The sequence below is a fragment of the Nomascus leucogenys genome, chromosome X (genome assembly GCF_006542625.1).
Source record: "Nomascus leucogenys isolate Asia chromosome X, Asia_NLE_v1, whole genome shotgun sequence".
Classification (NCBI taxonomy): Eukaryota; Metazoa; Chordata; class Mammalia; order Primates; family Hylobatidae; genus Nomascus; species Nomascus leucogenys.
In genome coordinates this window covers 92890063-92962151 of record NC_044406.1, presented here as the reverse complement: position 1 = coordinate 92962151, position 72089 = coordinate 92890063, and the positions used below count along the sequence as shown (strand labels likewise).

General features: G+C 37.1%; 1 protein-coding gene across 2 annotated transcripts; it reads right to left on the bottom strand.

Annotated features, from left to right (window-relative positions):
- Window positions 1–15697: 15697 nt before the first annotated feature.
- On the bottom strand, window positions 15698–50708 carry PWWP3B (PWWP domain containing 3B). 2 transcript variants are annotated; one of them, XM_003262145.4, is made up of 5 exons: window positions 50588–50708; window positions 47871–47998; window positions 41710–41844; window positions 20470–20654; window positions 15698–19417 (listed from the first exon to the last, which is right to left on the bottom strand). In XM_003262145.4, the coding sequence occupies exon 5, from the start codon at window positions 19201–19203 to the stop codon at window positions 17122–17124; it is 2082 nt and encodes a 693-aa protein (XP_003262193.1). In that variant the 5' UTR covers window positions 19204–19417; window positions 20470–20654; window positions 41710–41844; window positions 47871–47998; window positions 50588–50708; the 3' UTR covers window positions 15698–17121. The 2 variants fall into 2 exon arrangements, with proteins under 2 accessions (XP_003262193.1, XP_003262192.1); XM_003262144.4 differs by lacking the exon at window positions 41710–41844.
- Between the last annotated feature and the right edge of the window lie 21381 nt (window positions 50709–72089).

Sequence of the window (72089 nt, the reverse complement as noted above, 5' to 3'; positions counted from 1 at the left end):
ACAGGAGTGATAATTCACTTACTCCCTCTCCCAAGAAGAGTATTAATCTATTAATGAGGGATCAATCCTGATGACCAGAACACTTCCCATTAGGCCCTCCTCCTTCAACATTGGGGATCAAATTCAAGATGAGGTTTGAGGGCACAAACATTCAAATTATGGTATCCATATACCTTCTAGAATCAACACTCCCATTTCTAGAGAAAAAGCCTACTAGAATTTTGATTAACAATAGGTATTTGATAACAATAGGTGTTTGATAACAATTTTGATCTAAGTATCAATAGCTCAATTGGGGGGAGATTGATATCTAATTTTTAGACTTCCAGTCTGAGACTTTTTAGACATTTTTAGAATTCCAATTATAACTCCTCTCACAGAGTTATAATCTGTGAACACATTATAATTCTTTTTTTATTCAGGTCTTTGACTTCTCTCTGCAAGGTTTTGTACTTTTTGGCATAGAAGTCCTGCAAATAATTTGTTAGATTTATGCCTAAGTATTTCATCTTTTGATGCACTTGTTAAATTACTTATTGTTCATTTCAATGTCCAATTTTTGTTGCTGGTATATAAAAAATCATTAATTTTTGTATATTTTCCTTGTTTCCTGAAATCTTGCTAAACTCAATTTATCAGATAGAATAGCTGTTTAATAAGCTCTTTGGCATTGTCTGTATAAGGAGTCATGGCATAGAAAATAAAGATAGTTTTATTTCTTCCTTTCAAATCTTTGTTTTTTAATCTTTTTTGTTTTCCTTATTGCAGTATCTGGGAACACCAGTATTATGTTAAATATATTTGGTGAGAGCAGACATCCTTGTGTAGCTTCCAGACTTAGGAAGAAAGCATTCAGTCTTCTAGCATTTTACATCAGTACCCATTACAAGTCTGAGGAAGTCCCTTTTTATTTCAAGAGGTTGGAAGATTTTATCACAAATGGAAGTTGAATTTTGTGAAATGCTTCTTATGTATTGGTTGAGATACCCTTGTATATGTATGGATATAGTAAATTGCATTGATTGATTTTTGAATGTTTGAGCAAGTTTGGATTCTTGGGTAGTTCTTATCTTTGATAATATATTATCATTTTATACATCCTTTTAATAATTACACTTGATATTTTCTTAAGGATATTTGGATCTACATTAATAAGAGTTATTGGTCTGTAGTTTTCATTTCTTTTAATGTTGTCTTTATGTCTTCAATGAAATTCTGTTCTCATAAAATAAGATGTAAACTAATACTTTCTTTTCTGTTTTACAGAAAAATTTCTATAGAATTAGTAATATTTATACCATAAATATTGCATAGAATTCCCCAGTGAAGATATTGGGATCTGTAGTTTTTATTGTTGGAAAGACATTTACTATGAATATAATTTCTTTAGTAAGTATAGAACTATGAAGGCTATAAATTCCTTTTTGAGTGATCTTTGGTAGTTTCTTTCAACAAACTAGTTCATATCATTAATGTTGTTAAATTTTTTAGCATAAACTTTTAAATAATCTTCCCTTATTGTATTTTTAATGCCTGTAGTATCTGTAGTGATGTTACACCCTTAATTTTAATTTTTATAGTTGGTAATTTGTTTTTTCTTATAGTTTTTTTTTACCTTTTAAAACAACAAACTTGTGATTTCATTCATTTTCTTTATTGATTTTCTGCTTTTCGGTTCTTATTTTACTTCTGCTCTTACTTTTACTATTTCATCCCTCTTTTTTCTGTAGGTATAATTTGCTCTTCTTTTTCTAGTTTCTTAATGTGGAAGCTTAGATCATTGATTTGAAATCTTTATTATTTGTTGTTCTGAAAATGTAATGCTTTCTATTTCCCTCTAAGTATTACTTTAGAAGCATCTCAAAAAACAAGAATTGTTATGTTTCATCTTTTTCCTTTAATACATTTTCTAATTCTCTTATGTCTTCCCCTTTGACATATTGAGTTATTTATGAGTACTGTTTAATTTTGAAATGATGAGGATTGTGAAATATATTTCTATAATATATTTCTAGTTTGGTTCCGTTTTGGTCAGGGTAGGTACTTTGTACAATTTTAATTAGTTCAATTTTGTTGACATTTGTTTAGTGGTCCAAATATGGTCTATCTTGGTAAATGACCCATGTGCACTTGAAAAAATGTTTATTATGCAAGTTGTTGGGTGGAGTGCCCTATAAGTATTAATCAGATCAGTTAGTTAATACTTTTGTCTAGATCTGCTTCAAACTTAAACTCTTTATTCTATTAACTAAGATAATTTTATTAAAATCTCCAACTATAACTGTATATTTTCCATTTCTCATTTAATTTTTATTTTTTGCTAAATATATTTTAAAACTTAGTTGTTAGGCACATACCCATTTAGGATTTTTAGATCTTCTTGATCGATTTACCCTTTACTATTGTTACGTCCGTCTTTATACCTGTTATTGTTTTTTTGTTCTGAAATCTAAGTTTTCAGATATTAATATATCCACTCGAGCATTCTTTTGCTGAGTATTTGCATGGTATGTATTTTTCATTACTTTATTAAATGGCTTTAAGTGGGTATAACTGACATACAATAAACTGTATGTATTAAAATTATATAATATAGTTTTTGACACAGGTATAAACCCATGAAACTATCAGCACACTCAAAATAGTGAATATTTCAATCATTCCCAGAAGTTTCCTCATTCCTCTTTGTATTGTCTTACTGTTTCTAGTCCCTGCAACTCCTGTCTTCTTCCCCAGATACCTATACATTTTGCATTTACTGTGATGTCATATTAATATAATCATATAGTAGCTACTTTATTTTGTGTGGCTTCTTTCACTCATAATAATTATTTCGAGATTCACCTATGTTGTAGCATATGCCAACAATTCATTTGAATTAATCAGATATATTGATAGATGATAGTTAGCTAGCTGGATAGATGTAGCCATATCAAAGTTTGTATTTTATTCATTTACTTCTTAATAGACATTTGGGTTGTTCCCAATTTACAGTATTTGGCTAATTTAAATAAAGTTGCTACGCACGTTTGTGCACAAATCTTTCTATGGATGTATGGTTTCATGTCCTTCAGGTAAATATCTAGGAGAAGAATGACTAGATCATATAATTGATGTGTGTTTAACTTTTTAAGAAGCCACTGAGATGTCTTCCAATGTGTCTGTACGGTTTTACATTCCCACCAGCAGTGTATGAGAGTTCTAGTTTCTCCATATCCTCACCAGAACTCGGCATTGTCAATCCTTTACTTTTACCAATTCTGATAAGTGCACTGTGCTAATTCATGGTGGCTTTATTTTTTTATTTTATGTTTTTTATTTCTTTTTGTTTTTTAGTATACTTTAAGTTCTAGGGTACACGTGCACAACATGCAGGTTTGTTACATATGTATACATGTGCCATGTTGGTTTGCTGCACCCATTAATTCGTCATTTACATTAGGTATTTCTCTTAATACTATCCCTCCCCTATCCTCCCACCCCATGACAGGCCCCAGTGTGTGATGTTCCTCGCCCTGTGTCCAAGTGTTCTCATTGTTCAATTCCCACCTATGAGTGAGAACATACAGTGTTTGGTTTTCTGTCCTTGCGATAGTTTGCTCAGGATGATGGTTTCCAGCTTCATCCATGTCCCTGCAAAGGACATGAACTCATCCTTTCTTATGGCTCCATAGTATTCTATGGTGTATATGTGCCACATTTTCTTAATCCAGTCTATCATTGATGGACATTTGGGTTGGTTCCAAGTCTTTGCTATTGTGAATAGTGCCACAATAAACATACGTGTGCATGTATCTTTATAGTTGCATGATTTATAATCCTTTGGGTATATATCCAGTAATGGGTATATATCCAGTAACTGGGTCAAATGGTATTTCTAGTTCTAGATCCTTGAGGAATCCCCACACTGTCATCCACAATGGTTGAACTATTTTGGTTTTAATTTGCATTTCCTTAGTAATTAATGAAGTTAGGCATCTTTTGATGTGCTAACTCACCGTGTATATCATCCTTAACAAAATGGTTGTTGAAAATTTTCTCATTTTATGTTGTGTTGTTTATCTTATTGAGTTTTTAGATATTATTTTATGCTAGGGTTTTAATCTTCATATTGAGTTCTGAGGTTTTTAAAATATATTCTGGATATATGACCTTTATCTGATATCTGATTTAAAAGTATTTTCTCTCTGTAGCTTGTCTTTACATTCTCTTAACAGTGTCTCTTGAGGAAGATAGCTTTAATTTTTATCATGTCCAGTTGATTTATTTTTTCTGTTATGAATCTTGCTTTTGGTGTTACACCTAAGAAAACTTTGGCCTATCTTTTCTTCTAGGTGTTGTGCAGTCTTAGGTTTTACATTTAATTTGATGATGTATTCTGTCAAATTTTTCATATATGGTATGAGGTGTGTATCGAAGAAGGAAAGAAAAAGGGAGATTATCTGTGCTCTCTCAGAATATTAGGCATTTGCAATTCCTTGAGCCAGAACTAGATGGCGTTCTCTGGAGTTCTCATTTTCTGTGCCACACTGCTCACTTCTGGGTTTCCCAGTGCATTACATTTGAGTTGGAGGATGCCAAAACAAGAAAACATTAAACTTGCTGCCAGTTCAGGATACTTTGAATGTGGGTGTTCTTTCCCAAATTGCCTTCTGCTATTTACATTTCAGAGTCCTTACATAACTGCTCTATGCATTCTATTCAAGTTTTATAGTTGTATTCAGTGGCAGAGATGAATGAAGTGTCTTTATTTTATATTATCTGGAACCAGAACTGTTATTCTAATTTCCAAACATTTCTACCATTACTTTTATCTCACAAACACACACACAACCAACAAACCAATGCCTTCTTTCCAAAGAGAATGAAATATCAGTGTTGCGAATACCCAGAAGCCAATAACCAAGGCTGGCATTGTAAAGATATGTAAAGAAACCCTGGCAAGTAAAGATATGTAAAATACTCTCCATTGTTCAATGAATGGTCCCAGTAATACAATGGAAGAATTCTGTCTCTCACAAATGTGCCACATAAAACTCTCCCTTGCATTAAAAACAAAACCCTCACATTTTATTATACTAAATAGTTCAACCACATATTTATCAGCTGGACTCTCAATCCAGAAGCAAAGTGTTTTATTATTTTATATCAGTCCATGCCAATAACAACACAAACTTTCCAAATTTAGAGAAAGGTTTTTTTAAACTTCTCATTTAATATTTCTTTGTATCCTAAAATCCCAAATAAAACCAAATGTTCCATTTGTATTAAATGATATTTATATTAAATGATGTGTAAGTACATCTGAAGATAATTGCTTTTGAAGTACACTTTGGGATTAGAACTATCTCAGACTAATTGTTTCATCTTGCTCATTAAAGAATAGAACCAACAAAAGCCTTTCAAGGGAAATCCCACATAAAGAGGAATATGCTCTCATGTCCGGCAGAGTGATTTTTATATTTCAAACTTTGTCTGAAATATCACCCAAAGTTTCTAAAATGTAATAATCCACAAAAATTATATTTCTCACATTTCTCTTCATGCTTGTTATTTATATTTATATTAAACCCTTCTAGAAAACTCATGAGATTTAAACTACCTTTTGTTTTCTTTCTGAGAATAATACAACAGAGATTTGTTAAGTACTTCTTTGTGTTCTCTAGGTCAGAATCAACTAAAAAATAAGACTTGAGTGACAGAGAGATAGACATCAAAATGTTAGCTTTATTGCTAATAATCTGTACCCAAAATGCTTGCAAATACTTGCTCCCTGAACTAAACAGATTTACTTATCCAGTCTCTGGCATTGCTAGAAAATCACTGCTTTCACCATCTTTCAGCAGCACAAGACAGGTCCATTTTAAATTATGGCATAGAAAAAACCAGAATGAACCCTCCTTGCAGACAGCCAAAAACAAAAGAAGGGTCTGATCCAGTCATACTTAATTTTTTCTCCCAAAGCTCACCAAGCTCTTCAGTCATCCTTCCTAAGGAAGGAAAGTTGGGAGAGAGATTAGGAATGTTACTCTGAAATCAGTTTCCTTCAACAGTGAAGCAAGCAGTAAGGAACATGGAGGATCTCCAACCCACTCTCATTCCAATGTTCCACCAGGTTTTTGTTATTTTAACACATATCTTAACCATTAATTAAGTTTTTGGTAAACCAAGTGTGTAGCTGCACCCTCCTGTCACCAGATACAATTAGAGGTAACTTGTCTTCCTATCCAGCATATTTAAACTTTCCTACTTGTCTGTTGAGCCTTGTGTTTCTGGCACTACAGTCCTGAATTGACTGTAAACTTCATCTAGCCACTTCTCCACACTCTCAGAAGCAAGATTTCCCACATCTCTAGCAGCAGACTATCCATTTACAAGCATAGTCTTGCTGTCTCTGTAGTTTCAGTCTCTTGCTGTAAGTTTACTCCCTGTTCTACTTCCCATCCTATGTCCAGCTATGCTTCTCAATGTGGTACATTAGAGGTTCTAAGATTATAAAATCACATTTAGATAGACCAATAATAAAATGGCAACACTATGGAGATGCTCCAAATTTGAAAAAAAAGACTCTTTTTCCTTATGAATTTCCAATAAATAAATTCCAAAAATTAATAAAATTATTCTGCTTTTGTGTGAAATTAAATTAAACCCCCAAAAAAACTTAAAGTCTTGCACTGTATCTTTTTTTCTATTTATTTTTGGCCAAAAGTGTCCCTGATGCTTGGATGGTGCTGAGCTTGCTTCAGCAGCTACATTCTGAGATGTGTTCTATTGGAATTGGATAGTGCTTTTAAGGTCTCAGAAATCACAGGGATTTTACTTTTTTTTCACATACGAGAAAGAGCAGGACCCAAGAGATTTGATATCTATGCTACTCATTCTTTCAATTCATTTAACAAATACTTACCAGGTACCTCTTATGTGCCAGGCACTGTTCAAGGCACTATAGATGGAACAGAACAAAAGTAAAAATCTCTATGGTCCTGAAGCTGGTATTCTAGAAAGCTGTTCATGGGTATGAGTAAAAAAGAGAGGCAACTTCCAGAGTTTAAGACAATTATCCTATGCCAAATTATATTCACAGAACATAGTACATAGTCGTTGCCAAAGACCAAAGCAGCAATTGAATGATATATGATGAAAGGGGGGTACACGGGCAAAATATTGGCTTTATTATTGCCAAGTTGTTTTGATGATAAAACCTAATCAATTCAGTGCGAGATTCAATTCTAGAGTTCCAAAAAATGTTGATTCTGACAGTTTTTGCTAGCATCTTTATTGCCCCTGTGGGTTGACAGATCCTTGGAGTTCCCTACTCCACAATTTCAGTGATTCCAATAAATTTTTTTTTTTTTTAGACGGAGTCTCACTCTGTCATCCAGGTTGGAGTGCAGTGGTGCAGTCTCGACTCACTGCAACCTCTGCCTCCCGGGTTCAAGCGATTCTCCTGCCTTAGCCTTCCAAGTAGCTGGAACTACAGGTGTGCGCCACTACCCCCGGCTAATTTTTGTATTTTTAGTAGAGACGGGGTTTCACCATATTGGTCAGGCTGGTCTTGAACTCCTGACCTTGTGATCCGCCTGCCTTGGCCTTCCAAATGCTGGGATTACAGGCGTGAGCCACTGTGCCCAGCCTCCAATAAATAATTTTTAATCTTCTACATCACATATTGAAATCCACATTGTAAATGTGTATAATGTATTATAATTTTTTTTGCAATTATCTTGAATGAATGTCTGTCTCTCTATTAAAACATTAACTTACTAAGTGACAGGTAAGTGGGTAATCTCCCATCCAACAGGAAATGCAATATAATTTTTATTAAGGGAGCTTCTGCAAAGTGAAAGGGAAATTATGAAAGAGGTCTTATTCCCCCCATAAATCCAGGAGGATAGACTTCAACTATCATAGTCATTACTGTGAAAAAAAGAATATGTGTCAATGTCATCACAAATGAGGTGCAGTTGACTTATTCTACAAAGTAAAAATGCGGGTAGGTCTGGGTTAAGACCTTAGCATTTGTTTTCACATTCAGTTTTTTAAATAAATTAGACTTTCTAACATTTATTCTCACAAAAACCTTATTTCGTCAGGAAAAACAATTCATTTCAGATTTTAACTTTTTAATTGTGTATATTTAGCCATATTAAGATAATTGTCATATTTCACCAAATGAAGGCTTTTTCTGTGAGCGATTTTCAAAATTCTAGATTCTGGCCCACATACTCCTTCTAGCAGTTTGGTATGACTTACTAGTCAGCATTTGTATTACTGGAACCAACTGAAACTATTCTACAAATAAGGTGATAAACCTTGCTTGGTTTGGGACAAATGACTATTTGGAGCTAAAAGACTCAAAATAAAGTGCTTGCTTTTTCTACAGTTTATATTAGACTACAAGAACTCTTAAGTCAATGTGGAGTCATAGGTCAGCAGCAGCCAGTTCATGAATACAATGATGCTAGCTGCCTTCCACATGGGAGTAGATGGCTGTATTAAGAGAATCTCCCTCAGTGTCAGTGAGGAAGACAGCCAAAAAGACTGTCTGTTTTAAGAAACAATTCAATTGTTAAATAATGGATACTCCCCAAAATGGAATTCCAGGAAAATGTGGATGAACAATCTTGCTGAAGGCTGCCCAAATGATTTATTGCATGCTGAGATTTTATTCACACACATACAGACTGCATACAGATAGTGCATCAACTTTATCTTTTAATTGCAGGTTGTTTTCTTGCAAAAACTGTTGAAATTAGGGATAATATATAAGAAAGTTTCTCTGCCATTTTTTTTTGAATTTTCAGAAATTTTCTTAAAAAGAGAATCTAAGAGTTTATATTAATAAGGCAAAAAATTAATTAATATTTCTGAAAAAAATACATTGAATTTTAAAAATTATTGTTGCTTAATATCTGACACCAGTGCCTTTTCATGTAAAAAATGTGAATTCCATATTAAAATATCAAGTGTATTTCAATGAAATGTTATAAAATAAAATGATATTTTCTTTAAAAATATTTGAGGACTTGGTCCATTTCATTTAAATTATTAAATTTGTGTGCATAATGGTGTTCATAATATTTTATTATCCTTAACAACCATAGGGTTAGTAGTGATGTCTCCTGTTCTATTTCTGTTATTGATAATTCGTGACTTTTCTTTCTCCCTTTTTCTTGGTTACCCTGGCTAATGTCTTATCAAGTCTATTAATCTTTTCAAAGAAACATCTTTAGATTTTACTAATTTATTCTATTTTTTCCTGTTTTTAGCTTTGTGGATTTCTGCTCTAGTATTTATTTTCTTTCTACTGCTTATTTTAGATTTAATCTGCTCTACTTTCTCTAGATTCCTAAGGTGAAAAGTTAGGTTACTGATTTTAGTAGCAGGAATGGGGTGGAAATGTGTATACTTTGTCTTATCCAGAAATGGAAAACTTATTAAGTTTTAACAGCTTTCATTTATGAATGTTTAAAATGTTTATGATGTTACTATACAGTGGTACCTAGTTATATTTTCTAAAATATATACATCATTATTGTTGTTTGTCATTGCCTAAGTGTCCATAAAACAGAGCCTGATACAAGAGTTTGCATGCAAATAGTTTATCTGGCAAGTGGTTTTAGTGAGTCAGAGTGAGAAAAATTAGTGGCGAAATAAGAAAAGAAGAAAATTCAAACAAGGATGTGTTATTAGATTGGACATCACTACGGGCAGGTCGTGCTCAATCTTCTGGGATAGAAGTTGGTATCCACTTTTGTTAGGATGAATAACTACTATGGGTGCAGTGCATTCAACGTGGATCCAAGTAGCTGGATGGTGTCTTTGAAGGAAGGTACAGAATTGAGGGCAGAGCATCAGATGTTGCTCTTGCAAAGATATACATTGAGCAGTGGCAGTAGCTTGATCACCTTTGACAAGAGAACCAATGCTGTTGAGCTCATGCTTAGGCTTAATCCCTGCCACCAAGACAATTCATGGATTTATGTGCCAGAAATAAGATAACTGAGGAAAGAAGTTGTTTGACATTCATGGCATGAGTCATTAGGTCCACTGGTTGTTGAGTGCCCTCTCTACAGTCAGTTCTCTTGCATGGCCATTAAGAATGAGGCACAGAGATACATATGATTTGTTTCCATTCCCATAATTCCATCTATGTGCCTCTAATCCATATTTTCTTTTTTTCAGTTTCCAGCCCTTCTCATTCCAAGACTCAGACACACCAGCTAAGTTGTTCTCCACAGTCCAGGAAAGAATTTCAGGCCACTAGTCCCTTTGTAAAGTGAAGTAGCAGGTGTACTGCTCACAGCTTTGCCAACTAAGAGTTTCTCCTTCAACACTAGTCTTCAGAGCTACTCCAACTGCGGCTAAAGTGTAGAAGCAGTACATTTACAGCTATCTGTAATGCTGACATCTATGCATTCAGCTTTATATTTTCCTCTTCCATCAGTTGATCATAGATAACCTCCTAACCCATGGTCATAGAAGTGTTTTGAGAGGGGGCATTATTGCAACAATGGTCAATGTCATGGCAGTTTTGTGTAATCTGCTGATTTATTTATGCCTTCTCACCCTGGATCTCATATATGGCATTTCCGTCATGGGGTGGATTGCTGTTTACCCTGTCAGACCTTATCACTTAGTGAATCTAAATGTCCAACTTATGATAGGCGGCTCTTGTCTATTGTCACTTGCTATCTCTTGATTAGGCACTCTATTTCTATTATGCCTTAATAGCATATGAGAGTGTGTTTTTAAATGGCAAGTAGTTTACAGGAGATATGGGTCTTCTTCAGAACCTCAGAATTCTGTGTTATAGCACCCGTATAATGGCTAGATACTTCATCCTTAACCACCATAGATACCTTAAGCATTATCAGTTATGCTGAGTTATATGGCTTGACTAGCAGGGCAATTTGCACTGCAGATCTGCAAACTTGGTGGGGAGCCATAATTTTCCACTGCAGCCGCTAACATCAGACTTTGGGTTGCCAGGCCACATCTTTTATTTATTTATTTATTTTATATTTATTTATTTATTTATCTATTTATTTATTTGAGATGGAGTTTCTCTCTGTCACCCAAGATGGAGTGGAATGGCATGTTCTCAGCTCACTGCAACCTCCGTCTCCTGGGTTCAAGCAATTCTCCTGCCTCAGCCTCCCAAGTAGCTGGGACTACAGGAGCCCACAACCACGCCCGGCTAATTTTTTGTATTTTTAGTAGAGACGAGGTTTCACCACGTTAGCCAGAATGGTCTCAATCTCCTGACCTTGTGATCACCTGCCTCAGCCTCCCAAAGTCACATCTTTTATTTTTGTACAAAAGAAGTAATACATCAGCCAGCTGTCTGTACATCTAGCCCTGGAATACTACTATCTATAAGGCATTGTCACAGCTTCTGACATTTCTGTCAGTCAAGTTAGCCTGACTCCACTCTGACCTTGCTTTCCATTATGGTAATGATACCTACCATGCCCCTGAGGTTTCATGCTGTCACCTGGGCCCTACCATTTTGGAATCTTATCATCTCCATTGCAACATAGTTTACTTCCAACCATGATTTGCAAAGGAGAGCCAACATCAAGCTTCTAAAAAATGTTAGTGTTCCTCCTCATCAACACATTCCTTATCAAAATATCTTCTCTGCCCTCTTAGGGAAAATAGTTCAGAGATAGGTCCTCTTGTCTCACTCAATAAGCCACTTCTAATACTGCCACTTCCTTTGACTTTCTCACCAATTCCTCAGTACTCTGGCAAGAAAGTTTGAGTGGGCTGTCATGGTCAAGGCTTAAAGATGACACTCTAGCAGCATATTAGGCCAGCTCCAAGTCAGTGAACTCTGAATAAGAGGTGTGTGATCCCATGCCAATAAGTTCCCCCCATGATTGCATATTCTGCTCCCTTTCCTTGTTAGTTTTACAACCTCAAAATCCGTTCCAACATATATTATCCTAGCTGATGCTAATGCATATTAGCCAGTTCCTGTATTTCCTTCTAAATATAGGGCATTTTCCACCTGTTTAGAGATTGTATCTTGGTCCTTGTGCTGTGTAACACCTTACTTTCGTCATGGGTTGGAAGCAATTAAAAATGTCAGTGCTGGTTATTGACACAAGCAATTTCTTTTGAGGTAGGTGTCTTAGATGAAGTTATTGGCTTGTCTCCAGGAACAGGGAGGCTGCTCTCCAATAGCATGGGTTTAAGGGGGCTGCTTCTGCTAGGCTGAGGGTTGAGAGGATTTATTCTTACACTTGGCTATTACCAGACTCATGGTTTTATTCTTTCCTTATCAGGATATCTCTATTTCTATCTATCTATCATCTATCTATCTATCTATCTATCATCTATCTATCTATCTATCATCATCTATCATCTATCTATCTATCTATCATCTATCTATCTATCTATCTATCTATCTATCTATCTATCTATCATCTATTGATCTATCTAAATTTGTAAGCATTATGTATGTGGTGTTCTTGCAGCTCTGTAGACCTGGGCCAGATTAGAATCTGGGCCTGATATTCAGCAGTCTGCCTTATGACTAGAAAAGATGAGGGTTTCCTTAACCCAGTGGGTTAGGGTGGATAACAAGTCAGGCTCTCCGATCAGACACACAAACCTACATTAGAGATCCAGCTTAGGGCAATCTTAGAGTTGCCTTAACAGCTACTCAGGCTGGAAGGGATCTGAGTCCACAATGTGTTGGAAGCCAAATTCATCCATTTTCATATCTCAAATACCATTCAATGATTCATTCAAAGAGGAGAATGGATGCATGTTTGAGGCATTCCTCCCTTACTTCACTATGCCTCAAGATAAATGACATCTTAAGAGGGATCAGGTGTACAATATTTACCACAAACCAAACAGACACTTGGGAACTCACAAATATGAAGAAACTTGGGCTCTGGTTTTCAAGTACAGGCAGTCTGTGCACAAAGTTAATCAATATTTCTCACTATGATGATGTAGTGCATCCTACTCATCTTAGAAATTAGATTTTCATCTGGGTCACAGAAGTAACATCTCCTTTCTATGGCACCTGAAATCTACCCTCAGAGCAGAGCTTTAGCCACAGATCACTTGCTCTCCTGACTCACAATGCTATGAATGAATGAATGAGGTAATAATGAAAACATTAGAACCAGGAGACAGAGATAGCTCCACTGAGAGAACTAAAGGTGGGTATTATATTGGAATCAGAGGGACACAATATTATTGATATGGTTTGGCTGTGTCCCCACCCAAATCTCATTTTTAATTCCCATGTTTTGTGGGAGGGATCCAGTGGGAGATAACTGAATCATGGGGGCAAGTCTTTTCCATGTTGTTCTTGTGATAGTGAAGTCTCATGAGATCTGATCATTTTATAAAGAGGAACTCCCCAGCAAAGAGTTCTCTCTTTGCCTGCTGCCATCCATGTAAGATGTGACTTGCTCCTCTTTGCCTTCTGCCATGATTGTGAGGTCCCCCACAGCCATGTGGAACAGGAAGTCCATTAAACCTCTTTCTTTTGTAAATTGCCCAGTCTCTGGTATGTCTTTATCAGCAGTGCGAAAACAGACTAATACAGTAAATTGGCACCAGTAGAGTGGGGTGCTGCTGTAGATACCTGAAAATGTGGAAGCAACTTTGGAACTGGGTAACAGGCAGATGTTGGAACAGTTTGGAGGGCTCATAAGAAGGCAGGAAAATGTGGAAAACTTTGAAACTCCCTAGACTTGTTGAATGGCTTTGACCAAAATGCTGATAATGATATAAACAATGAAATCCAGGCTGTGGTCTCAGATGGAGATGAAAAACTTGCTTGGAACTGGAGAAAGGGGACTCTTGTTATGTTTTAGCAAAGAGACTGGTGGCAATTTGCTCCTGCCCTAGAGATTTGTGGAACCTTGAACTTGAGAGGGATGATTTAGAGTATCTGGTGGAAGAAATTTCTAACCAGCAAAGCATTCAAGATGTGACTTGGGTGCTGTTGAAGGCATTCAGTTTTATAAGGGAAGCAGAGCATAAAAGTTCATAAAATTTGCAGTCAGACAATGTGATAGAAAAAAAAATTCCATTTTCTGAGGAGAAATCCAAGCCAGCTGCAGAAATTTGCATAAGTAATGAGGAGCAGAATGTTAATCCCCAAGGCAATGGGGACAATGTCTCCAGGACATGTCAGAGGTCTTCACAGCAGCCCCTCCCATCACAGGTTCAAAGGCTTAGGAGAAAAAAGTGGTTTCAGGGGCCAGGCCCGCCTGGATGCCCAGGCAGAAGTTTGCTGCAGGGGTGGGGCTCTCATGGAAAACTTCTGCTAGGACAGTGTAGAAGGGAAATGTGGGGTCGGAGCCCCAACACAGAGTCCCTACTGGGGCACCACCTAGTAGAGCTGTGAGAAGAGGGCCACCATCCTGCAGACCCCAGAATGGTAGATCCACGAACAGCTTGCATCGTGCACCTGGAAAAGCCACAGACACTCAATGCCAGCCCCAAAAACAGCCAGGAGGGAGGTTATATCCTGCAAAGCCACAGAAGCAAAGCTGCCCAAGACCATGGGAACAAACCTCTTGCATCAGTGTGACCTGGATATGAGGCATGGAATCAAAGGAGATCATTTTGGAGATTTAAGATTTGACTGCCCTGCTAGATTTCAGGCTTGCATGGGGCTTATAGCCCCTTTGTTTTGGCCAAATTCTCCCATTTGGGATGGCTGTATTTACTCAATGCCTATACCCCCATTGTATCTAGGAAGTAATTAACTTGCTTTTGATTTTACAGGCTCATATGCAGAAGGGACTTGCCTTGTCTCAGATGAGACACTGGACTGTGGACTTTTGGGTTAATGCTGAAATGAGTTAAGACTTTGGAGGACTGTTGGGAAGGCATGATTGGTTTTGAAATGTGAGGACATGAGATTTGGGATGGGCCAGGGGTGGGATGATATGGATTGGCTTTGTCCAAACCCAAATCTCATCTTGAATTCCCATGTGTTATGGGAGGGACCCAGTGGGAAACAATTGAATCATGGGGGTATGTCTTTCCCATGCTGTTCTTGTGATAGTGAATAAGTCTCATGAATTCTGATCGTTTTATAAAGAGGAACTCCCCTGCATGAGTTCTCTCTCTCTTTGCCTGCTGCCATCCGTGTAAGACGTGACTTGCTCCTCCTTGCTTTCTGCCATGATTTTGAGGCCCCACCCAGCCATGTGGAACTATAAGTCCATTAAACATCTTTCTTTTGTAAAATGCCCAGTCTCTGGTATGTCTTTATCAGCAGTGTGAAAATGGACTAATTACAGAGCAAATAAAGTGTGTTTTATCGAGGGTATAAAATCCACATACAGTGTGATGAAGGTTTGTTGTAAATTACTTCTTAGGGCAATGGGGAAGGTATGTGGATTGATAGAGGCTGTATGTCCAAGAAGTCTTGGTCTTTTTCAGTAAGGGTCCAGAGAAGGTTTTGTGGGACATGCAGCTTATAAAATTCGGTAGGCTTTCTATTAAAGTAATACAAAATCAACATGAAAGGGAATACTTATTTAGAATGATAACTTATAGCAAGTGTTAAAATGATGATAACTACAAGAACCAAAAATTCCAAACAAATCATATATATACATTGTGTGTGTGTGTGTGTGTGTATTAAATTTGGAGAAACACCACTTATGTAGCTGCACAATTTCAAGTAGGATGAAGTAAAAATCCAAGGTGAATAATATAAGTTTTATTATAAATCAAAACACCAAACTTTTGCAAACTTTACATAAACGTGTAGCCATGTGACTGTATAACAAGAGCTCAAGAGCAACCATTGTCTAACAGGTAAAAATGCAGACAGTTTCATGTTAAGCCCTTAGAATTTCATTTCATGGCAGGTTTTTAAAATAGATGAACTTTTCTAACATTTATTCTCACAAAAATATATTTCAAGTTAGAATAAACAACTCATTGGCTTCAGACTTCTAATTGTATATATTTAACCATACTCAGATAATTGTCATATTTAGCCAAATGGAGGCTTTTTCTGTGACCTATTTCCAAATTCTCAGATTCTGGTTCATCTACTCCTTCAAGCAGTTTGGAATGACTTGCCAGTTGGCATTTATATCATTGGAACTATTCTACAAATAAGCCATTTTGATAAAGCTTGCTTGGTTTGAGACAACTATGTATTTGGAGATAAAAGACTCAGAACAAAGTGCTTGCCTTTTCTACAGTTTATATCAAACGAGTTGGGTACTTAAGCAGTCAGCCTGGATTCATATGTGTAGAGTGGCCAGGCTGTAAATACAATAAGTCTAGCTGCCTTCCATATGTGGTCAGACAGCTATATTAAGAAGATCCACTCACTGTTGGTTATGAAGATAGCCAGGAGCTTGTCTGATTTAAGGAACTATTCAGCCATTGAAGGATAGACACTCCCAAAAATGGAATTTCAGGGAAGTGTAGAATGAACAATCCTGTTCAAAGCAGCCAAAATTATTTTCTGCATGCCAAGATGTTATTCACACACATAAATACTATATGCAATAATCTTCATTTTTGAATTACAAGTTGTTTTATTTCAAAAGCAAGTATAGTTATATAGCAAAGTGAATCTATCTTTGGTTCTATATAGCAGATAATTTTTTTGCAAAAATAAATAGGCATGGCAAGAAAAGTAATTCAACTATCTTAAGGGAAAACCCAATATTTTATAAAAATTAAGCAAGGAATATAGAAATGATGTATCTTTTAGGCTTTTTTTCCAATCATCTTCGTTAATCTCTAACACCAGTGCAATTTTAACATTAAAATAATTGTGCACAATATATTTAACAATACAGCATAGACTCAAAAGTGTCATAAAACAAAATAGTACTTTCCCTTCGAAATCATTTAGGAATTATGCTTTCTAAAAATGTACGGGAAAGTGGAACTGCTGAAATATGTTGACAAAATTAACTTTGAAGAAGCACAAGAAAAGGAAATAAAGATGTAATTATAACCACAGATCCTAGAGATCTAAAAAAAAAGTGAACACGTTATCCATTCTCCCATTTGCAGAAAATATGTATTAGAGAGAATTGTTCAGAGATTTTTTCAACTAGTATCTGTGAGAGCTCCCTGTCATGGTTTCAACTTTCAGCACATTTAGTGAGCTTCATTTGTTGGTGGTTTTCGTCTCTTTTCATATATTATTTTTGCATCAAATAATTCTCTTTCCCTGTAGCCTAGACATGGTCCTTTTAGATACTTTGCTTCAGCTGCCTCGTAATCTAACCCATCAACAGCAGAAATTGAACAAATAATTGCTTCTGGCAGAAGAACTTCTAGGATAAATTTAATTTTATCATCTTTTATCCAAGTTGGCATTATTTGATCTATCTGATTGTAGACTTCTTGTAAATATTTCACCACTTCATCCAACTGATCTTCATCCTCAAAGTATGTTTCAATACAGGGTGTGAACCTATTTGCACTCAAAAATGATTTCAGCCATCTGGATTCTTTTGTGCCATTTACAATGGCCAGAAGATGTTTCTCTGTCCCCTTTGCATTCACAATGAAGTCCACAAGGTTCTTGTTGGCTCGGTCCCGAGCAGCCTTCATCCGGTCAGGGAGAATTTTTTGGAAGGACATTTTCTTGGTCTGGGAAGTCACAGCCATTGGTTCCCTGGCATCTTCATTATGCAGCTTTGGAAATTTGTTCCTGAAAGTATCCTGTTTTATTTCTTTCCTAACTGGGTAACTAATATCAGCAGCATAATACTCAAGCAAAGAGCCTGTGAAAGAACCACAACCTATTCTAACTCTGTAGTCACAAATTAGTGAGATGCACCAGTCAATACTCTCACTATAATCCTCCCTGGCTTTGTCCACTAGCATTTGTTTCTCTTTACAATCAAATTTCTTTAATCTTCTAAAATTTACTCTAATGCCCTTCTTTTCAGAATTCATGTTTGCCTCAACAAAAAGCACACTTGCTTTCCTCTCTTTTCGTCTGATACTTTTTATCACTGCTGGCCAAAATGGATATTTCTGATATTTAAACCAGACTATCATTCCTGTTTCAAATGGACGTGTCTCATAATGTAAAATGAAGCGTGGAAGTTCTTCGTCTTCCTCATCATCATCTAATAGAGAAAGATTAATGCGACTTGGAAGCAATGACTTGTCAGAGGCTTCACCTTCTTCCTCAAGTTCTCCAAAATCCAGTCTCTGAAAATTTCTTTCACTACTCATAAGATGTGAATAATCCCAGACAGGGTTAGAAGCACTAAATGAAACCTCGCATTCCCTTGAACAACTCCCAGGGCATGCTGCAGCTCCCATCTCTGATTCCACGGAAGGTTGATTCTGGCTGGTATCTAAGCATGGATTTGAGGGACCCTCTCCAGGATCCTCAATATTCTCTGAGAAAGCAGAGCATTCAGAGGGAACAGCCAGGGTCTCTGGGCAGGTATCCTGGCTCTTTTCTTTCAAAGCTTTCGGCATAGTGAGGATATCTGATGACAAAGGTGGAGCGAACTTTTCATCTTTAACACATGCACTTTCCTCTTTGACTGCAGAATGCACAGACATAACTGCTGAGATATCAATCTTATTCTTGTTCTCTTTTTCATCATTATCTTCCGAAAGTGAAGGGAAAGTCTCGCAACAGCTAGAGTTCTGTAATGACTTTGTTTCCACTTCACTTGGAATAGTATCGACCATTGTGTGCGCTTGTGATTTACAATCATACAGGGAATCATCACTCTCTGAAGATGCTAACAAGCATGCTGAGTTTTCACTTTCCTCAAGACACCCTGGTAAGTCGCCTTCATCCTTCCGGTATTTTTTATGAGGGGGTGAATCAGACTGTTTTTGTGGTACATTTTGAGACAGCATAGTGATCTCCTCTTCATCTGAAGTGCTTGCTTGACTCAAATTTGTTCTCTCATTCAGAATACCCAGTGCCACTTTTATTGATCTTCCATAGGCAGTTTCCTCTGTAGGTGGAGCACTGTCCTCTGACTGTAGTCCTAATGAGGCAGCAATGGCTTCAATTTGAGATTTATTTAGGATCTTTGTTTCTGTGCTGTCCAATTTAATTTTTTCATCTAGTGAGAGTATTTGAACTTCTAGAGAAAATGCATTTTTCCTCTTACTGTTTGATGAAGTTTCAGAACTGGACAAAACTTTTGCTGGCCATAACTGATCTTTCCAGCTGCATAGGACATACTCAGACTCCATTATGGTTTATATTTGTGTGCCAAGGGTTATTGTCAAAGGTTGAGGTGGCTGTCTTTGTCACTGCTAATGCAAGTTATACCCAAAACAATACTCTTAACAAAGCCTCTTTCGTCTTATGACTACAAAGGGTTTACAGCTTGTGTGGCCTGTTCTCCACCTCAATTTTCCAAGGATGCTTGAACACGTTGTTTGAATAGGACAATACCGGAAGATACTGAAATAGGGAAAAGGAAAAGAAGAAAAGTATCAGCAAATACAATTATTTCGCCAAAACAGGAGGTGAGCAATTACAAATGGAGAAGAGATAAAAGAACAATGCGCAGTGGGGCATGAGACAGAGGAGGCAGCATAATATAAGATTGTGGAGGAAAGGGGTGGACAAAAACCGGAAAAGTTGTTTTATAATACCTCAGATTCAAGAACTTGCCCTCATTATTGAACATGCTTACTAAGGAGTGAATGTATGTACATGGCAGCAGAGGCGGGAAAGCTTGTGATGGGATGTCAGGAACTCTATTTATGTAATTACATACTTTGGTACTTTTGTGTCCCTAATGTCATACTTACAGCAGTGGGTCTCCAAACTTAACATGTGTCAAAATCATCTGAAGGACTTATATTTCTAGGCCCCATCATGAGAGTTTTATTCAGAAGGTTTGGCTTGTGCTCAAAAGTTTGTATTTCTAAAAAGTTCTCAAGTGCCTCTAATGCTACATGTTTAAAAAGAACTCTTTGAGGAGCAATGTTCTAGTTGAAAACACAGCTTTGTATTTTTTAAGCTGCAAGTGCTCCACTGTTCACCTGGAGCAGGCAGACAAAGACAATAGGGTCTGTATCTCCTGGACCCGGACAAAAATACAATGACTCTTCTAAAAGCATAATTTTAGAAGGCAGAGATTCAGAATTACTGCTATGACAACTTCTTGGATAGGATCATTATAAAGGATTGGAGAGTGAGGCCGTTGGCCTGAACCTCAGGGAGACACCTGAATAGCCTCTTGTGTGATTTCTTCATAATGGTTTAAAAAGTGAGATTCTTCTCCAAACTAGAAGTTACGACTTTTAATTATAAAGTGTCATGGCTGCAGAACAGGGAGCAAAATGAATTGTACTCCAAATCATCAACCTAACATGATTCTAACATGAAATATGGCTTTTAATTTAAAATGCTAGGATGGCTGTAGAGCAGGAGGCAAAATACATTATTCTCCAAGTTCTCAACACGTTTCTACTGTGAAATGTTTTGTGAAATGGGAAGAGTCTTACTTACTGTCATGTGGATCCTGGTGGGTCTGGTCCTGTGGTCCAGCTGTCTTGATTCTCACTCCAACTGCTTGTCCAGCAGGGCCTTTACCCAACTTTGCACATCTGTGGTTGTACTGTCTTTCAGGGCTTGGCTGGCATCACATGCAGATTGCCCAGGTCATGTACATCTCTGATATTAACCTATGCTGTTCAAAAGGAAGGCAGGGAATAAAACCAACAAAATGGGAAAAGTGTCAAGAATTTTCCCTACCTAAACTTTAACAGGCATATCATTCTAAAACATAGGAATGAGGCAAAATTTCATCTGTGATGTAGATGCCATGTTTATTTTCCTTCTTATTTTTATAATTTGAAATGCTCTCTGGGATAAATTTATGCTATTTAGTTTATGTTGAAATCATCTCTGAAGAAAAGTATGGTGCAGTGGAGATAGATAAAAAAGAAGTAACAATTGTCTTGTGCATACTATGAGTCAGAATGTAGATTTTGTTTGAATGCTCACATCAGTTATCATGTGGAATTTTTCTTCTTTACACATACAATTTTTTTTCAATGGAATTGCAATTACATGCTGTCTCATAGTTTACTAATACAAAATAGATTCATTGCTTTGTTTGTCTACTTCATAACAATGGTTGGCTGGAGAAAATTTAGAAAATCTGTCGGCTGGGCGCGGTGGCTCACGCCTGTAATCCCAGCACTTTGGGAGGCCGAGGCGGGCGGATCACGAGGTCAGGAGATCGAGACCATCCCGGCTAACATGGTGAAACCCCGCCTCTACTAAAAATACAAAAAATTAGCCGGTCATGGTGGCAGGTGCCTGTAGTCCCAGCAACTCGGGAGGCTGAGGCAGGAGAATGGCGTGAACCTGGGAGGCGGAGCTTGCAGTGAGCCGAGATTGTGCCACTGCACTCCGGCCTGGGTGACAGAGCAAGACTCCATCTCAAAAAAAAAAAAAAAAAAGAAAATCTGTCAAGTGCCCTCTTATGATGACAACCAGAACTGCTCATGAGTTGAAGGGGACTTCACTCACTATCAGATGTAGTTTCCATCCTTATTCCATAAGGACTACATCCAGCTAGCCAGGAGTCTTCTCAGGGTTCTAGAATTTTCTATGTTAAATTTAAAGGTTTTGTTGTGTGGGATTCTAACCAGATCATAATGTCTTCAACTACAGTGTTTCTGATTATGAAAACATCCAGAAGCTTATTAAAAATTGAGAAGATGCAGAAAGGTATATGCAAAATAAAGTACAACTCTAGACAAATAACCACTATCAATATTTACTATATGTATTTCTAGAATTTTTTTTACATATAAAGATAAATGTATCTCATTTGAAAATTTGAAACCAGCTTCAGATCCCACTCAAGAGCATAGCTTGAACATCATTCACCTAAATATTTTCCACATAATTTGATATAAATTACTTTAAATGAGGTTTTCCCCTAAGCCTGTAGCATTTTATCTCAATATTTCCCTGAAGATGTAACAAACCCCAAATAAATATATATTAATAATTTTAAAAAGTAGAAAATGGTAGAGCCATCCCTGTCTCTACAACTATGCAAGTAATCCTGTTAAAACTTTCATAGATACGTTTTTCCTGATTTGTATGTAGTAATATACATAGGTATACTAACATACATATTTATTCTTAAGTGAGAACATACAGTATGTGCTATTATATAATTTTTTTCACCTTATACTGTTTCTTAGGCATTTACCAAATGCATAGTATTTCATTGTATAGATGTACCATGCCATATAATATTTTGAAAACTGCATATAGAAATAAACCAAATCCTCTGTTTCTCACTCTTAAACTTAGATGATACAGAAAAATGGCTCTTCCTGACCACGCTGGTATCTGTGATCTGAAAGAATAAACTGCAGGGAGGAAACATGCAGGCCTATAGTTGACACGGCAACTACGCTACCCACTTGATCAAGTCCAGGAAAATTTCCACTATTGGCAGAAGACAGGGGATATATGGGAGCATGTCTTTGTGTGTCTATGTGTGTTTATGTATTTGAAACCAAATGGGTATGCTGTTTCAGCTTCATTTTTCTTTCATGATTATAAAAATAATCACTGAGTAATCTACTCTAAAGTTGCTGAAATAGGTTAAAAAATAATATTAAAATGGTGACCTGGTCACACAGAAATGCTGTTAACCTGAGAGATTATTTTCCTCCAGATTTTAAAAATCACACATATACATGCATATATTATGTGAAAGTATCTTCACTCAACTACATATTTGATCCCTTTTCCATGCTCATGTACATGTGACACATACAGTCTTTTTGTGTATCAATCAACTTATAGGTGTTTTTCCCCCCATACTGTCAAATACTACTAAGTTATTTTTCTGTGCAAATTAATAAATGCCTGAACATTCAAACAATAACGGAGTGTCTAACAATAAAAACAGGGGATGCCAACTCAATAAATTAGCAGGAACGGTCATGCTGCACTGAAGCCTTAATTTAGAGGCTGTAATCTGATCACCCCTTCTCCCACTGTGGACTTGTAAAGCATTGGAAGATACAAAAATTCCAGAGGATTAACTCCTTCAAAATGCCAGCAATTCTCAAAACCACACACCTTTCCCACTACTGCAAGACTGCCATCCCTATTTTTCTCATCTCTACTCTAAGATCCTGAGAAGTCACTAGAAAATAAGCAGCTTTGAGACAGCCATTACCTTGAAGCTTCTTGTCAGCTGCAGCCTGGTGAAATGCAGCTCCTCCCCCAGGACTGGCCAGGCACAGCTCCTTTCCTAGAGGCTCAGAGGAGGGTCCGCCCCCTGGCTGTATGAAAAACAGAAAGCCCCTCCCTGAATCAGGGGAGGGGGAATTGCCAAGAGAAACCGCTGAAGTGTTGAACTGCAGGAATGTTCCTTTTTAAAAAACTTTTAAGTGAAATGTCAACAAGTGTGCTTAATTTCTATTCAAACCCTTAGGGTGTGTGATTTCTTGAAGAAAAGAGGTAGCAAATCACTTTATCATATAATCAAAACCCAGTTACTAATATTCCTTACATATTTTTTTCTTGCCATCTCTGGCATCTTAACCCCATAGGTGAATTTTAAACCCAGTTGGTCAAGCTCCATTAAAATAGACTGCTAAGGATATTGATTTGGATTACATGAAAACTGTACATTATTTGAGGGAGACTTTATTTCTTCATAATTCTTTTTTTTTCTTCTCCAGGACATGGTATGTCTCTACTTTTATTCAGTTCTTCTCTAAAACCCTTCAGGAAAGTTTCAGAGATTTCTTCACATAGGTGATTATTTCTTGCTAGATGTTAAAATCATTGGCTTACCAGGAAAGCACTCATTTCATATGCCCTCATCAATAATTGACAATTCTGTTTCTTTTTTTTATTTTTATTTTATGTTTTTTTTGAGACGGAGTCTCACTCTGTCGCCCAGGCTGGAGTGCAGTGGCGCGATCTTGGCTCACTGCAAGCTCCGCCTCCCGGGTTCACGCCATTCTCCTGCCTCAGCCTCCCGAGTAGCTGGGGCTACAGGCACCTGCCAACACGCCCGGCTAATTTTTTGTATTTTTAGTAGAGACGGGGTTTCACCATGTTAGCCAGGATGGTCTTGATCTCCTGACCTCGTGATCCGCCCGCCTTGGCCTCCCAAAGTGCTGCGATTACAGGCCAAGCCACCGCGCCCAGCTGACAATTCTGTTTCTTATGTTTTGTTGTTTTCACTTGGGTGATTCAATGTGAGGGGAATTAATTTTTTAAAATTTATGTCTTTATTTACAGGTCTGAAATATACTTTGCACATTCTGTTCATCAAAATTCTATGTTAAATTTAAGTATAGATTGCTGATTTAACTCAGAAAGTCAATTGTAATTATCACTAGTGATGATTTGGGGAATAAAGTATTTTATTTGGCCTCTGTATCTTACAATATGTAGTATTACTCATATATATATAATTACAATTTTAACATTCACCTTTATATAAGCATTAATATTAAAATAAAAATACCAATAAATCAATGAAAGCCATCTCTAGGCTGGTGTATTACTGGGGACTCTAATAATTACAGTACATAATGCTTTGTGCTATAAACAACCCCTAAATCTCAGAGGTTCAATCCCTCACAAGTTTATTTTGCTGATGTCAAAGTTCAATGTAAGGCATCACGTGGCCAAATAGGGGCAAGTTTCTCTGTTCTAAGCAGTCATTAAGAGACCCAATCTTCTTCCATCCTGTGGCTCTACCATCTACTTGGGTCTTAAAGACCTTCATTACATTCTTTGCATCTAGCTAACAGCCTAAACAAGAGGGAGGATGGAGAGCCATATGGAAGGTTTTAGTGGTCAGGTCTGGCAAACATCACTGCTAGTTAACAGTCCACTAACCAGAATTTAGGCATGGAGCCCCAACTGGCATAGAGGCTGGGTAATGTAATCTCCCTGTGACCTCAGGAGAAAAATGAGACAGAGGTTGACAAACATGTAGCGTTCTCTCTATCACAGGAAATTTTCCCTTACAATCTTTTATAGACTTCTGTTACTGGTTTAATGTTTTGTTTTGTTTTGTTTTACAATTGTATATCATATTTGTAATGAATGAGACAGAAACTTCTAGTTGCTCACCCAAGATCCACTTTTTGCATTCTTCCTCATTAGCAGAACACCAGTTGTATTGAAGGTGGCAGTTTAATCTGCTAAAATATTGTCTTTCCCAGACTCCCTCACTGCAAGCCATGGTCATGTGATGGAATTTCTTGCCAAAGAATGCAAGCAGAAATTGCTGTGAAGATTCTAGAGAAGGCATCTCTAAAGGGGGATAAATAACCAGCTTGGGCTTTTTTTTTTTTTTTCCACTTTCCCCCTTTCACTTGCTTCCCAGAATTTGATCATGATAGAGAGAGTTCAGGCAGGCTTTCTGGTCCACAAAGTGACTTCCGAAAAGGATGCAACTCACTAGGGACGTGTGACCCTAAACCACTCAATAATGAGATCACCTCATTCCAATCTCTTTAAGTTAGTGGAACATTAAACTTCTATCTTACCAAAGCCTCTCTGTTTTCCAGTCTTTTTTTCTAGTACTAGAACAAAATAGTTGATCTTATACAAATTACAATGAAAAGGCCGGGCTCGGTGGCTCACGCCTGTAATCCCAGCATTTTGGGAGGCCGAGACAGGTGGATCACGAGGTCAGGAGATCAAGACCATTCTGGCTAACACGGTGAAATCCCGTCTCTAATAAAAATACAAAAAAAAAAAAATTAGCCAGGCTTGGTGGCGGGCGCCTGTAGTCCCAGCTACTCCGGAGGCTGAGGCAGGAGAATGGCATGAACCCAGGAGGCGGAGCTTGCAGTGAGCCAAGATAGCACCACTGCACTCCAGCCTGGGTAACAGAGCAAGACTCTGTTTCAAAAAAAAAAAAAAATTACAATGAAAATAACATAATTCTTATTATACAATTAATCCTTTCAATGCTTTCAGGGTATTAATACACAATCTAAAGAGGATTATCAGGCCAATATATATATGGCTTTATTTAAATGATGAGATTTATTTTATTATATATTTTATAATGCAATATTTTTCATTCTGCCTTCATTTCACGTGTTTGGAAAAAAACAAATGCCCACAGAGTATGATAATTATGTGAAATTTTTTTTGCTTTATTTTGGATATTTTCTACATTGCACATAAATCAGGAAATGCTATACTATGGCACCATTTTCAAAATGAAATGCAAAGGAAAAGATTAATTCCATGAACAATATTTTCTATTTCACCAATTTGTAGAAGGAGGTGGAGAAAAATGATAACCAATAATAGCAAATGCTAATACTGCACTATTAATATTTTTATGATAGATAACATTACCGATATAATAATATCTAATACCTATACAAGTTTTCAACATGCCAGGCAATGTTCTCAAGCACTTGACATATGATCTTATTTAATAATTAGATGGTTATTTCCTGGAAGAGAGGGCCATAACCAACTCACTCTGTATAACAACATTAGTATTATTATTAATAATGACAATGATGATAGAAGCCAAAAGTGTTTTCTTACCATGGGGATTATATAAGGGGTGAGTCACCTAGGGTGTGTTTACAATACCTTATGATTTCATTTATATGACATTTTCAAAAAGACAAAAGTATAGCTGTGGTGAAAAGATCAGTGTTGCCAGGTGTTACAGGTGGGGAAGGGTGTGGCTATAAAAGGACAAGCCAAGGAAGTTGTGAGGGTGATGAAACTTTTCTGATTGTGGTGGTGGTTATATGAATCTTTATATATGTTAAAATCCAGAGAACTGTACATAAAAAATGGTCAACTATAGTGTATTATACTTTAAAGTATATGTATAGCAACTCAAATAATAAAAATTTAAATGAAAAAATGTAGCAATAACCATTATATAAAAAGCAAGTCTTTGCAAGTATGCCTTAGAAAGCATCTGCTTCTTCCTAAAGCATACTTAATAACAAAAAATCCCCAAATAAGACCCATACGTATATTTTTTCAAAAGCACCAGTTGCACTTCCACTTAGGATATAAAAAGCTGTATGAGAATGTCATTCATAACTTAATAATGATAAATCTCTAGATAACCTACGAAATCATAACTTCCTTGAGCCTATCAGGGAACTGAGTTAAAGTGAATTCCAAAGGGTGATCAGCCCCTTTAAAGAAAGACAAAACATATGAACCTCTGTCCAAGCATGGAGACAGACAGAAGTGACTGTCATACAAGCTGAAATTTAAAGGAACTTTTAAAAGTAAAGCATGGGTTAGCTTTGTCAGTTTGGAATATCTGGAACCCCAACACTTACACACCTACTACCAAGTTCTTTTTCACAGTCTTTAACCAGAAGCTCAGAAAAATGACTCGGGACAAAGCAGGAGACCTAAAAGAGTCCACATCACTGGTTCTGGTATGCAGAAGGTAATCAGCTGTTGCTGGGGGACAGACATACAACCCCACAGAACCCTTCTGTCATGAGAAGCAAAGCCTTAAGACACTAGAGGAGAAGCAGAAAACCCTCTCCTGAACCCAGGCAAAAATCCCTTGCTTCTGGTGGAAGGGTAGAAGCAAAACTTACTTGCTTGGGAGGGAGAGATAGGAAACCCCCTAATTTCCAGGACAAAGGCAGAGATCCATTGCTGCTCGGGGAGAAGTAGAAGGGAAAAAACCTCTGCCCTGGAGGAAACCCTCTCTAACCCAGTTCTTACATGAATGAAAAGCAGTGTTCACCTATTGCTGAGAAAGAGGCAAGAAAATATATCTGACCAAAGACCAACCACATATACAAATCAGAGGTTAGCTGCCATGGGGAGAGGAAAGAATGATGAGAAAGCCTTACCCTAAAGGTCCATGTTCATAGCACCCCACTAAGGTTGTGGCTAGACAGGACAACAGACAGTACTTCCTACCTCACCATGAGCCTAGCACCTGATAATAATAGCAGTCAACTGCTGTCATGTGAACAAGAGTAAGAAGAGAGACCCTCTGCTGGTGGCACAAGTATGAAGAGACCACTGAAAATTTAGAGTGGAAAATCATGAAAAAAAATCTTGTAGCGCTCCAGGCTCCAACTGAAGCACAAATAATATAAGTTATGCAAGCCAGATGACAATTAAGTGAGGAAAGGAGGAAAAACTCTTCAACATATTTTATAATACCAGCATTAACCTGATACCCAAACTAGAAAATAACAAATAAAGAAAACTTCAGATCAATATCTCTCATAAACATAGACACAGAAGTCCTTAATGAAATGCTATTAATCAAAGCCGATGATAAGGAAAAAGAATAATACATTATGACTAAATGGAGTTTATCCTGGGAATGTATGGATGGTTCAACATTTGCAAATCAATCAATCAATATTATTCACCATATCAACAGACTAAAATGGAGAAAAAAATCATCTCAATTTTTACAGAAAAAGCATTAACAACATTCTACAAATAATGATAAAAGACATTTAGCATAGTAAGAGTTTAATGGATCTTCCTCAACCTGATTAAATGCATCTACAAAAAAACAAAAAAAAAAGCCTATGATTAACATCATATGGTAAAACACAGAATGCTTTTCCCCTAAAATCAGAAACAAGGCAAGGATGTTTGCTCCCACCACTTTTATTTAGCATTACATTGGCGATCCTAGCCAATACAATAAGGCCTGAAAAATAAATAAATTGTGTATGGATTGGAAGGGAAGAAGTAAAATTCCATTTACAGACAAGATGATGTATGTAGAAAATCCCAATGGATCTACCAAAAAAAAAAGCTATGAAGCTATGAGACCTAATAAGTAAGTTTAATAATAATGCCAGACATAAAGTCAATATAAAATAATTTATTTTATTTCTACACAATAAAATTTGGAATTTCAAGTTTTAAAGAGTACCATTTGTAATATCATCAAAAACTGGGAAATACTAAGGGAGGATAACTATGTACAAGATTTGTATGCTGAAGACTTCAACACACTGATGAGATAAATAAGACCTAAATAAATAGAGAAATATACCATGTTATTTGACTGAATAACTGAAATACTGATTTTTAGGATGTTGTATCTCCCCAACATTTCTGTAGAATTATTGCAATCTTAGTAAAAATCTCAGTAGGTTTTTCATAGAAATTGAGAAGCTAACTCCAAAATGTATGTGGAAAAAGCAAAGGAACCAGAACAGCCAGACAAATTTTGAGAAAAAAAAATTCAGAAAAAAAAAGTTAGAAGATTCATACTACCTGATTTCAAGACTACAGTAATTAAGACAGTTTCTTATTGACATAGGATTGACCTATAGATCAATAGAATGCAATGAGACCATCAAATATGGCCAAAAGATTTTGCACAAAGGTAATTAAATGAAGAAATGGTGGTCTTTTCAACAAATGGTACTGGGACAACTGGACATCATATGCCAAAATATTCTTCTTGACCCCTCAGCTAAGAAAATATACAAAATTACTCAAAATGGGTTAGTGACCTAAATATAAAACCAAAAATTATAACTTGTAAAAAAAAGTAGAAAATCTTTAAGATTTTGATCTAGGCAAAGATTTATTAGGATTTAAAAAGCATGGACCATAAAAAATTAATAAATTGGACTTGAAAACAACCTCTTTTCAAAAAATAAAATGAAAAGAAAACCCAGATTGGGAGACAATACTTGCAAAACACGATGAAGGACTTTTATCCAAAATATATAAAGAACTCTCAAAATTCAATAATAAGATTATTATTGAATAACCAAATAAAAATAGACAATTTAAATAGACACTTCATCAGAAAAGACATATGAATAGCAAGTGAACACATGAAAATATGCTCAACACCATTAGTAGTTGAGGATATGCAAGTAAAACCACAATGAGACACCACTAACACCTTTATAAGAATAGCTAATATTAAAAATAAAATAAAATCCTGACAGTATCCACTTCTAGCAATGATGTGTATCCACTGGAACTCTCATACATTGCTGGTGGAAATGCAAAATGTCACAGCTACTTTAGAAAACAGTTTGACAATTTCTAATGTAGTTAAGCACACACCTACCATAAAACCAAGAAATCCCATTCCTAAGTATTTACTCAAGAAAAATGAAAACTTATGTACACACAAAGACCTATTCTAGAATGTTTAACAACTTTAATCATAATTGCCAAAAACTACAAATCTACTGGTGAGTGGATACTCAAATTGCAGAACATCCATATGATAGAATAACTCTCGGCTACATTAAGGAATAAATTACTGATGTATGCAACAACATTGGTGAATATTTTAAAAATATGCTAAGTGAAATAAGCCAGATGTAAAAGGCTATATACTTTATGATTCCATTTGTATGACATTCTGGAAAATGAAAAACTATAGGGACAGAAATCAAATCAGTGGTTGTCAGGAACTGACAGAGATATGGATTGACTACAGTGGGGCAGGAGGGAACATTTTGGAGTAAAGGAAAGGTTATACAGCTTGCCTGTATTTGTAGTTACATGATGGTATATGTTTCTCAAAGCTCATCAAACTGTATATCTAAAAGAGTGAATTTAACTCTATGTAAACTATACCTCTTGAAACCCAAGTCTTAAAAAGTCATTCAATCAGAATATGACAAATATAAGACATTTGTATTTTACTGTGAGAGTAATCCAGATACATATAGGGATTTTGATTTGTACTTTGAATTAATGATTGCCAAAGAAGGCTGTGGGTTCCACAAGATATGTTTAAAAATACCCTCTGTAGTGTAGAAATAATATGTTAAAAATGTAAATTATTTTTATCTCTTTTATTAATTTTTATTAACTTCTACTTCTGAATTGCTTTAAAGCATAGGGGGCACCTACAGCACGTGACTTTTGATGCAGTTATGTAACTTTTTAAAAATACATGTCTTCATTAATTATCTCTTTCATTGAGAGTTAGTTAGCACAGGACATATGTCAAGAAACCAGATGACATCAGCATTGTACAGTACATGAAATTCATCCCCATTGGCAGAGTCTCTAACCACACTGAAGTTCCCACATGCCACTAAACCATATGAGTGGAAAGAGGGGAAGGAAGAAAGGAAGGAAATAGGGAGGAAGAAAGAAGTAGAAAACAAAATGCTACAATCTGGAGATAATGATCTAGTTAAGAATATGTACCCAGTTAAAAGCAGAAGCTGAGTAACATGATAGGGAAACAGATTTGTCATAGAATAAATAAATGTCATTATTTTAGTGCATAAGGTCCATATAATGAGCATAAACAGTCCAGTTAGAACACTCCCAAAGACAATGAGGAGGCCACAGACATTGGTAAAGCAAGGAATCTTAGGCATTTCATAGATATTCAAAATATTCAATGACCCCCAAGGCAGAAGCACAGACAAGTAACAACTGAATCTCACTGTAAAAAAAGAGTTCAATCTTATTAATGTCAACTGGCTGAATATCAGCCCACCTGAAGAGGAAGAACATCAGGAAAACCTTAGTAATAATGAGCATCCGAAGTATAGAAAAAGGTAAGCCAGATTTAGTGATTCACTGCCAGGGTCAAAGAGACTCCATAATCCCTGGTAAAATGTATATGAATAAAAAGAAAAATTACCAACTAGTGACTTAGAGGGACAAAGGGATAAACCTGCCACATTGGAGATTTTATACTTCCTAGGCAATGTGTAGATATTCCCAGGCAAAACTTACACATGCCAATAAATAAAACTATTAGGAGTCAAGACACAGGATGATGGAATGGGAAACATTTTTAAAAGGAATAAAATGGAAACAAGTTTGACGAGGACCTCACAACCCCATCATTACAGTGCATAGATAAACAAACCTCTACTGCACTCTGCATGTTCCAGTAGACAGAGTAAACTTCAGAGTTCTTCCTGGCATAAACAAGCAAGAAGGAAGACCCATCTGGGGTTTGCCCTGGGGAATTTAAAGAAAAAAGGAGTCCTCCCTTAACCCCACCATTCTCTAAGACATCCATAGAAAAAGAACCAGGACAGGACAAAAATTATTCTTGCCACTGAGAGATGAAGCCAACTGGACTTCCTGGGTCGAGTGGGGACTTGGAGAACTTTTCTGTCTAGCTAGAGGATTGTAAATGCACCAATCAACGCTTTGTGTCTAGCTAGAGGATTGTAAATGCACCAATCAGCACTCTGTAAAAATGCACCAATCAGCACTCTGTGTCTAGCTAAAGGATTGTAAATGCACCAATCCACAGTCTGTAAAATGAACCAATCAGCACTCTGTAAAATGGACCAATCAGCAGGACGTGGATGGGGACAAATAAGGGAATAAAAGCTGGCCACACCAGCCAGCAGTGGCAACCCGCTTGGGTCCCCTTCCACGCTGTGGAAGCTTTGTTCTTTCACTCTTCACAATAAATCTTGCTTCTGCTGACTCTTTGGGCCCGTGCCACCTTTAAGAGCTGTAACACTCACCACGAAGGTCCGCGACTTCATTCTTGAAGTCAGCGATACCAGGAACCCACAGGAAGGAACCAACTCTGGACACATCTTGGTGACCACAAAGGGACTATCACCTATCACTAAGCAGTGAGTACCATTGGACCCCTTTCTCTTGCTATTCTGTCCTATTTTTCCTTAGAATTTGGGGGCTAAATACTGGGCACCTGTCGGCTAATTAAAAGCGACTAGCGTGGCTGCCGGACTAAAGACACGGGTGTCAGGCTTTTTGGGAAAGGGCTCTCTAACAACCCCTGATGCTTCGGAGTTGGGAGTGTTGGTTTGCCTGGAACAAGCTTCTGCTTTTCCTGTACTTCTGGGCTGAGCCGAAGGTCAACAGAGAGGAAAGCCATTCAGCTCCAGGGTCCTGACAACAAGTTGGTTGACCCTGAGGCTATGAGCAGAACTCTCAAAGTCACGTCGTCCAAGCGAGACTCACCCATCTATCCTATCTATACTGACCCTTGCCTCCTGAGTCCTAACGCCTGTCAGACAAATTTCCTCTCACCTCTCTTCTCCGAGGCTAGTCCCACTTCTAAAAACCACTCCCTATCTCTGGTGCTTTTCTAGTTTCTCCTATAAGAATAATTTCTAGTATAAACCTCAGGACTCTGTTCCCTTCTTTAGGCACCTGGGCTCACCAATCAGAAAGACATAATTTTTGCCCAAAGCCCCTTGGTGGGGGACTATCTGGAATTTTAGGATCCATCCTCAGACTAGCAGGCCTAACAAAAGCTATTCCTGAAGCTAGGATATGGGGAGCCTCAGAAATGATATCCTTCCTATTCATATGATGAGAAGTGAGGACAAAAGGTGTTACTCTTCCAACCCTGGAGATCCCTCCCCTCCCTCAGGGCATGGCCCTCCACTTCACTTTTGGGGCATACCATCTTTATAAGACAGGGGTAAGTTCCCAATACTAACAGGAGAGCACACAGGACTCTCACAGGTTTTCGACAATGCGTCGGTAAGGGCCACTATATCCGATTTTTCTTGGTCCTCTTTGTGTTCTACGAGGACAGGCAAGGGTGCAGGTTTTTGAGAATGTGTCAGTAAGGGCCACTAAATCCGACCTTCCTTGGTCCTTCTTGTGGTCTAGGAGGAAAACTAGTATTTCTTCTGCTGCATTGGTGAGCACAACTACTCTGATCAGCAGGTTCCAGGGACTGTTGCAGGTTCTTGGGCAAGAAGGGGATCTGCTGCTGTGTCATTGAGCCCAACTATTCCAATCAGCAGGGTCCAGGTACCGTTGCAGGTTCTTGGGCTGTGGGGGGAACAAACAAACCAGAACCACGGGCATTCTGTCTTTCAGATGGGAAACACTCAGGTATCAACAGGTTCACCCTTGAAATGTATCCTAAGCCATTGGGACCAATTTGACCTGCAAACCCTGAAAAAGAAGTAGCTCATTTTTTTCTGCACTATGGCCTGTCCCCAATATTCTCTGATGGGGAAAAATGGCCACCTGAGGGAAGTATAAATTACAATACTATCCTGCAGCTTGACCTTTTCTGTAACAGGGAGGGCAAATGGAGTGAAATACCTTATGCCCAAGCTTTCTTTTCATTGAAGGAGAATCCACAACTATGCAAAGCATGCAATTTACATCCCACAGGAGAACCTCTCAGCTTACCTCCATATCCTAGTCTTTCTACAGCTCCCCTTCCTATTAATGATAAGCCTCCTCTAATCTCCCCCACCCAGAAGGAAACAAGCAAAGAAATCTCCAAGGGACCACAAAAACCCCTGGGCTATCGGTTATGTCCCCTTCAAGCAGTAGGGGGAGGGGAATTTGGCCCAACCTGGGTACATGTCCCCTTCTCCCTCTCTGATTTAAAGCAGATCAAGGCAGACCTGGGGAAGTTTTCAGACAATCCTGATAGGTATATAGATATCCTACACAGTCTAGAGCAAACCTTTGATCTCACTTGGAGAGATGTCATGTTATTGTTAGATCAAACCCTGGCCTTTAATGAAAACAATACAGTCTTAGCTGCAGCCCGAGAGTCTGAAGATACCTGGTATCTTAGTCAAGTAAATAATAGAATGACAGCTGAAGAAAGGGACAAATTCCCTACTGGTCAGCAAGCCATCCCCAGTAATTGATCCCTACTAGGACCTCAACTCAGATCATGGGGACTGGAATCGTAAACATCTGTTGACCTGTGTTCTAGAAGGACTAAGGAGAATTAGGAAAAAGCCCATGAATTACTCAATGATGTCCACCATAACTCAGGGAAAGGAAGAAAATCCTTCTGCCTTTCTCCAGTGGCTATGGGAGGCCTTAAGAAAATATACTCCCCAGTCACCCAACTCCCTCTAGGGTCAACTGATCCTAAAAGATAATTTTATTACCCAATCAGCCACAGGTATCAGGAGAAAGCTCCAAAAGCGAGCCCTGGACCCTGAACAAAATCTGGAGGCATTATTAAACCTGGCAACCTTGGTGTTCTATAATAGGGACCAAGAGGAACAGGCCGAAAAGGAAAAGCAAGATCAGAGAAAGGCTGCAGCCTTAGTCATGGCCCTCAGACAAACAAACCTTGGTGGTTCAGAGAGGACAGAAAATGGAGCAGGCCAATCACCCGGTAGGGCTTGTTACCAGTGAGGTTTGCAAAGACACCTTAAAAAAGATTGTCCAACAAGAAACAAGCTGCCCCCTCGTCCATGTCCACTATGCCAAGGCAATCACTGGAAGGCACACTGCCCCAAAGGACAAAGGTTCTCTGGGCCAGAAGCCCCAAACAGATGATCCAACAACAGGACTGAGGGTGACCAGGGCAAGCGCCAGCTCATGTCATCACCCTAACTGAGCCCCAGACATGTTTAACCACTGAGGGCCAGGAAATTGACTTCCTCCTGGACACTGGCGTGTCTTTCTCAGTGTTATCTCCTGTCCCGGATAGCTGTCCTCAAGATCCATTACCATCCGAGGAATCCTGGGACAGCCTGTAACCAGGTATTTCTCCCACCTCCTCATTTGTAACTGGGAGACTTTGCTCTTTTCATATGCCTTTCTTATGCCAGAAAGTCCCACACCCTTATTAGGGAGGGACATATTAGCCAAAGCTGGAGCTATTATCTACATGAATATGGGGAACAAGTTACCCATTTGTTGTCCCCTATTTGAGGAGGGAATCAAACTTGAAGTCTGGGCATTGGAAGGACAATTCGGAAGGGCAAAAAATGCCCACAAAGTCCAAATCAGGCTAAAAGACCCCACCACTTTTCCTTATCAAAAGCAATATCCCTTAAGGCCTGAAGCTCATAAAGTATTACAGGATATTGTTAGACATTTAAAAGCTCAAGGCTTAGTAAGAAAATGCAGTAGTCCCTGCAACACCCCAATTCTAGGAGTACGAAAACCTACCTGAAGGATGTCACAGAGAAAAGGGAACGGAGTTGTTTCAAACAGGAGATCTATTGTTTGTCAAATCCCTCCCCTCTACCTCCCCATCTACGGATTCTTTGTGGGAAGGACCATACTCAGTAATCCTCTCTACCCTCACTGCAGTTTAGGTGGTAGGAGTGGAATCTTGGATTCACCACACCCAAGTTAAACTTTGGACATCCCCTGAGGAACCTGCGGGACCGTCAGCTCAGTAGTCCCAGGATCTGCCAGACCAGCCTTGATACACCTGCAAACCATTGGAGGACTTGTGTCTCCTATTTCAGAAGGAAACATTCCAGACTAAAAAGGCTCCTCCTGCTGATCCTGAAGAAACACCCCTTCCTCCTTAAAAAAGATAAGTGAAAACCTACATAAGCTTTATCTTTGACACCGCTCCTTGCCCCTTTAATGGAATCCTTTTACTAACAAACAGTCCAGGTTTTGTAATGGCAAACATACTCCCTGCATGACCATTCACCCCTGGACCCCCTGCAGCAGCACCCCCACCACTAATGAATGGCTTCTCATCCCCTCTTTCAATCACCCTCTCGAATGGTTCCTAGTAGATACAAAACGGTTTTTTCTCCGATGGGAAAATAGAACACAGGGAGCCACTCAGTTTGCTCCCAACACCCCTTTCCAGCCACTCACCAGAGCTACCTTGGCAAGTACTCTATGAGTATGGGAAAATGAAAACAGACTCACACACCTTTTTAACATACACAACCAGTTCTGTCTACCCAGCCAAGACATATTCTTCTTATGTGAAACATCAAACTATATCTGCCTCCCCACTAACTGGACAGGCACCGGCACTTTAGTCTTCCTAAGTCCCAACATTAACACTGCCCCAGGAAATCAGACCCTATCAGTGCCCCTCAAAGCTCAAGTCCATCAGCGCAGAGCCATACAACTAATACCCCTACTTACAGGGTTAGGAATGACTACTGCTACAGGAACTGGAATAGCCAGTTTATCTACTTAATTATCCTACTACCACACACTCTCAAAGGATTTCTCAGATAGTTTGCAAGAAATAACGAAATCTATCCTTACACTACAATCCCAAATAGACTCTTTGGCAGCAGTGACTCTCCAAAACTGCCAAGGCCTAGACCTCCTCACTGCTGAGAAAGGAGGACTCTACACCTTCTTAGGGGAAGAGTGTTGTTTTTACACTAACCAGTAAGGGATAGTACGAGATTCTGCCTGGTGTTTACAGGAAAAGGCTTCTAAAATCAGACAACACCTTTCAAACTCTTATACCAACCTCTGGAGTTGGGCGACATGGCTTCTCCCCTTTCTAGGTCCCGCGACAGCCATCTTGCTATTACTCGTCTTTGGGCCCTGTATTTTTAACCTCCTTGTCAAATTTGTTTCTTCTAGGATCAAGGCCATCAAGCTACAGATGGTCTCACAAATGGAACCCCAAATGAGCTCAACTAGCAACTTCTACTGAGGACCCATGGACCGACCCACTGGCCCTTTGACTGGCCTAAAGAGTTCCCCTCTGGAGGACACTACAACTGCAGGGCCCCTTCTTCACCCCTATCCTGCAGGAAGTAGCTAGAGTGGTCATTGCCCAATTCCCAACAGCAGTTCGGTGTCTTGTTTAGAGGGGGGATTGAGAGGTGAAGCCAGCTGGACTTCCTGGGTCGAGTGGGGACTTGGATAACTTTTCTGCCTAGCTAGAGGATTGTAAATGCACCAATCAATGCTCTGTGTCTAGCTAGAGGATTCCAAATGCACCAATCAGCACTCTATAAAAACACACCAATCAGCCCCCTGTGTCTAGCTAAAGGATTGTAAACGCACCAATCAGCACTCTGTAAAACAGACCAATCAGCACTCTGTAAAATGGACCAATCAGCAGGATGTGGGCGGGGACAAATAAGGGAATAAAAGCTGGCCACCCCAGCCAGCAGTGGCAACCCACTCGGGTCCCCTTCCACGCTGTGGAAGCTTTATTCTTTCATTCTTCACGATAAATCTTGCTGCTGCTCACTCTTTGGGTCCATGCCACCTTTAAGAGCTGTAACACTCACCGCGAAGGTCCACTGCTTCATTCTTGAAGTCAGCGAGACCAAGAACCCATCAGAAGGAACCAACTCTGGACACACCACCACTCTAAATAAAGGTACTTATCAGTTCTTTAGTAAGGAGATATGAGACACTGTGGAAGATCCAATATCTAAACCTCAGTGTCCCTCAGGCAAGTATTATGGCAAAGTTGTTACGTATTCCAAATTCACAAACAGATATAGAGACATGGGTTTAGGACCTAGTTCTGACTTTACTAGCAGACTGGAGGGACAACTAGTGCTACCAGATATCAAAATATATTACAAGGTTAGAATAATTTTTTAAAGTTCAGTGACAATTTAAGTGTGAAGCAAGAGGTCGATATGGACATAGAAAAGAAGGGGACAAGAAAAAAGGTTTCAAATAAACCATAGATCTGAATTATTATCTGGATACAGGTTAGAAATCAGTGAACTTTCAATCATCTAACAAAAATTCTTAGGTCACTGGTCTGTGTTTGTCTGGTTTAACCAGAAAAGTAGTGGTTTTAGAGGCCTCTATTGCCTTAGGGCTACTAAACAGTTTTCTTCTTCTGTGGCTTGTTCATGCCTCCCTGAAAACTCACAAGGAAGCTTGAGTAAGTAATTTCAAATAGGCAGTACTAGAGGGTATACATTTAAAGGAAAGGCAAAGAAAAAAGAGAATAAGCAAACGGATTTCTTCTCTCAAAGGAGTAGGAAGATGGACAACGGAAATGAAGAAGACAAAAGATGAATAAATACTGGGCACAAGACAAATAAACATATTGTGGTTGGGGCGGAAATATTTAAAAATCTAAGAAAAGAAGAGTAGTTCTATAATGCCCAGTTTGTAGCCCTTATTATGGTTATTACATCTAAGGAATAAATGTATGTGTGTATGAGAGGGTGGTGAGAGATGTCCAGGGAAAGCTGGGGAATATGTTGGGGACACTATGCCTATTAATGAATATTTTTGTACTTTGGAGTCTCTCAAGGCTTATTCTAGGGGAATCCTTTTTCGACTCCTCTAAGCTCACAGTGCTGCCCTGTATACCCAAGGCAGCCAGACACAGATACTGGGGGTCTGCGTCCCCTGGACTAATCCAGACAACAACGACCTTGTTAAGAGAAAAAGCTTAGAAGTCAGAGATTCATAATGGCTGCCATGGCCACTCATTGTAAAGGATTGTTTTTAAGGATTTCTTGAGAGTCAGGCAGATGGCTTGGGCATCCAAGTCTTCCATAATTAGACATCATTATGACTGTTTGCATACTGTTCCTACAGGAATTTAGCATATATAATTCTTTCCCAACATTAGAATCTGTGGCTTTTAATTTAAAATGTCATGGCTACTGAGCGAGAGTGAAATCAGTTGTATCCCATATTCTCAACTTAGAATGTTTTTACCATGAAATGCTTTGTGAAATGGGAAAAGCCTTACCCACTGTCACATAGATAGTAGTGGGTCTGGCGCTAAGATCCAGCTGTCTTAATTCTTACTCCAACTGCTTGTCTGGCAGGGCCCTTACCCCGCTTGGCACTTTTGTGGTTCCACTGATTTTCAGAGGCTCACCTGGCATCACATGCAGATTTCCCATGTCAAGTGCATCTCTGATAAAGGCAGAGAATCAAATCAACGAAATGGAAAAGGCGTAAATAAATTTCCCTGCCTAAACTTTAACAGGCATGTCATTCCAAAACACAGGAATGAGGCGAAATCTCATCTGTGATGTAGATGCCATCTATTTTCACTTCATGTTCTTATAATTTGAAATGCTCTCTTTGTCAGTTATGTTATTTGGCTCATGCTAAAATAATATCATTCAGGAAAATTACAAGGTGAAGAAAGGAGAGAAGGGAAAGGACAATTGACTTGTGTCTACTATGGGACAGACTATGTAGCAGCATTTTTTATGATTTCTGTTTCAGTCCTCACATCAGTTCTTGGGTGGGGCTTTTCTTTTAGACATATACAAGTTTTTGAGTGGAATTTGAATCACACTCTACATGCTGTCACATAGTCTGATAATAAAATACGTTTCATTGTTTTGTTTGCTCACTTCATAAAAATAGTTGTCTGGAGAAAATTTAGGCTCTCTTGCAAGCGCCATCTTGTGACGAGAAACAGAACTGTTACTACAACATCCTTGTGGGAGAACGGTGGGAACTGCATCCTGCCAGCAAGCAGCTTTCTCAGGCTTCTAGAATATACCATGCTCAAATTTAGTTTTGTTATGCATTACGTAAAAAATGGAATCCGAATCTCTTCACCTCCAATGGTCGGATTGTAGAAAAATAATTGCATGGTTACTGAAAATTGAAAATATGAGAAAGATATATAAAAAAGTATAATTCTGGAAAGATATTATTTCCTGTATATCTTTCCATATTTTTTCTTTACATAAACATATGAATGCATATGATTTCAAATCAGCTTTTTGTCCTGCTTAAGCTCATGGTTTAAACATTTTTGCATACTAATAAGTGTTTTCAATGTGATTTTTTAGTGAATCACTTCAAATGCAATTTTCCCCCAACTTTGCAACATTTTACCTCAATCTTTTTTCTGATTTTGTTTTTTAAAAAAAGGCTAAATATGTATTAAGAATTTTTCAAAAATAGTGATAGTAAAGCCTGCCCTATCTCTTCAACTGCACAAATAATTCCATTAACAGGCTGGTTTATATTTTTTCTGATTTGGTTACACATGTATTAATGTAGTCTTTTATGTTTAAATGACATAATATGGTGCTTACCATTCTGCAGTTTGCTCTTTTTACTTCTCAGACACCTTTTTAAGTCACTACAAGTTCATACTTTCATTTGTCAGCTATATAACATGCCATTGTGTGGATGCACCATAGTACATAATACTTTTAAAACTGTTCATAGAAATAAACCAAATCCTATCCGTTTCTCACTCTTAAACTTAGATGATATAGAAAAGTGGTTCTTGCTGACCATGGCTGTACCTGTGGACTGAAAGGACAGGCTGCAGGGAGGACACATGCAAGTCTGTAGTTCACACAGCAACCAGGCTACCCACTTGATCAGGTCCAGGAAAAATTCCACTATTGGCAAAAGACAAGGGAGTATGGGAGTGTGTCTGTGGTGTCTATGTGTGTTTATGTATTTGAAACAAAATGGGTATACTGTTTTGGTTTTATTTTGCTCTTCTTATTATGAAAACGAGCACGAATAAAAACAATTCTAAAAATGCTGAAACTAGTGAAAAATAGATTTAAAAAAAACTTCCATAATCTGAACACTCAGAGATGAACACTCAGAGATGCTGACTGTTAACTTGGGAGTCTAGTTCCCTTCCTAAGGAAAATGAATATACATCTTTACAAGTGTTATCACTCGACGGCATATCTGAATCCCTTTCCATGTTCATGTGCATTTATATTTGTGTCCCTATATGTCATTCTCTTTGTGTGTTTACATTTTTCTATAATTTTTTGTGTAGAATAATGTGTTTAAGTCAAAATATAATAAAATCTGTAACAAAGATAGAAATATGTAGTGCCACGTAAAAAATTAAAACGAACAGCACGTCTCACCGAAGTCTTAATTTAGAAACTGTAATTTGATCGCCCATTCCCACATGGAGGACTTTAAAAATATCGGGCGAAACAAAAATTCCAGAGGATTAATTCCGTTCCAGTAACAGCAGTTCAAACAAAACCATTCCATTCCCACTTCTCTCAGGCAACAATCTCTATTTCTTTTCTTTTCTTTTTTTTTTACTTTAACACCAAGGCCCGAAGAAATTCCCAGAAAATAACTGGCTTTAAGACAGCCATTACCTTGAAGCTTCTTGTCAGCTGCAGCCTCTTGAAATGCTGCCCCTCCCCCAATACTGGCCGGGTTCAGCTCCCTTCCGAGCGGCTCCGACGAGGCTCCGCCCCCTCCCAGTGATGGGACTAGCAGGGGACCTTTCCCTCAAAGGGAAGAGAATCACCAAGTTAAACTGCAATTCCCTTAAAGCGAAAAGATTATCATTTTTAAAGCAGTTGAAAGCGGAATGGCAACATGTGTCTGTTTAATTTACATTCAAACTACAAGAGTGGGTGATTTTCTGGGAAAAACAAAAGGTAGAAATGCCTTTATCATATAATAAAGACTCAGTAAAGAACATCTTTTACATATTTTTCTTGCCTACTTTGGCAACTTATTTCTAAAAACGATTTCAAGATCCGACTGGTCAAGCTCTATTAAAAAGCCCCTCTACATCCTTATTTGTACTGCAATGAATTAATACATTATTTTGTGGATAAACAATTCCCCGAAATTTTAATTCTTCTGGCCCTGGCACATGATGTATATCTCTCTTTTTATTCAGGTCTTCTCATTCATCTTTCAGAAAGTTTCATCGTTTTTTCAACTAAAGTCATTTCTAAACATAAAACATCAACCAAAATCCTTAAAGAGATATGTACGTATCTGAATATCCTGAAATTGGAAACAAAAAAATTCTTATTGGCAAAAACACAATAAACCAAATTTGAAAATATAAGAACAAACTTGACAAAACTGTTTTCAATGCAAAAATATCGCTAAAGTAGCTCTTACATATTAATAAGAAATAAATGGCAGAGTAAAAATGGGCAAAAGACATAAATAGACAATTCACAATGTTCTGAGAGAATAATTTTTCCCCACTCCTAATATTTACTTCCTTGAGGGCAAGCTCATACGGTGCCACCACAGGAATCTCTGTCCTTTCCTGTACAGCTACAAACCTCTAGGCTATTCGGGTAGGTTTGCTTAAATTTGGAGTTCTGTTATCACACCTGTAATCCCAGCACTTCGGAAGGCCGAGGTGGGCAGATCATTTGAGGCCAGCAATTCGAGACCAGCCTGGCCAACATGATGAAACCCCATCTCTACTAAAAATACAAAAATTATCCAGGCGTGTTGATGGGTGCCTGTAATCCCAGCTAATCAGAGGGCTGAGGTGGGAGAGTGACTTAAACCCGGGAGGCTGAGGTTGCAGTGAGCCGAGATCACGCCACTGCACTCTAGCCTGGGCAACAGAATAAGACTCCATCTCAAAAAAATAAAATAAAATAATAGTTAATAAATAAGCCCATTTGATTCTCACAATAATCAATACCCTGCAACTTCGTCTTCCTCTTGTACTGTTATAATGTTGACATTTTGGCTTCCATCTGCAACTCCATTTGTTTTATATCTATCTATCCAGTTTGTTCAGTGGAGAAAGGGAGGTGTTATATATTGGGACTCCTCAAAACCCAAATATTCAAAATAAAGATTAAAACTAATACATAAAAGATATTCACCTTCCCTAATAATCAAAGAGATGCAAATATAAAACAGCAATAAGATGGCATTTTTCTACCTAAATTGACTGACAAACAAGCAAATAAACGATACAACTAATAGAGATCCAGGAAACAAGGAAATGGGCACTCTTGCTAATGCCATGGTCACAAAGCTAGGAAGAGGGTGAGACAAAATCGGAGCCAAAGTCTGACTCCAAAACAGGAGGTATGCCCTCTCTCCACCAGTATTCGTTCCCTCCTGGGCTTGGAATCTTGTCTCTTTGGTAGAACCAAAGATGATGTCGCTCACTTTCAAACTGTGAGGAAATTGGTGAATATAACCCCAGCGTGGCCAGGCGCGGTGGCTCACACCTGTAATCCCAGCCCTTTGGGAGGCCGAGGTGGGTGGATCACGAGGTCAGGAGATCGAGACCACGATGAAACCCCGTCTCTACTAAAAATACAAATAATTAGCAGGGCGCGGTGGCGGGCGCCTGTAGTCCCAGCTGAGGCAGGAGAATGGCGTGAACCCGGGAGGCGGAGCTTGCAGTGAGCCGAGATCGCGCCAGTGCACTCCAGCCTGGGCGACAGAGCGAGACTCCGTCTCAAAAAAAAAAAAAATAACCCCAGCGTGAGTGTTGCTTAGTCTCATGTCTCTGATGGTGAACATATTGGTGAACTACAGCCATCTTCAGCAACTACCATACTTACTATCCTTGACCTCTTTCTATCTCTTACATCCATCTACATTCCCACACAAATCAAAAAGTATTTTCATGCACTATGCTTTTTTTCTTTTCTTTCTTTTTTTTTTTGAGACAGAGTCTTGCTCTGACTCTTAGGCTGTAGTGCAGTGGCATGATCTCAGCTCACTCTGCCTCCTGAGTTCAAGTGAGTCTCCTGCCTCAGCCTCCTGAGTAGCTGGGATTACAGGCACGTGCCACCACACCCAGCTAATTTTTGTACTTTTAGTAGAGATGGGGTTTCACCATGTTGGCCAGGCTGGTCTCAAACTCCTGACTTCAGGTGATCTGTCTGCCTCGGCCTCCCAAAATGCTACAATTACAAGGTGTGAGCCACCACTCCCGGCCTGCACTATGCTTTTGCACTGACCGTATCTGCATGATAGCATTCACTTGGCCTTAGATCAGTTATGAGAAGTCTCTTTTGTGTTATAGGGGCCTGGCAGCAACTTCCCTTTCAGATATGGTGATTCCTGGACAGGGGCTGAAAATCATTTGCTATACAGAGAATAGCCATTTTCATTCTACCCTCATTAACAATTGGCAATTCCTTGCTCCTGTGCTTTGCGGTTTGCAGCTGCCAATTCAGTATGGGAAAGTTGCATTTTTATCCTCTTTTGCTGAGCTTTTTTATTCACAAAATATTCACGAAATTAAGATTTAAATTTAGGTTTTTATTGCCTTTAACGTTCAGGTGTTATTTCTCAGGAAGCATTAGAACCTACACATTGCTAATGGATAATGATTCTGAGGTTTAGGTCTCTTAAGATAATGTTATAAAAATCATAAAACTAGGTAAAGTTGGTGAGGCCCTCACAACCCCATTTGTTATCACAGTGAGTGGGTAAACACATCTCCTGCCACATTCTCACTATTCAGGTTAGAGACACAGAGCTGCATTTGACACATCTCTTCCTGTAATGATCAAATGGAAAAAAAGAAAACTGCCTGCGTTGGGGACTCTAAAGAAAGAAGCCATCATTCTTCCAGAGACTCATAACAGAAGGGTCAGCCTGGGTCAAAATTTTCCTGGTAAGCAAATTTAAAATGACACAGAGTTCTTTGGTGAGATATGGATTTCTGTTGGCAGGACCCAACGTTTAGCTTGTAAGAGTTTATCACCAAGGCATTATGACATGGTCATGTTTCTGAATTTTTCAGACAGATAGCCAAAAAATCAGACAGTGTGGGTTTGAAACCTTTATTCGCTCAGCAGAGAGAAAACTTTCCAATCCTTGACAACAATGCTAGGTTGTCATCTCCCATATCCTAGATAGCATAGTCAGCAAGGATGCATGGGTCACCTGTATCTCTATATTAACCTAGATTGTCCAAATATTAAATATTAAGCCATTAATATATTTAAAAATACTATAATAAAAAGAGTTTTAGCTACCTAGTTGTCTCGAAAAGCCGTTTTTTGTTTGTTTTTGTTTTTTAAGAAGCCTCATTCTTTTGCTCTGGGGATAGTAAACGGTTCTGGTCTGTTGTAGCCTCTTTTATCCCCCTGAACCTTCACAAAGTAGCTTGAATAAAGTATTTTCAATGGGGATAATTGGATTGCATTAAAACACGGCAAAGAAGAAAAGAGATCAGATAAAAAATTTACTTTCCTAAGTAGGACGAAGGTAGACGATGAGAATATAGACAAGATACAAGACAGAAGAACGAATAATGGGTATCAGATAGGTGGGGTTAGATGTGTGGAATATATTTGGGTGGGTACAAAAAAACAGAAGTATTGTAACACAAACCCAATATCCCATCGTTATTTTCTCTGTTGTGTAATAAAAAGGGAATTGTGTGGGAGGAGCTTTGGCAGTATCAGGGACATTGTTTTTGTTCTTGGATAATTTGGCCTTTTGCAACCCTCTGAGTTATTGTAAGTGAATGCTGGGTTCTAATCTTTTCTAAGCTGCCACTACTGCCCTGTCTATCCAAGGCAACCAAAGGACAGCTCACGGACACAATGAGGCTCAGCATCAACAATCTCACTGAGAGCACAACGTTATGAGACACGGATTTGTGATGGTTGCTGGGAAAGAATTAAGTTTGTTAAACCACTACAAAATATTATTTAAGAGAATATAGTCATGTCGTGCATAGTGACATTTCAGTCAATGACAAACTGCATATATGACGATGTTCCTGTAAGATTATAATAAAGCTGCAAAATTCCTGTTGCCTAGTGATGTGGGTCACAGCCATTGTAACACTGAAGCACAATTCATGACTCACCTGTTTGTGGTGATGCTGGTGTAAACAACCTACTACACTGATAGTGGCATAAAAGTATAGCACATACAATTATGTGACATACCTAATACTTGATAATGATAATAAATGACTGTTATTGGTTTATGTACTTACTATACTTTTTTATCTTATTTTAGTATATTCCTTCTACTTAGAAAAAAAATGTTAACTGTAAAATAGCCACAGAGCAGGTCTTTCAGGGGGTAATCCAGAAAAGGGCATTGTTATTCTAGGAGACAACAGCACCATGAGTGTTACTGCCCCTGAAGACCTTCCAGTGGGACGAGATGTGTAAATGGAGGACAGTGATATTGATGATCTTGACCCTGCGTAGGCCTAGGCTAATATGTGTGTTGGTGTTTAACAGAAAAAGGTTTGAAAAGAAAAAAAAATAAAAAAATTTTAAAAATAGAAAAAAGCTTATAGAACAAGGATATAAAGAAAGAAATTATTATTTTTTTTACTGCTGTACAATGTGTTAGTGCTTTAAGGTATTATTAAAAAAGTGTTAAAAGATTTAAAAATTTAAACATTTATAAAGTAAAATGTTACCATAAGCTAAGGTTAATTTATCATTAAAAAAGAATTTTTTTTTTATAAATTGAGTGTAGCCTAAGTGTTCAAGTCTACAGTAGTGTACATAATGTTGTAGGCCTTCACTTTCACTCACCACTCACTCACTGACTCACCCAAAGTAACTTCCAGTCCTGCAAGCTCCATTCATGGTAATTCCCCTGGACAGGTATACCATTTTTTGTCTTTTATGTCATATTTTTACCGTAACTTTTCTATATTTAGATATGTTTGGATATACAAATACTATTATAATGATAATAAATGACTGTTATTGCTTTATGTACTTACTATACTTTTTAATCTTATTTTAGTATATTCCTTCTACTTAGAAAAAAAAAATGTTAACCGTAAAATAGCCACAGAGCAGGTCTTTCAGGCGGTATTCCAGAAAAGGGCATTGTTATTCTAGCAGACAGCAGCACCATGTTGTAGGCAGTTGTGTTGCAACTGCCTACAGTATTCAGTATTCACCACTGTAGGCAGTTGCAACACAACTGCCTATAGTATTCAGTACAGTAACATGGTATACAGGTTTGTGGTATAGGAGCAATAGGCTATACCATATAGCCTAAGTGTGTAGTAGGTTATACCATCTAAGTTCGTGCAAGTACACTCTATAATGTTCTCAGATAAAATCGCCTATTGAAGCATTTCTCAGAATATGTCCCCGTCGTTAAGCCATGCATGACTGTACAGGTGATTCAAGAAGGTCGTAAGACCTTAAGCAGGTTCTAAGAAACCTTTATAACTATGTTATCTAGTTTATGGTATGACAACCTAGTATAGTTGTCAAGGACTACAGAGTCAGGCCTCAGGGAGACACCTGAATAGCCTCTTGCATGATTTCTTCATAGTGGTATAATATATAAGATTCTTTCCAAAAACTAGAAGTTATGACTTTTAATTACAAACATGATAGCTGTAGAACAGGAAACAAAATGAAGTATACCCCAAATTCTCAACCTAACATGATCCTTACATGAAATGTGGCTTTTAATTTAAAATGCTATGATGGCTGTAGAGCAGGAAGCAAAATACATTGTTCTCCAAGTTCTCAACATGTTTATACCATGAAATGTTTTGTGAAATGGGAAGAGTCTTACCCACTGTCACATGGATCCTGGTGGGTCTGGTCCTGTGGTCCAGCTGTCTTGATTCTCACTCCAGTTGCTTGTCCAGCAGGGTCTTTACCTGGCTCGGCACTTCTGTGGTTAAACTGTCTTTCTGGGGCTCGGCTGGCAGGGAATCAAACCAACGAAATGGAAAAGGTGTAAATAAATTTCCCTACCTAAACTCTAACAGGCATGTCATTCCAAAACACAGGAATGAGGCGAAATCTCATCTGCGATGTAGATGCATCTATTTTCCTTGATGTTATTATAATATGAAATGCTGTCTGGGTCAGTTATGTTATTTCGTTCATGCTAAAATCATATCCTTCAGGAAAATTATGAGGTGGAGAAAAGAGAGAAGGGAAAGAACAATTGACTTGTTTCTACTATGGGCCAGACTCTATGTAGCAGCATTTTTTATGATTTCTGTGTGAGTCTTCATGTCAGTTATTGGTGGGGATTTTTCTTCTAGATATTTATAATATTTTGAAGGGAATTTCAATCACACTCTACATACTGTCTCATAGTCGGCTAATACAAAACACATTTCATTGCTTTGTCCACTTCATAAAAATATTTGCCTGGACAAAGCTTAGGAAACCTGGCAAGCACCATCTTGTGACCAGAACCAGAACTGCAGAGACTCAGGCTTCCAGAATTTTTCATTCTCAGTTTAAGAGTTCTGTGGATGTGTTATACAAAAATGGGATCATAATGTTCTCGTTTTAATATTTTCCATCATAATATCTCTCATGCATATTGTATATGTCTTTTTACATCTTTTGGATTTCCAAAGAAGAAAGGAAATCTCCACAACAATGGTCAAAATGTAATTGTTTGCTCTGTATATTTCTAGATTTTTTTCTGTAGAGACTTATCAATGTGGAAGCTTTGTGAAACTAGACCCTTTATTCCTCCAGTAATATATTTGAACATTTTTCCATATCAATAATTATTTTGCATATCATCTTTTTGTGAATTGCTTTACAAAATTTTTTCCACATTTCTAAAATTTTATGTTTTTCTCATGATGAAAATTATTCAGGCTTGCTCTTTTCAAAACGAAATTTTTAAAATGGGGAAATGTAATACATAGAAGGTTAAAATATTCTGTCTATTAATTGGAGATATGTGTGGAGATACAAGAACACTTATATCTCCAATTAATAAAGTGGCATGTATTATTTCCAGATTTCTCCAATTAATAAAGTAGCATGTGTATTTCCAGATTTTTATTGCATACACTGTACTAATGCATGCACATTCTTTTCGGCAAACAAATAGGATTACATGATACAGGCCATTCTTCAATTTGCTTATTTTTAGAAACTACCTTGGACATTTACTCTAATCATTGCATTTAGAGTTAGCCCATTCCTTTTACAGCTGCGTAGTATTCAACATTATAGATATACTATCCTATATGACTATGTCATAATATGTTTAAAACATTTTATGAATTATTCCTCAGGAGTATAAAGATAAATATGTTCTGCTTGAACCAGAGTCTGGACTATAGCCTCAATAGTTGAATTGCAAGAAAAGCACACGCAATCAGGTAATGAGCCTTCTCAGACCCACAGAAAAATCCTACTGCAGCTAAAGACAATGGAATGTGTGTGTGGCTATTTGCTCAAGTGTCTGTAACAAAAGTGATTATTCCCTTTTCAGCTCCATTATCGTTTCCAAAAGAATCTAAAAGTACATAAAAATCTCAGGATGAAAATACACATCATCAGTACTCAAACCCTGAGTTGTTCACGGCATACATTTGATGTCTAATCCTTTTGATTTTTTTCCTCATCACATACTTGTTTGAATATACTATTTGAAATTACATTTATTTAGCCACATATCTGAACACATTTCCCTGTTTATATATGAGTTTACGCTATTTTGGGGAAAGTAGCTTTTCCCCATGATTTTAAGTTCTCATCTCAGTTTCTATGTAGAAACTGCATGCTAAGTGAAATGTGGAAGAAAGAAGTGGAAAATTTCCTCCTTTTTCTCCTGACGTCCTTTTTTTTATCAGGCATCCTTTATTACTAAGTATATTGTTTGTTGTGTTTTATTATACTAATGCATGTCTGTTATTGTTATGGTCTTTTAGATTTTTTCTATTGCAGTACAAATAGGAATGTACGATTCTCTTGAGAGATACGTAGAAGTACAAAGATCATATTTTGCACATTATTTAAAAAGCTGTTATATTAAGTCATTGTGTATCCCTAGACAAATAACCAAACTACTAATTCTCAGAGATACTCGAATTTGCACAGTTATGCATTACTTTAAATTACTAACATACTCCTCCAAAACAGTAAGATTTGTTAGAAACACAATCAACACATTCACAGTAATATAAAAAACCAACATCCCCAACTAACAACTTAATTTTTCATTTAAGACTATTATAACCTTTTTCAAAATAAGGAAGATTAACCTCTCAAGTTTTGTTTCATCATTTATCTCAGCCACCACTGCCTTTTGATGGAAACATAAAATGCTCTATTAAAAAGTTGGCTTTTGCTATCTCCTTAAGAATATTTTTCCGCAGGTGTAATGTTGACTACCACCTCCCCGACTGTGGACTTTTAAAATAATCTGAAGGAACACAAAACACAGATATTAATTCCCTCACAGAAACAACGACTCTCACAAAACGACACTCCTTTCCCGTTATTCCTAAGCAGCACTCTTTTCTTTTCTCACCTTTATTCCAAATCTTCGAGAACTCTCTGAAAATAACTAGCATTTACGACAGCCATTACCTCCAAGCTTCTCCACGGAAGCCTCCGAAGCCTGTGTGTAACGCAGCTCCTCCCCGAAGACTGGCTGGGCTCAGCTTTCTTCCAAGCTCCTAGAGGATGCTCCGCCCCCTCTCCGTGATGGGGAAAGCACGAGGTTCTTCCTTCACTTAGGAGAAAAATGACCAACTTAAACCGAAATACAGTTAAAGAGAAGAAGTGTTCCTCTTAAAGTACTTTAAAGTGTAATGGTAACCTGTGTCTGTTCAATTTCCATTCAACCCCCTAGGATAGGTGTTTTAATGGAAAAAAAAAAAGAAGCAACAGCAAATCTCTTTTTCATGTAATAAAGATGTGGTTAAAACGTTGCTTACATATATTTTTTCTGATCCTCTTTTGTATTTTATTTCTGGTAAATTTAAGACCTACTGGCCAAACTTCACAAAAAAACATACGCTAAGTATTTTGATTTGGATTACAGTGAATTAATACTTTATTTTAGGTAGAATTAATTCTTTACAATTTTGAATCTGAACCTGGGACATAATATATCTCTCCTTTTATTCAACTTTCTTATACTTCTTTCCTTAGGTCATTTCCAAAGAAAAATCCTCGGAAAATCTGATTATACTGAAATTGAAAAAAAATGTATTAAGCATAAAATCATCATAGGCCAAATTAAAAAATCAGCCGCAAACTTAGGAGTGGTTTTCAAGTGCTTTTGTTTGTCCATATGATTGGATAAACAAAAAGATACCCAAGCTAGTTCTTTCATTTCAATAAGAAAGAAATGAACAACAAAGTAGAGAAAGGGGCAAAGAACACAATCAGAGAATTCCCAACGTCCTTCCCTATTCCTGATATTTACTTCACTGTGAAGAAAGCTCAAAGCAGTGTAATTTGAAGGCTCTCTGCATCTTCTAGACTAGAGAAATATGCTTCTAGGCTGATGGATAGTTTTCCTTAAGTCTGGAGTTCTGTTAGTCTCATTTCACTCTCACAAGCAAAAGTCCTGCAATTTGTCTTCCCCTCTTAATAAAGCCGACAATTTTGGTTTCATCTGCTATTCAATTTATTTTTACCACATTTTCTTCATTATTTTTAAGATATGACAATTGTAAACTTTTTGTACCCACGAAATTACCTCAAAATGTATAATAATGCAAAAATGGATAGAAATACATTATTGGGCAAGTAAGAAAAATTTGATTAGCTCTTATAGAAGTAAAAGGAACTGGTGGTCAGTGCCTCCTCCTGAGGCTCTTTTACCTACAAAGTACTTTGATCTCTTCCAGATTAATGTCTGTTTATTTTGGTCTTGAAATGTGATTTTTTTTGTACAATTGACAAAAATTATATATATTCAAGATGGGTAATGTGATGATTTGATATATGTGTACACTGTGAAATGATTACCACAATCAAGCCAAGTAACATATCCAACACCTCACATAGTTACCATTTCGTGTGAGATGAGAACGCTTTAGATGTACTTTCTTAGCAAATTTCAAATATACATTACATATTATTAACTACAGTCACCTTTTCATGTACCTTTTGACCATTTGTACGTTTTCTTTGGAAAAAATAACTACCCAGTGTCCTTTACTCATTTTTAAAATCAGGTTACTTGCTAGTTTTTTCTTGACATTGAATTTTATAAGTTTTTTATTGTGGGTATTAATTTTATAAGTTTCTAATTGTGGATATTGACTCCTTATTGGATGCATGGTTTGCAAATACTTTCTCCCATTCCATGGGTTACCTTTTCATTCTGTTGATTATTTTCTTTGTTGTGCAGAAACTTTAGTTTGATGTAGTCCCACTTGTTTATTCATATGATTTCTAATAGCAAGTTATCTCAAGAGCTCTGATATAATTTCAAAGCTCAAAGCTTCTCAATATTGCAACTCTATAAAAACCGCTTCTGTTCATGAAAAACTCTGCAAAATTGTGGGACAAATTCTGCTAATGTGTAACAAGGACATAAGACTAAGAATAATAGTTTATTGAAATATAACAACATCAAGAACAGAGAACTGATAAACTGTGTTCTATAAAGTCACAAGACCTTGAGAAACATTGCTATTCAGAATGAAAAGACTCTACTCTAAAGGGTTGCTTTTTCATTATTGTTGACATTAGTTTTATTTTCTTTGGTATAAAAAGCTGCTCTAAAAAACCAGTGGTTGTAGAACATAAACATACCAAAGTATAAAATGTTGAAAATACCAAATATTGGTAAGGATAAGGAGCAATTGGAAGGTTCATACACGTTTTACACAAATGTAAATTGGAGCTCACATTTTGGGAACTGTTTTGGCAATATTTGCCTAAAGCTGAGCATTATAGAGGTTAAGAGAGAACCATTTAGTGCTTTAAGTAGGAGAGTGGAATATCTAAATTGGTAATAGACAAATGGTCTCCATTATGGGTACCCAGATGATCCAGTGGGACATAGAAAGTAAATGTTTAAAATTTAATTTCTTTCATTTTGATTTATAAGATTCTACTTATAAATATGTTAAATGCACTTAATAAATACTATAATGTGTTACATATTTTATAAAAATATCGAACAATTGGGAGGTGTCAAATTTTTTTTACAGTGGTGATAAAAATATATGTGGACATCTCTGCTTTATGGCACTCACACCCCACATAGCCTTCCCACTTGTCCTTTCCCAAACCATTTGCATGGTTTGGGATTATTTTCTCATAAAAAGACTAATTAAGCTGAACTTGCTAAATTTCCTGTATACTGTTTTCACTGCTCAGGTAAGCTAACATTACTCTCATTAAATGTTTAAGGTAATCATGAGAGACTGAATTATAGTAAGCCATGTCTTTGCAAAATGACTGGTTCTCTCAAACTTCAGGTAAAGCCACAAAATATGTGGGTATACAGTTATTCTATTTGGACTATGTAAGTGTTTTCACTGTAATATTATAAAGCCAAAATTCTTGGTTTTAAGTTCAAGGGTACAAGTGCAGGATGTGCAGGTTTGTTACATAGGTAAACGTGTGCCATGGTGGTTTGGTGCACCTCTCAACCTATCACTTAGGTATTAAGCCCGGCTTGCATAAAACCAAAATTCTAATACCAAGAGTGATTGTATTTTTCTTTAATGTCAACCTAAATTTAATTTCTTAGTTCTGTAATTGACTTTGAGACCTTGAAAATAATGAGTAAATTTTTTTGGATATCTGGACAATTCCTAAGAAAATCAGAATTCATAAACACAAAGCATCAAACGTACCAAATTCCAGTTAACAATTTTTATTTAGATTCTTACTTATATATAAAAGTATTCTTATAAAGATCAAAATAAAACAGTAAAATCAATATTGTATGTGTATCATCTACTAATATGTTGAGAGGTTAATTGTATTTTAAAGCTCATATTTACACCTTTCTATGATATGTGTTTATGTGTGTATATTTGGGTCTGTGTTTAAATATACACATATAATGGTACATTAATTTAAATAAGAGTAGTTTAGGAACAATAGAGAGGATTAAATAACTAAAATGAATAATGATTTTAGAACGTGTAATCTGACCTCAAAATGAGATTATATAAACTTATTATTATTATTTTATTTATTTATTGAGACAGCGTTTCCCTCTGTTGCCCAGGCTGGAGTGCAATGGCGCTTTCTCAGTGCACTGCAACCTCCACTTCCCTGGCTCAAGTCCTCAGCCTCCTGAGTAGCTGAGATTACAGGCATGCACCATCATGCCCGGCGTTTTGTATTTTCAGTAGAGACGGGTTTTCGCCATGTTGACCAGGCTGGTCTCTAACTCCTGACCTCTAGTGATTCACCTGCCTTGGCCTCCCAAAGTGCTGGGATTACAGATGTGAGCTACCGCGCCCAGCATAAACTTATTATTTACATTTCATATATTCTATCATGAAAGCAAAAGATTTAATATGCCTCACCTTCATGTACCTTTTCAATCCACACGAGGTTATTCATATCCTTTTGTGCTACCTCTTGTGCTCACAGACTCTTCATTTCAGAAAGAGCTAAATTTTTATTTATTGTTGTGCTTCTTTCTGTTATGTTTATTTTAAATATTGCATTGTCACTATAATTAATGAGATATCCATGGATAAAACTGTTTCTTCCTCTTAGGTGTCTATTTTCTAATTTCAATTAAGCAGCTGATTTCCTCTAGTAGCCTCGTTAGTTATTTTCTTCCCCCAAATTTTATCTTTAATTAATTAATTATCAATTTATTTTTTGTAGAGACGGGGTCTCACTATGTCAGCCAGGTTGGTCTCAGACTCCTGGCCTCAGGCAATCCTCCCTCCTCAGCCTCCCAAAGTGCTGGGATTAGAGGCACAAGCCACCACGCCTGGCCTAACCCTAAATTGTCTTTAACCCCAAATTGTCCCATTGTCTTATACACCCAAATCATCTTTGGCAGTTTTCAGACGGCTAGAAAATAATACAAAAGGCATACTCCCTCACCTAATAAAAGAAGGGATGAAAATATACTTAGGCATATTTGGCATGCTATTTTAAAAGTAGATTTAGTGTTAGAAGAACTACTATCTCTTTTTAGACAAACATTTTGGAAAAACTGCCAAATCAAAAAAAAATTAGCCTCTCTTGATTAATTTTGTATAGGTAAAGGGCTATTGATATAAATGTTTTACTGACTATATCTTTTTCAGACAGATATAAGCATGCTCTTATTCATGAGTACATGCTGACACAATAACATTTTACAAATTGATGTACATTACAAGATTTCATTCCTAGGTTCTTATTCCTTGCTTTTTAGTGATAATTGTGGTCCACACTTTATAGGAAGTTTTATAAAGTAGATTTGCCAATCACAGTCCATAAAACATAGACCGACTGACTTACACTTACTTATGGTAATTGTTACCTAAGTTCTTAAGAAAAGGTCATGATTAGGTCCGTATATGTATTATACCCAACAGGGAGATCCATGCTCCTCTATCTGATATATTCAATCACTCTACTAAATCAACCCAAACCTGTCAGTCTTGCATCTTTCACTGTGACAGTCACAAAGGCATGTGTCACAAATTACATATCAAAGATTGGGTATTATGAAAGACAGGTCTAAGAAAGTTAGCCTTAGAGCCACAGTGAAATGCACTGTACAAAGGACCCAAGATTCAAAATTTCCCAGACTATGTCAGCCCAGAAGCAGGGGACTTCAGGAGGTAGATCACGATTCCAAAACAAATGGAACAGGAATCTGTTACATGAAACTAACGGAGGGCTGAATGAAAGGAGGGGAAAGTCTAATTATGATTATTTTCATGGGGATGTTTTAGATACTGTGTTAATAGGTATTCTCTATTCTGATGGTCTTATGCCATAGTGTTTTTTTTTCTTTCTCCCTCTCCTTTTCCTTCTCTTTCTCCTTCTCCTCCTCTTCCTTTTATATTTTAACTCTCCACATCACAGCATACCAGAAATATCTCAGTCTTTAAGGTAAATTTCTTGATCTTTATTCTCTAACTTTGGAGAAAGTAAGTTCATAAAATTGGTAAAGAGCATTTCTGGAGTAATTGGGACTTTTTAAAATAGAGCTTGGGATTTTTTCACAATCTTCAGAGAAACAGTTATCAGGGCTTGGTAGTTTCTCACCATGAAAGGGTTGGCAACAATATAACAAGGAGGTATGTTCAGTAACACATAATGCTCTTATGTAAATATATCAAGATATGTAAACAAAATACTCTAAAAGCCCAGGTGAATTGACAAATTAATTTGTTAACCATTAAGATTTATTTACTTGGTTATTTAATTTGGAAATTGCTCCAAGATGTTAGAAACTGAGTTAAATGATTAATATAAATAAGTACAAACCTTGCTGATAATCATGTTTCTAACAACAGTGTATAAAGAAAGCCTATGTCTAAGTTTCACTATGTTAAAAAATTATAACAAACAATCAAACAGTATGTTAAAATGTGAATGATTATTGCCTTTTGGAAGAGGAGACCAGAAAAAGAGACAGCCAAAAGGAAAAAAAATATATTGCCAAGCTAAGAAATGGGCAAACTATATATTCTACATATTTATTTTCAGATTGAAAGAAAATCACTGGCAATAACTTGCTTTTTGGTGTTCTGCTTCCTATCTGTATTGACTTGATTTCAGGCCTTCTTGTTAGATGTCCCTATTCTACACTGTTGGTGGAGGATGAAAACTTTTAATCTCAAGCAGATTAATTCTGAACATTTGCTGCTTAAATACAAATGTTTTTTGTTTGTTCGTTTTCTGACTGATAGCATGTACCGAAGGTGCTTTTTATTTTCTGACTGATGGTCAGCATGAACTGTACTGCCACAAGCTTCCTTTGTAACAACAGGAAAGGACATTATGTCTTTTAAGACTTTATGAAAGGACACTTTCTTCATTATTATGAAAACCTACTTGTTTATGTAAGCATTCTTAATTTCCAAATTTTTAATCATTCAATTTCAAAGCCCTTTCCCACCTGGCATGCCCTCTTTTAAATGTTTCTGTTGTTTTGCTGGTTCCCTTGCTGGTAAACTAACAAAATTTGACATATGGTAGAAACAAATTTGTCCAAAGCAAATTTATATCAGGTGATATACAAAGTGTATAACAATTCCGAAGGCATATACTTTCACCTATCTAACACAGGCTATGAACAAACAGTAAGAATGCCAGCCGGCTGCGGTGGCTCACGCCTGTAATCCCAGCACTTTGGGAGGCTGAGGCGGGTGGATCACGAGGTCAGGAGTTAAAGAACAGCCTGGCCAATATGGCGAAACGTCATCTCTACTAAAAATACAAAAATTAGCCAGGCGTGGTGGCGTGCACCTGTAGTCCCAGCTACTCAGGAGGCTGAGGCAGAAGAATCGCTTGAACCCCGCAGCGGGAGCTTGCAGTGAGCCGAGATTGCACCACTGCACTCCAGCCTGAGCGACAGAGCGAGACTCCGTCTCAAAAAAAAAATACAATGCCTACTGGCTGAATGTCTTGCCACCTTAAGCACAAGAGCGAGAAAAGAATGTACTGGAGTTGAGCTTATGGATACTGAGAAAGGCAAACTAGTCAATCACTGCCAGGGCCAAAGGAGCCTGAGAAATCTCTGGGCAAATGTGTGGGAACAGGGTGGAGAGGGAAAAAGTGCTTCCAGTGAAGAGAGATGAGCTCCCACAAAGAATCTGCTGACACATGACCCACAGGAATAAAAGTTTGAGTTTGCCATATTTGGGAATTTTTGTGTTTCTGAGTCAATATGTAAAAGCTGCACATTGCCAATGGCTAATAATAATATGAGTTAGACTGCTTAGGTTAATATTATACTAAGATTTTAGAACAAAGTGCTAAGGTTTCTGAAGACCTGACAACTACCTCATCACAGTGTACACATAATTACAAAAAACAAACAATCCTAGCTCTTGCCACACTCTGAGATCACGTGTTAGAGAGACAGAGCTTCAGTGAGACACAACTCTTCTTGGGATTGACAAGCAAAGAGCAGGACCTTCTGCGATCAATCTTGCTGATTCTAAAGCAAGAAAGAGCCATCTTATTCTCTAGGGGATCCATAAAAGAAGGGCCATCCTGGACCAGAATTATTCCTGTATCTATTCTGCATGAAGGTCATTATCATTTTCTAGTGAGGATATTTGGAGACTGTTCACAAGGTGAGCTGTTTAGCTTTAATAAATTGTCAGGGATGCACATACCCAGATGGTTACGTTTTTGATTTCTCAATATTACAGGCAGTCTGATAGATATGAATTTATTTCCCAGCTCTACCACTTGTCATGTCATCTTAAGTAAGTTTCTTAATTTCTGTGTACCTCAGTTTCCTCATCTATGAAATGTGAGTAATTTTAATATCTAACTCTAGAGTTGATAGAAGTAATCAAAACAATACTGTAGTTCACCTGAAATAAAAACATGTGGGAATTTCCAGAAACTTTTGAAAAATAAGTGTAAGTACGGAAAACTAACACTGCCATATATAAAGCCATATAAGCGAAATTCCAATAATTAAAAGTTTTTAGTACTACTAACCCTACCTAGGCATGGAGCAAGCAACTAATGAAGACATAGTGAGAATGGGAGAAAGGGAAAAAGAAATCCAAATGAATCGTGGAGCATCTGAAGATATACATGGTCTGTTAATGTACAGTCATGCATTGCTCAATGACAGGAATACATCCTGAGAAATGCATCATTAGGCAATTTCTTAGTTGTGCGAACATCATAAAGTGTACTTACACAAACCTAGATGGTATAGCCTACTATATTCCTATGCTATAAACCTGTACATGTTACCGTATACTATAGGCAGTTGTAACACACTGGTAAGTATTTGTGTATGTAAACATATCTAAACATATAAAAGATACTTTTAAATAAAGTATAAAAGATAAAATATGGTATACCTATATAGGGCATGTACCATGAATGGAGCTTTCAGGACTGGAAGTTGCTCTTGGCGAGTCAGTGAGTGAGTGGTGAGTGACTGTGAAGGCCTAGGACATTACTGTACACTACTGTAGATTTTATAAACACTGGAAACTTAAATTAAACTAATTAAAATTATTTTTCTTCAGTAATAAACTTAGCTTACTATAACTGTTTTACTTCATAAACTTTTTAATCTTTTAACTTTTGATTATTTTGTAATAACATTTAGCTTAAAACACAAACACGTTGTATAGTTGTAAAAAAAATTTTCTTCTTTTATATCCTGATTCTATAAGCTCTTTCCTATTTTTAACACATTTTTTTAACTTTTAAAACTTTTAAAAAATAACTAAAACATACACACATTAGCCTAGGCCTATACAGGGTCAAGATAATCAATTTCACTGTCTTCCAGCTCCACAACTTGTTTCACTGGAAGGTCTTCAGGGGCGATAACAGGCATGGAGCTGTCATCTCCTATGATAACAAGCCTTCTTCTGGAATACCTCCTGTAGGAACTGCCTGAGGCTGTTTTACAGTTAACTGTTTTAATAAGTTGAAGAAATACACTATAAAATAACAATAAAATGTATAGTAAATGCATAAATGAATAGCATAATCATTATTATCAAATATTATGTACTGCACATAATTGTATGTGTTAAATTGTGCTTTTATACAACTGGCAGTGCAGTAGGTTTGTTTTCACCAGCATCACCACAAGCAGATGAATAATGCTACGACAGCTACTGTGGACTTCACTCAGCCATGGGAACTTTTTAGCTCCATTATAATCTGTGGGACCACTTTTGCATATGTTGTTTGTCGTCAACCAAACCATCATTATTCAGTGCATGACTTTACATAAATATAGACTAGAAATCTATCATAAATTATTTACATCCTGGGAAAATCCTTGGGATATTGACATGTTTTAAATTCCTGGTTCTCTACTAACGTGAGGCTTTTAATATGGCTCTTTTGTTTTAGGATTACTAACTGATACCAACTTTGGTGCCCTCATCTTTTCCTCCTAAAACTCCAAAGGGGTTTAAACACTTGTTTTGAGTGGGCAATACTTGAAGATACTGGATTAAGTACGAGACAGAAAAGGAGAATCAGAAAAAAAGTCTTATATCAGAAAAAGAATCGTGTCAATGAAGATGCAGTAGAGATATGAGAATAAAAAGAGTGGGGATCATACAGAGGAGATCTCATACATGGAATATATGTTAAAAAAGAACTATAAGAGTACTATCATAACACCCTAAGACCAATATATTCTTATTATTGTTCATTTACTTTAAGTTGTGAGTATATTTGTACTCACGTGTCACAGCAACACTGATGTTACAGAAGCCCACTTGCTCAAAGTCACCTGCCACTTTTGTCATCGGAGCCAAAGCCCATGAGTGCCCTGAAGCTATAGGGATCAAAGTATACAAGTGCTGTGCTTCCAAGCCTGCTAGAACTCCCACTGCCTCTGTCAGAGCCAGAGCTAGGAGCACACTGCTGCGTAGGCTGCCAGACCATCTGTGACACCACAGCCAGGACCATTCTGCCTGAGCAGGAACCCAGGAGACTATATTTCTACTGGGGAACCCACACTCCTGCTGAGGAGTCTACCTCCCCACTCCTACTACTGCAGTTATAGGAAACTTATATTGCCAAAAAAAAAGAGAGAAAAAAAGAACAATGGCTTCTCTCCTTCTTCCACCTTCCCAATCTCCTACCAGTTTCTCCCATTTACATAATTTAACAGATATCAAGGTAGCAAGGGAGTCTGGGCGAAGTAGTCTATGGGCTTCCATTACTTATAATACAGAAGAATGGAAAAAGAACTGAGAGAATCAGATACAATAGGATTATAATGTCTTTATTGTCAATATTTCTCTGTAAAATAATTATATATGCTCATAGAAAATATAAAAATTCAAAAATACAAGATATATAAGAAAGACAGTATAACACATCAGAGATGCCTACTGTTAATATTTGTGGTTTTTATCCTTCATAAATTTTCACACATATATATGTGAATATTATTTGATACTATGGTTTTTAAATTCAATGATATATTTAAATATTTTTAAATCAAAAGTATTATTTTCATCATTTAAAAGATTATTTTGAACAATACATTCTTTATATTTCTAAAATGTCTCATTTTTCTGGTAGCAAAACTCATGCAAATTTTTAAAGAAAAATCGAACCAGGAGAATGTTATAATATAGATGTTGATATAATCCTGTATCTCCATCACCCCTGGTCCCTGCCTGCTTATCCAGCTATGCTCTATTAATTATTGGCATATATTTTCTAGATTTTTTTACATATTGTTCAAAAATATGTATTCTGCTTCGAAAATGGGGCCATATGATACATTCCATTCTGCATTTTGCCTTTTTAAAAACGTAACATGACATTTCTATATCACTACATATATAGTAACTTCATTGTTTTTAGAAACAACATACTGTAAAATCTTGTGGATAGGCTATCTACTATGGTTTTCAAGTATGTTCCTCCAGAATTCATATGTTGGAACCTAAACCCTAAGGTGATGGTATTAAGAGGTTGGGCCTTTAGGGAAGTGATGAAGTCAGAAATTCTCTGCCCTTGTGAATGGGATTGATGCCCTTAAAAAGAGGCTTCAGTAAACTGCCTGGCCCTTCCATATCTTCTGCCATGTGAGGACACAGTGTTTCTCCCTTTTGCCTTTTCTGCCATGTGAAGATGCAGCAAGAAGGTGCAAGCCCTCCTCAGACACTGAGTCTGCTGGCACTTTGATCTTGGGCTTCCTAGCCTCCAGAACTGTGGGAAATATTTGTATTATTTATAAATTACCCAGTCTAAGGAGTTTCTGCTATAGCAGCAGGAAAGGACTAAGACACCTTACTTACTGTTTAATAACCTGCTTTTTCTTTAAACTGCTTTATTGAGGTATAATTGACCTAAAATAAACCACATGTATTTAAATTACATAACTTAATATGTTTTGACATATGTATAAACTGTTAAACTATCACCACAATCAGCATAACGTCTTTTCCTTGCACCCCTTTTTAATCACCCGCCGCTCAGTCCCTATCCCTAGTCAACCACTAATCTGCTTTCTGTCACTATAGATTTGTTTTTCTAGAATTTTATATACATACATTTGTACAGTGAGTCACCTTCTTTATCAGCTTCTTTTACTCAGAATAATTATTTTGAGATTCATTCTTCTTGTTATATGCATCAATAGTTTATTCCTTATTATTGCTGATTAGTAGTCCATTGAATTTACACACAACAGATTTTTTAGCCACTCACCTATTAATGGGCATTTTGGTTGTTTCCAGTTTGGGGCTGTTACAAATAAAGCTGCTACAAAATTCATAAAAGCCTTTGTGTAGTCATATTTTTTCTTTTGCATAAATACCTAATGGTGGAACTACTGGATCATATAGTAGATGTATGCTTAACATTTTAAGAAACTGCCAAGCTGTTCCAAAATGACTGCATCATTTTACATTCCCATCAAAAATATATGCGAGCTCAGTTCTCCACATTTTCACCAACACTAGGTATACACAATTTTTAACTGGTCTATTAAGTGTGCAGTTGCTTCCTTATTATGATATTGAACAACTTTCATGTGCTTATTTGCCATTCATATATCTTCCTGAGTGAAGTGTCGATTCAAATATTTTCCCTATTTTTATTTGGTCATTTGTTTTCTTGTTATTTAATTTTGAGAGTTCTGTATACATTCTGTATAGAAGTCCTTTATCTGATATATTATTTTAAAAATCTTTTCTTGCAGTTTATGAAGTCTTTTCATCCTCTTATAGCTCTTCAAAGTGCACAACTTTTAAATTTTGATGAATTCTGATTTATTATTTTATTCCCTTAAGGATTATGCTATGCTATCACATATAAGAAGTCTCTGCCTAACTGAAAGCCATCAAGGTTTTCTTCTATTTGTTTTCAATGTTTTGTGGTTTTATATTTCACATTTAGTTCTATGGTTTATTTTAATTTTTTGAACACAATGTGAGATTTTTATGTGTATATTCAATTGTTCCTGTGTCACTTGTTGAAAAGAATGTTTCTTCTTCTGAATTGCCTTTGCATCTTTGTAAAATATCATATCAATTGTTCATGTACGTGTAATATATTTCTGAACTCTCTCTTCTATTTCATTGCTCTATTGTTTATTTTTACAATAGCACTACACTATTTTGATTAATGTACCTTTGCAAAAAGTCAGGAAATATGTTCTTCAACTTTGTTCCTTATCAAAGTTGTTTTGGCTATTCAACCTTCTTTGCATTTTCATGTGAATTTTAGAATCTCCTAGTTAATTTCTACAAAGAGACTGCTGGGATATTGATTGGAATTGTAGTGACTCCAGTGATCAATTTAAGTGGAATTGAAACCTTAAAAATTGAGTGTCCTGATACATAAACACTAATTATGTCTCTAAAATCTATATTGTTGTATATCAATATAGTCATTCCAGCTTCCTTTTGATTACTGTTATCATGGTATATTATTTCCATCCTTTCACTTTTACTTTTTGGTGTGTCTTAATAACTACAGTGGGTTTCTTGCGAGCAGCCTATAGTTTAGTCTTGCTGTTTTAGCCAACCTTACATTTGGGTTGTTTAGACTGTTTATATTAGATATGGTTGTTGATGTGATTGGGTTAAAACCTACCATCTTGCTATTGTTTTTTTGTTTGTTTTACTTTAAGCTATGGGATACATGTGTAAAACGTGCAGGTTTGTTACATAGGTATACATGTGCCATGGTGGTTTGCTGAACCTATCAACCTGTCATCTAGGTTTTAAGCCCCGCATGCATTAGGTATTTGTCCTAATGCTCTCCCTCCCCTTGCCCCCTACAACCTGACAGGCCCCGGTGTGTGATGTTCCTCTCCCTGCATCCGTGTGTTCTCATTGTTCCACTCCCACTTATGAGTGAGAACATGCAGTGTTTGGTTTTCTGTTCCTGTGTTAGTTTGCTGAGAATTATGGCTTCCAGCTTCATCCATGTCCTTGCAAAGGACATGAACTCGTTCTTTTTTATGGCTGCGTAGTATTCCATGGTGTATATGTGCCATGTTTTCTTTATCCAGTCTATTATTGATGGGCATTTGGGTTGGCTCCAAGTCTTTGCTATTGTAAATAGTGCTGCAATAAACATATGTGTGCATGTGTCTTTATAGTAGCATGATTTATGATCCTTTGGGTATATACCCAGTAGTGGGATTGCTGGGTCAAATGGTATTTCTTGTTCTAAATCCTTGAGGAATCGCCACACTGTCTTCCACAATGGTTGACCTAATTTACACTCCCACTAACAGTGTAAAAGCATTCCTGTTTTTCCACAGCCTCACCAGCATCAATTGTTTCCTGCCTTTTTAATAACCACAATAACCACTATCCTGACTGGCATGAGATGGTATCTCATTGTGGTTTTGATTTGGATTTCTCTAATGACCAGGGATGTTGAGCTTTTTTTCACGTTTGTTGGCCACATAAATGTCTTCTTTTGAGAAGTGTCTGTTCATATCCTTTGCCCACTTTTTGATCGGGTTGTTTGTTTTTTTCTTGACAATTTGTTTAAGTTCCTTGTAGATTCTGGATTTTAGATCTTTGTCAGATGGGTAGCTTGCAAAAATTTTCTCCCATTCTGCAGGTTGCCTGTTTACTCTAATGATAGTTTCTTTTGCTGTGCAGAAGCTGTTTAATTTGATTAGATCCCATTTGTCAATTTTGGCTTTTGTTTCAGTTGCTTTTGGTGTTTTACTCATGAATTTTTTGCCCATGCCTATGTCTCAGGACATTGGTATTGCCTAGGTTTTCTTCTAGGGTTGTTATGATTTGGTGTTTTACATTTAAGTCTTCAATCCATCTTGAGTTACCTTTTGTATAAGGTGTAAGGAAGGGGTCCACTTTCTGTTTTCTGTATATGGCTACCCAGTTATCCCAGCACCATTTATTAAATAGGGAATCTTTTCTCCCTTGCTTGTTTTTGTCTGGTTTGCTGAAGATCAGATGGTTGAAGATGTGTGGTGTTATTTCTGAGGCCTCTCTTCTGTTCCATCGGTCTGTACATCTGTTTTGGTACAAACACTATGCTGTTTTGGTTACTGTAGTCTTGTACTATAATTTGAAGTAAGGTAGCGTGATGCCTACAGCTTTGTTCTTTTTTGCTTAGAATTGTCTTGACCAAATGGGCTCTTCTTTTGGTTCCATATGAAATTTAAAGTTTTTTTCTAATTCTGCAAAGAAAGTCAATGGTAGCTTGATGGGAATAGCACTGAATCTATAAATTACTTTGGGCAGTATGGCCATTTTCAGGATATTGATTCTTTCTATCCATGAGCAGGGAATGTTTTTCCATTTTTTTGTGTCCTCTCTTATTTCCCTTAGCAGTGGTTTGCAGTTCTCCTTGAAGAGGTTCTTCATGTCCCTTGTAAGTTGTACTCCTAGGTATTTTATTGTCTTTGTAGCAATTGTGAATAGGAGTTCACTCATGATTTGGCTCTCTGCTTGTCTATTGTTCGTGTATAGGAATGTCTGTGATTTTTGCACATTGATTTTTGTATCCTGAGACTTTGCTGAAGTTGCTTATCAGCTTCAGGAGTTTTTGCGCTGGGACGAAAGGATGCCTTCTCTCACCTCTCCTATTCAACATAGTATTGGAAGTTCTGGCCAGGGCAATCAGGCAAGAGAAAGAAATAAAGGGTATTCAAGGAGGAAGAGAGGAAGTCAAATTGTCTCTGTTTGCCGATGACATGATTGTATATTTTGCTAATTGTTTTCCATTTGCCCCATCTTCTCTTTGTTCTTCTTTTCCTCTTGTTCTGCCTTCTTTTGAATTAATTGGATATGTTTCATGATTCCATTTTAAATATGTCTTTAACTTATGACAGTGTATCTTCAAGTTATACAATTTCATGCCTTAAGAATCTTTCCACAGTATACTTTTATTTCTCCATCCCCAAACTTTGTGCTATTGTTGTTATACATTTTACTTATACATATGTTTTAAAATCCGCAATATCTGGATAGCATTTAAATAGTCAATTTTGGGCCGGGCGCGGTGGCTCACGCCTGTAATCCCAACACTTTGGGAGGCCGAGGTGGGCGGATCACAAGGTCAGGAGATCGAGACCATCCTGGCTAACACGGTGAAACCCCATCTCTACTAAAGATACAAAAAATTAGCCGGGCGCAGTGGCAGGCGCCTGTAGTCCCAGCTACGCGGGAGGCTGAGGCAGGAGAATGGCGTGAACCCTGGGGGGCGGAGCCTGCAGTGAGCCGAGATCGCGCCACTGCACTCCAGCCTGGGTGAAAGAGCGAGACTCCGTCTCAAAAAAAAAAAAAAAAAAAAATAGTCAATTTTGAAGACATTTAAGAAAAAGTCTGTTTGATTTATTCATGTGGTTACCGTCTCCAGTACACTTGCATTACTTTGTGTAGCCAGATTTTATCTGAAATCATATTTTGTTTCCCTGAAGGACTTCCTGTAACCTATCTTATAGCAGAATTTTGCTGGTGACAACCACTTTCAGCTTTGAATGTCTGAAAACCTATGTATTTCCCATTTCATTTTGAAAGCTATTTTCACTGAGTTAGGTATTCAGGTTATTTTTTTCTTAAAGATGTAGTTACAATGTCATCTAACTTGCATTGTTTCCAATGAGAAATTGGAGATCATCATTTCCTTGGTACTCTGCACACAATGTGCTTTTTTTCCTGCTTTTAAAATTTACTCCATCACTAGTTTTGAGCAATTTGATTATGACATAACTTGCTAAATTATCCCTCAATCCATTAGTCATCCTTTTCCTCTTTTTTCTCTCTTTGTTCATTTTGGATAGATAGTTCTATTGCTCTGTTGTCAAGGTCACTAATCTTTTAATCTGTACTGCATAATCTGCTATTAATCCAATCTAATGTATCTTCAATCCCACTAACTGTAGTTTTCTTCTATTGAAGTTGGATTTGCACCTTTTTATATCATTCGTGGGTATCCTTGACAGATCCACTTCTTTCTCTAGTTTTGGACACATCTTAATCCATTTTCCAGCACTTACAACGGAATACCTGAAACTGAATAATTTATAAAGAAAAGGAATTTATTTCTTGCAGTTCTAGAGACTGAGAAGTACAAGGTTGAGAGGCTGCATCTGGCGAAAGCTTTCTTGTTGGTAGGGACTCTTCACAGTCCCAAGTTGGTACAGAGCATCACATACTAAGCATGCTAACAGGGTCACTTAGGTCTCTCTTTCTTGACTTAAAGTGACATTTTTAGGTGCTCAATATTGAATTGCTATAAATATTCTCGTGGTTTGTTCTGAAATGTGGTTATAGTTTTTGAAAAGAGTTTGATCCTCTCAGGTCCTATTTTTAAACTCTTTAAAATTGAAACCAAAGCAGGGTTTAATCTAGAACTAACTTTCCCTACACAGGCAAAACTTTCTGAGTATTCTCACTGGATGCCTGTATATTATGAGGTTTCCCACTCTAACTCACGGGAACAGAAATCATTCCTTGTCCTGTTTGAGCTGTGGGAACAGATCTTTTCCTTCCCTTCCTTTCCCTTTCCTTCCTTCCTTCCTTCCTTCCTTCCTTCCTTCCTTCCTTCCTTCCTTCCTTCCTTCTTTCCTTCCTTCCTTCCTCCCTCCCTCCCTCCTTTCTCTCTTTCTTTCTTTCTTTTCTTTTCTTTTCTTTTCTTTTCTTTTCTTTTCTTTTGTCTCACTCTGTTTTCCAGGCTGGAGTGCAGTCACGAGATCATGCCTCACTGCAGCCTCAGCTTCCTGGGCTCAAGCAATCCTCCAACCTCAGTCTCCTGAATAGCTGGGACTACCGGCGCACACCACCAAGGCTGGTAATTTTTTTTTTTTTTTTTTAGAGGCAGAGTTTCACCATGTTGCCCAGGCTGGTCTCGAGCTCATGGGCTCAAGCAATCTGCCCACTTCCATATCCAAAGTGCTGGAATTACAGGCATGAGCCACTGTGCCTGGGCCCAAGTGATTCTTTCCTCTGCCAGGGGGAACATGCTCACACACACTTGCTGATCATTACTCATAGTAATGAGTAATTTTTTTTTTTTTAGAGGCAGAGTTTCACCATGTTGCTCAGGCTGGTCTCGAGCTCATGGGCTCAAGCGATCTGCCCACTTCCATATCCAGACTATAATAAGACTATGGCATATATGTGGAGTTGTCTCTTTGCAATTAGCTCTTCCCCATAACTCTGCTCTCCCAACTCTAGCCTTTCACATCTGATTCTGTCTTCTTAACTCAGGGAGATTACTAGGATCTACTTGGGTACCTGCCTGCCATACAGGCCTGAAAACTTTCCAGACTGTGAGGTGGAGTAATCTTAGGGCTCACATAATTTATTTCCTATATCTCAAGGATTGATGTCTTTTTTTTATCCAATAGCCAATGTCTTAAAAAGCATTTATTCATATTTTTTTCTGGTTTTATAGGTGTTTCAGGAGAAAGGGTACGCCAAGTCACTATTACTCAATTCTTATCCAAAGTATAAGTTGCCACATACTTTTTCTAAGTAAACTTTTTGATTTCAAGATAACTGTAGGTTCATATGCAGTTGTAAGAAATCTTATGCACCCACTACCCAGTTTTCCAATTGGTAACATCTTCCAAAAATATAGCACAATATTACAATCATGATACTGATATTTGATACCACCAAAATAGATAACAGTTCCATCAGTACAAAGATCTCTCATGATGTCCCTTTTATAGCCACGCCCAACTCGCTATCCCATCCCATTCCTGACTCCCTGACCACGGGCAATCATTAAATTGTTCTGAATTTTTCATAATTTGGTCATTTCAAGAATGTTACATAAATGGAATTATACAGTTTAAAATATTTTAGGATTGGCTTTTTTTTTCAGTCAGTACAATTCCCTGGAGATTCATCCAAGATTTTGTGTATATCAATAGTTATTTCTCTTTTATTGACAAGTAATATTTCATGGTGGGGGTATGCTACATTTGTTAAACATTTGCCCATTGAAGGATATCTGGGTTATTTTCAATTTTTGATATGTTATATATTTGGTATGTTAATTCATTAAGTAAAGATGCTATAAAGCATGTACAGATGATTTTGTTAATATAAGTTTTGTCTGAGACAAATTCCCAAGAGTATAATTGATGGGTTATGATAGTTGAATATTTAGTATTATAAAAACTGCCAAACTTTTCCAGAGTGGCTATACCATTTTACATTCCTGGTAGCAGCATATCCACTTTATCTGCATCCTCACCAGCATTTGGTATTATTGCTTAAAAAAATTAGCCATTCTGATATACAGATAATGATATCACATTGTGGTTTTAATTTGCCTTTCTCCAATGATCAATCTTTTCATATGCTTATTTGCCATTTCAAATCCTATTCAGTGAAATACCTGCTTATTTTCTAATTGGATTGCTTGTTTGTTACTATTAAATTTTGAGAGTGCTTTATATATTCTAAATATTAGTCCATTATCATATGGGTGCGTGCAAATATATTCTTGTAGTGTATAGTTTATTCTTTCATCCTCTTAACATGTCTTTGTCAGAACCAGTATTTAATTTTGACAAGTTCGAATTCTTTGTTTTTTGTTTTTATGGATAGTGGCATTGGTTTCAAGTCTAACAATTGCTTAGCACTAAATACTGGAGATTTTTCCTAAAAGTTGTGTAGATCTACTTAAGATCATGATGCACTTTGAGTTAATTTTTATATAAGGTGTGAAGTTTAAGGTGGATTTTGCTTCTTTGCCTATGGATGTCCAATAGCTCCAGGACCCTTTGTTGAAAAAGATTATGCTTCTCCCCTTAAATTGCTTTTGCTTGTCAAAACTTGATTGAGCATATTTGTTTGGGACTATTTCTGGGTTCTCCATTCTGTCCCATTGATCCTTGTGTCTATGTCATTGCAAATACCACATTTTGATTGTTTTGATTACTGTGCTGTATATTAAGTACTAATGTCAGTAGAGTAATTCAGCTACTTTAGTTCCCTTGCCTTTCCATACAAATTTGAAAATAAGCTTGTCTATGCCTGCAAAAACATGCTGGGATTTTGATAGGAAATCAATTAAATCTAAGATCCATTTGGGGATAACTGATATCTTTATTGAGACTTTCAATCCATGAACACAATTTCCAATACTTTCCAAGCTTTCAGGTCTTCTTTGATTTCTTTAAGCAGCATTTTGTAATCCTCAGCATACAGAATCTACACATGTTCTGTTAAATATATACCTATATATTTCATTTACTTTGGAAGGATTGTAAATTATGTTGGCTTTTTAAATTTTTGGTCTCTGCCTGTTTGTTGTTAGCATGTAGAAATATTATTATGTTTTGCCTGTTGATCTTTTATCTTGAAACATTGCCAAACTCACTGATTAGTTCTAGGAGTTTTAGTGGACTAATTGGAAATTTCTACTTAGATAATTATGTTATTTGCGAACAAGGCCAGTTTTATTTCTTCCTTTGCAATATGTATGTCGTTTGTGTCTTTTCCTTGCTTCATTGCAGTGGCTAGAATTTCCAGTACTATGTCAAATAAGAATGGTGAGAGCAGACACCCTTGGCTTGTCCCTAATCTTGGAGCAAAAGCATTGTTTTTCACCACTAAACATGATGTTAGTTATAAGATTTTTAATAGATCTCTTTATCAAATTAATCTCCTTGTTTTCCAATTTGCTGAATTTATTATGATTGGATGATGGGTTTTATCAAATGCATTTTTGCATTGATTGATATGATCATATGATTTTTCTTCTTTTGTTTATTGATATGGTAAATTATATTGATTAATTTTCAAATGTTGAATGAGCCCTGTATAATTTGAATAAATTCCACTTGATTATTTTTAATAAACCTTTTTAACGTATTTTTGGATTCAGTTTGCTAATATTGTATTGAGAATTTTTGAACCTAAGTTCATGAGAAATATTGGTTTGTGTTTTCTGTGTCTACTGTGTTTGGTTTTCATAGTAGAGTAATACTAGTTATATAAAACCAACTGGAACGTATTTTCCTCCTTTTCTTTTTTGAGAAAATATTGTGTAATATTGGTTTTAATTCTTCATTAAATGTTTGATTAAATTATCCAGCTTGGCTTAGATATTTCTTTATCTTGTATCATTTAACTTTATTTTATTGAAATTTAAAATACACAGCCTTTATTTTCTATTTTATTTTATTTTATTTTTTTAACTGTTAAGTTTAGGGATACATGTGTATGTTTGTCATATAGGTAAACTTGCATCATAGAGGTTTGTTGTACCAATTATTTCATCACCCAGGTATTAAGCCTAGTATCCATTGGCTATTTTTCTTGATTTTCTCCCTCCTCTCAACCTCCACCTTCTGGTAGGTCCCAGTGTCTGTTGTTCCCCTCTATGTGTCCATGTGTCCTCATCATTTAGCTCTCACTTACAAGTGAGAACATGTGGTATTTGGTTTTCTGTTCCTTCGTTAGTTTACTAAGGATAATAATCTCTATTATCCTTAGTAATTGTCCTCTAGCTCCATCCATGTTCCTGCAAAGGACATGATCTCAATCTTTTTGATGTCTGCATAGTATTTCATGGTGCATATATACCACCTTTTCTTTATCCAGTCTACCATTAATGGGCATTTAGATTGATTCTCTGTCTTTGCTGGTATGAATAGTGCTGTAATCAACATACACGTGCATGTGTCTTTATGACAGAATGATTTATATTCCTTTGGTTATATACCCAAAAATGAGATTGCTGGGTTGAACGGCAATTCTGCTTTTAGCTCCTTGAAGAATAATTACATTACTTCCCACCATGGTTGAACTAATTTACGCTCCCATCAGCAGCGTATAATTTATTTTTCTCCACAACTGTGCCAGCATCTGTTATTTTTTGACTTTTTAATAATAGCCATTCTGACTGGTGTGAGATGGTATCTCATGGTTTTGATTTGCATTTCTCTAATGACCGGT

Coding starts and splice junctions, on each gene's coding strand:
- PWWP3B (XM_003262145.4), bottom strand. CDS start 19,203: ATGGAGTCTGAGTATGTCCTATGCAGCTGGAAAGATCAGTTATGGCCA.